The sequence below is a fragment of the Pinus tabuliformis genome, chromosome J, assembly GCF_031772625.1.
Source record: "Pinus tabuliformis cultivar Carrire ecotype Pingquan chromosome J, CPIR1, whole genome shotgun sequence".
NCBI classification, from domain to species: domain Eukaryota; kingdom Viridiplantae; phylum Streptophyta; class Pinopsida; order Pinales; family Pinaceae; genus Pinus; species Pinus tabuliformis.
Genome location: NC_142295.1, coordinates 1,267,980,371 through 1,268,052,459, shown reverse-complemented (window position 1 = coordinate 1,268,052,459; position 72,089 = coordinate 1,267,980,371). Strand labels below are relative to the sequence as shown.

Here is a 72,089-nt window from a genome sequence, read left to right as displayed (position 1 = left end):
GCTCATATATATATATATGCTGAAGACATACTTGTGTTGACTTGTGTGTCCTTGTTAACAATTTCCTTTTGCAGTCTTTTATGAACCTATACATTTATTGTTAGTTCAAAGGCACTGGAAAGGAAAATTTTCGGGCGTGAACTGATAAAGTTATTGTCATGGAATTGTGACATGAGTTGCTGGTTGCTTTTGCACATTACTTGCTCATTGGCTAGCTGTTGTTTCTGTATTCAGGTTACAGTTCTCTTGTTACAATGCATCCTTTCTTTTCCCAGCAATAAAATTGATGCACACATGGCTTTTTATGTCATGGAAATTGAATAAGAAACGTACCGAATTTGCAATATGAAATGACTCGAATGAGTATGAAGATGACACGCAAATACCTACAAGGCAGCATTCACATCAAGAAATTGTAGCTGAATAGAGAAATCACATAAGCAATAGGAACATACCCATAACCCAATGTTGTGGAATTAGAAAATTTGAATTCTAAAGTTGCAGAAGATGGGAGCATTCACATCAAGCAATTGTAGCTGAATAGAAAAATCGCATAAGCAACAGGAACATACACATAACCCAATGTTGTGGAATGTAGAAAATTGGCATTTTAAAGTTGCAGATGGGAGAACTGAAAAACCTATCTTTCTGAAAGAAGTAAGCCTATAACCTAGCTTTGTGCTCTTCAAATGCTGACAAGCACAACAACCTGAATTGCAGACTACAATAACCTGCAATAGGGAGTTGCATAACCAAAAGCCACAAAGAGGCATTCCCAGTCAGGGATCGCCTAGTGAAGCTTGCAAAGAAGGTTAACCAATTCATTCAGTATGGAAGGAAAATTTATGGTCTTTGGAGTTGTAACTTACAGATCTTGTCACTGATGTACACGAGTACCCAATAGGGGATTAACTTCGGGTTCTGAGTGAAACTTGAATTGTATTTAGGATGTCGAGTGCATAATCACTATAATACAAGGAAATAGGATATTATTATAACTGCTATATGTTTGTCCAATGATTCTCTAAAAGTGTTTGCCTGTAGATTTCCTCCTGCATTTGTGAACGTAGCACAATGGGTATGCTAGCGGCAAAGTCTTATTGTTCATTAGTAATATGGAAGTGAAAAATAGAGGCAACAACATCCCGCATCTATTTAGTGTGGAGCAATGAAGATGACAAGCAAATCCCTACAGGGTAGCACCCATAATAAGAACTTGTTCCACAGAGAAATTGCATAGGCCACATGAACATTCCCATAACCCAATACTGCGGAATTTAGAAGATTTGCAATCCTAAGTTGCAGAATCTGGGAGAACTATTACCTAATCCTTTTGAAAGCAGTAACCTTATAGCCTAGCTTTGTGCAATTTAAACGTTCACAAGCAGAGATTGTGGAGACGGCAAATCTACAAAGAGGTGTTGCAGATACTAACACCCAAAATTTCAATATACAACACTCTGCAATAGGAGTTGCATTACTAGCAATGTTCCATGGAGTTTCCGGGGCAGGGAAGGGACAGGGAAGCACGGGAGCTGGGGATACGCACAAAGGAGGGGACATATATAAACAATCCTTAAATTTAAGGAAATTTCAGAGAAACGGGGACTTTAGAGTCCTAAACGTTATATATTATTAAAAATTTAATATATAAAAGTAAAAAATAAAATCCCATCAACATGTCAATAACTAAATAGAAAATGTTAATAATTATGAAATAGATATTCAAAGACTAAATATGATCATATTTTTTATTAGGCTATTATTATTTATGAATTGTCATTTGATATTTCTGTAATGTGAATCTGAAAGTAAATTACTAAATTGAATCCATCATTTGACATATTGCAATGTTCAATCTAAATTCATCATTTGGCATTATGCAAGGTATATGTAAATTAAATTCATCATTTGAAAATTGAAATTATCACATAGAAAACGATGAAAAGTAAATTCATCATACGCTAATGATAATGGCATCATGATGTAAGGTGCATCTAAATTAAATTCATCATTTGAAAATTGAAATTATGTAATGCCCATAGAAAATGATGAAGAGTAAATTCATCATATGATAATGACAATGGCGTTATGTTGAAGTCTAAAATAGTTGTAGAATACTAAACTAAAAATAAACATAGAAAACATTGAAATACTAGTAAATTTCTCAAAATGTACTAAATAATATTAATAAACACTAGAAGAGCCAAAGACTCAACTTTTAAAGTTATATATATATATATATATAGATATATATATATATATTATATATATATATATATATATATATATATATATATATATTAAGTTTTAATATAATATAATTTTTTTAATGTTTATAAAAATTCTTAGGCAAAAAAGACGGGGGGATGCACAAAGGAGTCACATTTCATGGCTAGAAAAACGCCCCCCCCCCCCCCACCCCCTCCGCGGAGTTTCCCCAAAAAGTGGACGTGAGGGAAACATTTCCTTAGAAGTTCCCTCGTCCTGGGGTGTGTGGGAGCATGGAGGGTGGGTCCCCGTGGAACATTGATTACAAGTGAGTGATGACCTTTAGAAGGTTGCAAAAAGCTTAATCAATTCATGAATTATGGATGATGAATTGTTATTCTTTGTAGTTGTACTCAACATATCTTTTAACCTATGTAGATGAATATCTATGTTGCATTGGGACCCATCCCCCCAAAAAACCAATGTGCCTTGCATCCCCGCTTTCTCCAAACCGTTGGGGACTTCATTAGAGACTTGGGGACTTTCTGGCCATCCCCAAGACATTTTGGATAGATTGCAAGGATGTTTTGGGCAAATTTCAGGGATATTTTTGGTAGATTTCAAGGATTTTTCAGGCAAAATTTTAAAGATTTTTTGCACAGATTTTAGGGATAACCCAAGCATAAAGCTAAGTCACTTGACATGGGGACACGAGACACAAATACGAGAGCTCTACATGGGACAAGGAGACCCCTTGGAACATGACATGTGGTGGGCTCCAGTATTTCAGCAATAATGCTGCAACTCCTGGGACTCCCTTCTTTACTTTTATTAACCCAGTAGTTCGTAACAAACTTGGAAGAGACAGTGTTGTATGCACAAGTACTAGCTCTTGCCGCAGCTGTCACTTGGTCAGCTGGCACAAGTCCGCTAGGGGCTTAAGCCAACTTCTATGAGCTCTCAGAAGAAGCTTTTTAACTGATGGACGAAAGCTAACTCAAAGAAGACTGATCTACTTGCAGAAAGAAACTGGAAAGCTGAAAGGAAACGTAAACCCTAGCAAACCCTAATTTTACCAGCTAGCCCTACTAATGCAAGAAAGAGGATGCAAGCTACTGAAAGAGATGCCATTGACTTCTAGGAAGGTAAAATACATGTGTCTAAGCTACTTCTACAGTAACATCTGAAAAAAAAAAAACATCTTTTTGTATTTTTGAATAAGTTGTCAGAATTATCATGCATGTGATTTAACTGTTTTTGACTGTGCGGAAATGGATTGGCGAGAGGAAATGTTTGGAGGAGGTCGGGAAGGTTCAGAGAGGGCCTAAGGGGTCCCTAACACCCTTCCAGAGAGTTTCACAGAGTTTGGCTATCAAGAAACCTCATTCGTGAGCCTCTACAGGAAGTCTGCAGGGGTTCTACAGGATGTTCTGGAATTTCTACAGGATGTCTGTAATTTTCTACAGGTTGTTCAGAAATGGGATTTTGGAGGATGGATGGAGAGAGAAAGGTGAAGGAGTGAGTATGGAGGTAGGACAGGGGTGTGAGGAGGTCCAGGACTTAGTGGATGGAGTTGAGGAAAGATGAAGATGGCTGGATTTGTTCAAGAAGGAATGAAGCAATGTTGCACAAAAATTAGGGTTATGTGAGCAAATGGCAAACGTGAGGCAAGAATCCGAGTTAGGGGATGGAGCAGATGGGATTGATGGAGTATGGGCAGATAGAGGAGTGGTACAGGTGCTCTGCAATTGGTTTTCCCAACTGAACCAACGAAGACTTGTAAAATCAGAGACCTAGTTACGTTGACCTAATCTGATCTAACTAACAGTAAAGAGAATGAACATAAGTTTTAATTGCAATGAAACCATGTATACTAACTATGCAACAAAGTAATCAAGAATCTGAACATGTAACCAACTTCTGCAAATAAAAATCAAACACTAATGATTGCATGGCGAAGCAAAGCCAGTGTTTTTGTTGGCAGCAAGGTCACCTTGATCCCAGCTCCTGATCCCACTGAGGGAGAGGTGAAATCAGAGGTGCCTGATGGCCCTTTTCTGAAGCTTATCCCTGTTAATAACCTATCAACTCAATATGAACATCAAAAATCTTTCTAATCATCAACAGTGACCTAGTTAATCAGCAAGATTTTAATCTACTTAACAGAAATTATTTTGCAAAGACATAAAGAACAAATAACAATACATAAAGGAGGCCTTGGCACTCGGGTTGGGCCCAACCCTGAGAGCTGCCGGCTCCTATAAAGAACTCAGATCTGATGCCAAGTAAAGCTGCTTTTCATTACTCAAAAATAATCATCACGAGAAAGTTATACAACAGTAGATACAAGAAAACGAGTTGAGAAAATGACAGCACTATAGTGCAAATACCAACAGCTCCCAAAGTAAACTACGAAGGCTGAGGCCTTCCTATTTATACACTACGAGGGGCCTAGCAGCCCTCCTTAATTCAAGGGACTAGGCAGTTCTGCCAGTAAACAATCACTCCTTCCAAAGCTGCTCGGTTGCCTTCAGGATTCGTTTTGGTGGCCTGTTGTGCTCGGAGTTGAGGGTGGAGATTTCAAGGAAGGGCCATTTAATGCAAGAGACAACCTCCCTACGAATCCTCACCTCAAGCTTGGCTGTCACCTGGCCCATAATTGCTTGGTTTTGCTCCAAAATTTGTCTAAAAAACCTGAAATAACCACGTATTAGCCTCCTTGGTAGAGTGACCACCTTTATTCGTTCAAATAACATAAACATACTAAAAAACATGCATAATCTATGAAAATGGTGGATTGATCAAGGACAATTAGGAAAAATGAGCCGAATAAGTTACCCAATTCGGGGCTCATCATCACCCCCTGCTAAATGGGTTGCTCATCCTCTAAGCAACTAGTCCAGCTCATCATCCTTTATAGCTTTGATCGCCTCCCTCACGTTCTAGGCCTCTGCGGTGATATCTTCTTCCTGGTCGTGGAATCCTGCTTTCCTTTCCACTTCCTCCCACTGTCTGTCTTCCTCCTCCTCCTTAACTCCTTCTAGCAATCCCAAAAGCAGAGGAGGACTGAATTTCAGGGCAATCCAATTGGCCTACAGATTCTGCATCAACTGTTTGTAGAGAGGTACCCTTGCCAAGGCCTCCCTCATCTTGGTGGGAGAGTGGTATTCCCTTATCTTCCAGCTGTGAGGCAATGTGTTCCACCGCCTTGTGAAGGCATGCAGGCAGTTTTCTCCCAACAGTCTCTCCATGTCCTCAAAGTGGGCAATAGCTTGAGCCTGTTGCTCAATGTATTCTGGTAAATCCTGAGGGTTGTTGGCCAAGTGCTGGTGGGCGCTTATCACTGCTGAGAGGTCATCCGGCTCTGCTATGATCATTAATGGCTCACTGAGTTCTCTACCTATGTTACTGCGGACCTCTGCTGCTCTCTTTTCCTCATGATTCATCCAAGAGGCCATGGCCATAAGTTGGACATCTCCTATCACAGTGTTGGGATCCCATGCATTCATGTTTGGAAGGGCGAAGTTGTGCAAGTAAAACTCTGATAATTTGGCCCTGTCCTTTGATGAACTACTGCCACATAGAGCTGCAAATTGATGATAATTTTGGAATGGGGTGATGCCCCTTTGGGCCAAGGTGTTGATCTGAAACTGTAACCACTGATCCTTAAGGTATAGGGCGTACGATTTGGCAGGCTGCCTACACTGCAGAGCTTCCATTGCCCAGCTGGCCATGCAGGCCAGTTGGGCCTCCTTTTCTTGTACCTGTTGTTTCAGAGACTGTATCTCCAAGCCTGCTTGCAATTCCTTTTCCTGTAGCTGTCGATTCAGTGTCTTAATTTCAGCCTACATCCCTTCCCTTCTCTGCTGTTCATCAGGGGTATCTTTGGCTGTTGTGGGCTCCTCCTGTTGTTGTTGTTCTCCCAATATGTGAGGCCTGTCTTCCTTCTTCTGTCCTTGACAGCAACTCATTTTCTTCCTGTAGCTTGACCCGCTGTCTGCTCTCCACATGTCGTACCATAGCCAATTCCCTTCTTGCCTCTTTGAGTTGTTCCTCTAGAGGACCTATATCTGCCACACCCTTGGACTTAGCGATCTTCATCCAAGTGTGGGTCGTCACTCTCTCTTCTTCTAGTGCAAGGAAAAGTGGCACTATGAATTTTTGGGGAATGATCTTTCCGGCCTCTAAGAAGTTATAGTAGGAGCCCAAACTGGGCTGGGGGCTAGGTTCCACAATTTTCTCCACCTTTTCTTCCTCCTGTGGTGATTTAGCTGCCTCTCCTTCCATTTCTTCGATCTCCTTTAGCCTAGCCAGTGTTTCCTGTAGAACAGTCTCAGCATCTTGTAGAGAGGCCTTTGTGTCCAACATTTTCATTCTTTCTCTCCAGGTGGATGTCTTCGGGCTTCCCCGTTCATAAGTGATGGATGCCTTGGAGGGAGACCTCTCCTTTTGTGTAGCTAGGGTGTCTACAATCGTGATTGGTTCTTTTAATGGTGACTGGGGTCTACCAGTCTTTATCCTTATGCTCCTTCTTGCCTTAAAATACATGGAAGTCTCCCTCTTCCGCTTCCCTGTTTGCTTTGGAGATGTGCTTAGGGTGGCCAACACAGCTGCTGCCTCCCTGGCTAAAATCTCAGGCGATTTTTCCTTCTGTTGCCCTTTTTCCAGACTTCCTGTAGAAAGTCCTGTGCTGACTATTTTCTGGCTTCCTGTAGAAACAGTTTTTTGGCTTCCTGTAGAAACTGTCTTCACTGTTTTGGTCTGCTTGGCTGGGGGTGCCTTCCCTTTTAATTTTGTTGTGGTTGCCTTGGTTGTGTCCTCACTTGCTTGGACTTTTTCAGTCCTCTCTGCCCTGATTTGCAATCGTTTCTCCCTTGGTGTTTGTGCCTTTATTCCACCCATAGTCTTGGGCTCAGCAGCTTGGCCTTTCCCTCGTTTCTCTTCTTGTTCCTTCTGTGGTGGTCTGTCTCGGGTTTCCTTACCCTTGGATTTCTCTTCTGCCTCAATATGCTCCATTTCCTCACTACTGGATGAAGTGAGTTCCTCGGCCAGAATCCGAATATCATCATCCTTGGACATATTGCGGAAAATCTCCCAGGAGAGAGGGACAGTGTAGGTATGGAGGGCATCTTCCACTAGAAGCTTGATAAGCCCATGATGGGCCAGCTGGTCCGGTGTCCCTTCCTTCAATTTTGTGCCACACTCAATTAATGATTGTAGGAGGAAATAGGGGATGCTTAACTTTTGTTCTGGGGGTAAATCCATCCTATGTTTGAGTTCACTTAGCAACCGGAAGTGATAACTGTAAACAATATTAAACCGCCCCTCACAGGTAATGTATTTCATGATCTGAAGGCTAACCTCGCTCCAAAAAGGGTGTAGGCTGGCTCTCCGGACCCCATTCTTATCTTCTGAAAATTGTTCCTCTGGTAGGAAGAATTCTTTCTTGGCTTTTTGGCCCAATGCCCTCTCCTCTTTGCTCTAGGGTATCCCCAATGGCAGATCAGTGACTCAACTAATGAGTTGTGGGGTAAGCTTTAAGGTCAACCCTCTGAAATTTACAGTGGCCAGTGTCTTGGATTTAGGCTGCAGGGACATTAAGAACTCTTCTGTTACCTCATCGTCATGACCTTGAATTCTGTCACAGAAGGTCATCCAATTGGCACGGGTGAATAGGTCCACCACCTCGGGAGTTTCTCGCAATTTCCTGGAATCCGAGGGTTCCTTCCTGATAAACCCTCCTGGCATGGTGAGAATGCCCTGTTTCAATACTCCGAGCAAAAAGGGACTATTGTTTTATGGGTTCCTCTTTTGATTCTCAGGACAAGGTTTCTCATTCCCAGGTTATAATGTTGTTGTTGCCCACAACTCGACTGTCAAAAGGGAATTAGGCTCCCATAGACAGAGTGCAGAGCTTAATTTTCATCCCCAGCATGCATACAACCACATAAAAAGTCACATTCTTCATGCACAGTTAGCCCTCATAGTGGTTTATCGTTTCTATAGGAGGAATTTCTTAACAGGAACCGTGGAGGAGAATTTGACGCAGAACCAACTGAAGGATTCCGTGTATCACACAGGCAAACTACTATTCTTGACCCACAGGCAGACTTTCTTCTAATTCTCCTACTCCAGATAGTTTAATTCACCACCTTTCAAATATCATGCATGGGAATGGTGTTTTCGAGCCTACCTCTCTTCGAAACTCCAATTTTGACGCAAAAAGTCCAGGTTTCTCTGCTCCGGGAGGCTATGCCGTGTTTCCTATAGAGCTCCTTCCTGTAGAGAGCTTTGTCGGCTTCTGGAGGACGTCACGGTGCTTCTGAATGAGCCTGGGACGCGGGAGGATTTTGAAACGGGCCGAGAAGCTCGGGCTAACAAACTGCAGAGGAGGAGGACGCGTACTTTGCTGAGAACGGTTGCAAGTGTAAATGACAGCGGTTCATCATGAGTTCTTCGGCCGAGCAATTTTGAATTACGGCGCAATTCATGGCGAGGGGGTGAGGTGTCCAGGCTGATCTGTTAGCCAACGTCACGACCATCATTCCTCTGCGTGTCTCTGACAACCATTTCCTTTCTCTGCCATTAACCGCCGCCAGCCCGCCAATCCCGCCGATTCTCCCCGACTGGACACTTCCCACGTATCAGCTGCATGTCTCTTTGGCGTAACCGAGCTCGTTCGGATCCCACGAGGTCATTCGACTGACTGTGGGTGGCCAGTTGACTGGCCACCGAATTCGTTCAACCCGCACCATTTCACAGACATGCAATTTTCAGAGTACAGTCTATGCAATTTGACGAATAAGGTTAGACACTTACCTGTGTGGCCGTGGATGTGTTCTGCAGGCTTCGGGATGTGGAACGATGGCTTTGCTCACTGCTGCTTCGTGCACAGGTGCTGGAACTCCTTCTTTCATTGGTTGATGCTGTATGCAAGGCTTCGGGACCCGATCCTCTGGTTGTAAACGTTGCATGCACGGCTCTGTCTTTTCTCAGCTGTCGAGGAGGTGTTCACGTCCAAGCAGAGTTTGTTTTTACATGTCCCCTGTGTCGATTTCAGCTGCTACTGACTCCAGAGTATGTGCTCCAGACGGATCAGCTGCTACAGGATTCCTGTAGGACATCCTGTAGTTGCTTCTCCTCCTGGGATGCATGCTGAAACGAGCAAGGTTGTATTCGCAGATGAAGGGTCCTGATGGAGCTTTGACAGGTAGAGTGTGCGAGCCTTTGTGTGCTTGATTTGTCACTTGGGAAAAAAAAAATTCAATCTGAGGAAAACAGGACTCTTTGCATGACTGTGCAGGAATACATAACCAGATTGTTGCAATGGCGGTGGAAAGAGATGAAACAGGTGATGGGTGGAAGAGAGGGGTGGCTGCAGGCCTAATCAAAAAACTTCAAGCTTCAAATCCCCTTCCAAAACCGAATTTGGCCTGCCCGAAGTCTCTATAGGATGTTTCCTGTAGAAATGCAGAACTTCTTGTAGAAAGCCCCAAAACTTCCTGTAGAAAGTTCAGAACTTCCTGTAGGAGGTTGAATCTCGACCCGAATGTGTTCAAATCTTGGAAAAAGTGAATGGCCATGGAGGGAGTGTCTGTGAGGATGTCTGGTAGCTTGGTGCGGACCCCTGTCCTCGTTTTGCGCGACCTTCTTTATCTGCGTTGTATTCCCTGCAACTTGCAAGAATTCCAAAGATTAGACCTGTTTCTTTTACCTTTTCTCTTTTTTCCTTTTTTTCTTCTTTCTCCCTTTTTTTTTTAGAGATAGCAAGGGTGCCTCCATGAGGTTTTCACCTCCACTATCTGCCCTGGGCGCCTCAGAGAGGTTTTCATCCAAGGATATTTTTTTTTTATTATTCCATTTCTTTATTTTCTGAGAGACAGCTGGGGTGCCTCCATGAGGTTTTCACCCTCACTGTCTGCCCTGGGCGCCTCAGAGAGGTTTTCACACAGGGATCTTTTTATTCCCTTTTTTTTTTCAATGATCAAGGTGTGGGCGGAATAGAGGCCGAACCCTGCTCTACTACCAGCACTGATTTTTCCACAGTTTCAATGAACTCCTGCCTCGAAAGGGGTTTCCAGTAGATTTTAAATCGATGCCCATTGACAAGCATGGGGATGGCTTCTTCGTCAATGGTCCTGATAAGGACTAAACCATTTTCATTGCATTTCTCCACTATATATGGTCCTAACCATCTTGTCCTCAGCTTTCCTTTGAAATCCTTGTATCTTGAGTCATACAGCAGTGCCCAATCTCTCGGCTGGAATTGCTTTTCATTAAGGCGCTGGTCATGCCATATCTTACTCTAGAGTTGAACTACTTCTGAGTGGAGGAGGGCCTGCATTCACTGTTCATCTAATCCATTCAGCTGCAGTAATCTCTCACGTTGAGCATGGCTGAGATCTAGGTCCAGCTGAGCTGCCACCCTCAATGTATTGTACTCGAACTCTATGGACAACAAAGCTTTCTTCCCGTAGACTAGCTCATAAGGTGTGAAACCTGTTGTAGTCTTCCAAGTGGTGTTGTAGGTCCAGGTGGCCTCAACCAGGCAATCTGCCCAATCCTTTCTGCTATTGCTCACCACCTTAGTCAAAATCCCTTCCAATGCTCTATTAGTGACTTCCACTTGCCCATTTGCTTGAGGATGATATGGGGTGGAAGTCATGTGCTTGATCTTGTGATGAGCGAGCAAGTCTTCAATCGGGTTGGAGGTGAATTGGCTTCCTTGATCGGTGACTAACTCTCTTGGGTAGCCAAACTTGTAGAAGATATTTTCCCTTAAAAACTCAGCCACCTTTTCTTCTGTTGCTGCTTTGATTGCCTTTGTTTCTGCCCACTTTGTCAGATAGTCGGTGTACACAATGATGTAAGACCTTTGCTTTGAAGGAGGGTTGATAGGACCCATAAAATCCATGCCCCATTTCTCAAATGGCTCGAAGGTCACTTGAGGTTGGAGAGGCATTTCATCCCTTGGAGTCGGTTTCCCCTTCCTCTGACATTGGTCACACTGGTTGATGTATCTTCTAACATCTTGATGAAGAGTAGGCCAATAGTAACCTGCCTGTAGAATTTTGAAGGCAGTCCTTTTTGCTGCAAAGTGGCCTCCACAAGGTCCGTCATGACAGGTTAGGAGGATGTCAAAGACTTCCTCCTCCCTAACACGACGCCTCAAGATTTGATCTAGGCCAAGTTTAAACAGGTTGCCCCCGATCCAAGTGAATGGGGCGCTCTTCCTTACGATTCTGCTCTTCTCCTTTGAGGATAGATGCGGAGGGAATTGTGCTGAAACCAAGTAATTTGCTATATCATCAAACCATGGAGAGAGTACTAAGATAGCAAACAGATGTTCATCTGGCATCTGGTCATCCACTGTTCCTTCTTCACCTGTAGGCAAATCCAATCTAGACAAGGAGTCATCAACAACATTTTCCTTACCTGGCTTGTTGACAATAGTCAAATCAAATTGATGCAACAAAAGTAACCATCTAATGATACAAGCATTTACATCAAGCTTATTTATTAAATATATAATCGTAGCATGATCAATGTGTACAAATGTTTGATAACCAATGATGTAGTGTCTGAACTTGTTTAGGGAATGGACTACAACTAGGAACTCTTTCTCGGTTACAGTATAGTTCATTTCTGCCTTGGACAGGTTTTTGCTGACGAAATATATGGCATATGGCAGTGTCTCCTCAACTTGTCCTAAGGCTGCCCCTATGGCTTTGTTCGAGACATTAGTGTGGATGTGGAAAGGTAGGGCCTAGTTTGGACCTCTCAAGATCGGGGCGGACACCAGCGTATCTTTCAACTCTTCCAGAGCCCCTTGATAGTTGTCAGTCCATTTAAACTCAACATCTTTCCCTAAGAGGCCAAACAATGGTGAGGCTAGCTTATTGAAATCTTTAATGAATCTTCGATAATAACCTGCTAAGCCTAGGAAACTCCGAACATCTCTTACCTTTTGAGGAGGTGGGACCTTTTGGATGATAGCAATCTTACTAGGATCCACCTGTAATCCTTGCTGAGAAATGGTATGACCTAGCATGGTCCCTTCAATCATCAGGAATTCACATTTTTCGGGACTGAGGGACAGGTTCATCTCAATGCACTTAGTTAGGACTTTTCCCAGATTAGTCAATGCTTCTTGGAAGTTGGACCCATAAGGAGTAAAGTCATCCATATAGATTTCTATCGAATCATGTACCAACTCAGAAAATATGCTCAATACTGCTCTCTGGAAAGTAGCAGGAGCGTTGCATAGCCCAAAGGGAAGGACTCGGTAGGCAAAGGTATCCCATGGACAAGTGAAGGTGGTTTTATCTTGGTCCTCCGGGCTTATTTGGATCTGGTTATACTCGCTGAACCCATCTAGGAAAGAGAAGAACTTCTTCCCTGCCAGTCCATCCAACACTTGATCTATGAAAGGCAAAGGGAAATGGTCTTTCTTGGTGGCTTTGTTAAGTTCTCGGTAATCTACACAGATTCTCCACTTCCCGTTCTTCTTGGGCACAAGCACTAGAGGTGAGACCCACTCACTATCAAAGATAGGGTAGATGAATCCTGCGTCCAACAATTTTTGCAATTCTTCTTTGACAATGTCTTTAAGGGCTAGATTCATTCTCCTCTGAGGCTGCCTGACTGGTTTACAATCTTCTTTAATGTAAATGTGATGGGTACAGACCAAAGGATGGACTCCTTTCATCTCCTTATAGCTCCAAGCGAAAGCATCTAAATGATTGTTCAGTAAGCTACACAGCTCCTTCTCCTAGGAGGGAGATAGGGAGGAGCTGATCTTTAAAGTTCTTTCGGGACCAAACTCCACATTCTTAACTCTGGGAGAGGTCAGATCAGTCACACAGAGGTCCACTAAGGTGCTGGCTTGGGTATCTTCCACCAATTCCTCTAAGGACAGTGCACTGGGAGGTGGATTTTGAATCAAATTCTCAATCAAATCATCCTCGATTTGAGGGCCTCCCCTAGTGGTTTCTACTGTGTACAATGGTGCAGAGTAGACCTCATCCTCATCTCTTTCTTCCAACCAGAGTGGTAAGTCATGTTCTAGCAGAGGTTGGGCAGGAGGATATAGGACTAGCTACTTGGACATGGGCCCATTTTTGATGGTCATGCTTCCAGCTCGACAATTGATGTAAGCATCCGTAGTGGCTAACCAAGGCCTTCCCAAAATGAGGGGGTATCCAGTGAGCTTTGCCTTTGGCTGAAGGACCAAGAAGTCCGCAGGGTACTCCCAAGAGTCAACAGAGACCAAGACATCTTCCACAATCCCTTCGGGAGTCACAGTGGAGCAATCTACCAACTGCAGGATTGTCGAAAAGTTGTCTCATTTATTGTATTATGAGAGGGGAGGTTGTACAACATCGTTGGATGACGGGGCACGTCCGGTAGAATGAGCTGAATCCACATGCAGGGGATTGATGAGATCAATGTTGTACAATTTCGTACTCAACAAGGAATTCCAGTAGCAGAATGAATTGAAGACAATTGTACCTTAGTTATGATTACATAATAAGACTCTAGCCTTGTAAGCCAATCATATTTTAAATAAATAGAATTAAAAAAAATAAATATAAATTAGACTTTATAAATTACTAGTTTAATTATTGGTCAAAATAAAATTAATACATAGTCAACGCAATATGTTATTATCCGCCTTGCAGCATGGATAACAAGTACTCATACCATACAACTATACATATAGCTATTCAAGTCCCCTCAACATAGAAAAAAAGCATCAAATTATTGAAAAAAAACTTGTAGAGCAATTAATTAAAAGAATGAACAAATTTAGAATTATTATTTTTATGGTAATTTGGGTTTGGTTTGATATTTGGGTGGTGAATGGACTCCTTCATAAGGAGTTATACAACAATGGTATACGTTTAAATAACTCCAATGATTTGTTTGTCTAGAGCTCAGACAATTATTCTGGTAAGGTGAGAGCAAAATATGCATATGAAGCCATTGCTCATTCAATTGTAGATCAGAGAGTTTGCTGGTGGAATAATACAATTTGGAGATGGAACATCCCAAACAAGATGAAATGCTTTATTTGGGTAATTTTGCAAAATAGAATTTTAGCTTGGAAAAATCCCATAAAAAAGATTTTTAGGGCCCAATTTGTGTTGCCTCTGTATGATCTAGAAAGAATCAGTTGACCATCTGTTTGTATGTTGTAATATTGCCAAGGAAATATGGCAATCAATTTTACAAGTTTTGGTATAAAAGAGAAGATAAATCAGATCTCTTTTGAGGATCCCTTCGACATTGGATCGAAAAATTAAAAAAAAAATTGTTGCTTGGGAATTTGATTACTAAGAAACATGGTTACTTTTAAAAACTCAAAAATTGATATGATTCATCAATCCTTGAAGATTGTGTCACACTTCAGGGAATATAACGTGAAGCAAAAAAAAGGAAAAATATAAGAAGGATCAATTTCCCAATTATATCTTAATGTCTTCCGGATGGTTTTCTAGATGGAGTTGCTCAAAGAGACACATGCTAAGGGAATGGTTAAAATCACTGAAATGAGTCTTTATAGTTCAAAAAATGGTATAGGGAGAGGAACAAACACAAAAGTAGAGTTAATTGTTTGATGGGCTCTTATGGTTCTTGCATATTTGAAAAATATAAAATGCATTCAAATTTTTAGAGATTCCAAATGCCTAATTGATTGGTTGACAACATATAAATTTTCAAGGATGAAAAATTATCTTAATCTTTAGAAACATTGGTAAATCTCACTAGTCTATGATATGCAATTCGCAAGATGTTTGACTATATCTTGTAGAAATATTCAAATTTTTAATAATTTTATAGTCTCTATATAAAAATTTAGTGAATTTTAAGGTTAAATAATTTTATAATATAAAGTTTGGGCAAAACTAAAAATGAAAATTAACCATTTTTATTTTGAAAAAAACATAGAAATTTAGCTTATGTTCCAATATTAACTCAAACATAAAAATTTAACTATCGGCCAATATTAGCCCATACAACAAAACTCTTATAAAAAAGCTCTTTCCAAAGATATATACGTTTTATTTATTTTCTCATCTAGTTTAAACTATGCCTTATTTGGATATAGTAACAAAAATTTGGCTATACCTTATTTTGGATATATTTTGGTACTATACCTTGTTTTGAATATAGTCATTTTTATTTTTTTTTGGGATTATTAGCATTTTGCTCCTTTCCCAAAAGTTGTCATTTGAGAGACTATTGTAACGATCTCTACTTCATAAAACCTACATATATTTTTGCTTTTTTTTGAATAACCAAAAAAACAAAACTACTTCTTTTCCTAGGAGAAAAAAGGAGAAATAAAGCACTCCATTTTATTTTTATACTGAGTAGCCATAAACTTACCATATAAGAATCATCGCATAGCATATATTCAGGCAAAGTATGAGTTTTTTGTTTTTGTTTTTTATTTATTTATTTCACATATAACACTCATTAATAAATATTTAAATATTTATTGATAATTTAATTTTTTATTATAAATAATATCTATGGATGTTGTGAATTATTCCCTTATCCCATTTAATGGCGAGCAGGGTTCTTAGCTTCAGTTGTTTTGGGTTTTTAGGGTTTCGGTGGTGACATGATCGGTTTCCGGTTTTTAGGGTTTCAGTGGTGACATCATCGGTTTCCTATGTCGAGGGCCGGTTACTAATCTTACAAGATTTATAGGATTTTAATATAGGAAAAACACTTAATGTTTATGTTGATGGCTGGAAAGGCACTTGGGGTTAAATTTATGTATCGATGAGGTGCGATAATCCATCGCCTCTGTGCAAAAGGTGCGGTTGTCATAATAAGCAGAACTTCATCTACTCGAGATCAGTTGGTGAGGTGAGTTAATCAAATGATCTTTGATCTGCCATTAGTGGTGTCAGATCGGAGCTTTTCTTTATTGTTGTGTTTGTTCATGTAGATGATAATCAGAATGCTTGGATCTTTATTGTAAACGCTATTCAGTGTTCACTACTAATAATTAATTTCACTCTCTTATTGTTTGAGGCTGTATTTTTTGCAGCAAATAGGATATCAGTATACCGAAAGGAATCGCTTGTAGAAAAAAGGTTTTCACTGAGATCTAGTAGGAAATATATCAGACTCAGTTATTTAACGAAAGGCAAGTTGATGTGCGCGGTGCACTGGGGCTTGGCTTGTTTCCATGGGGAACTTAAAGAGTAAGACATCAAATCTCAGCCACATAAGTTGTCCGTTCAGGCCAAGGTTCCTAACCCTCAGCCTATAGGGATTGGCTACACGAAATTTCTTTTTCAGGATTGAGTTGTCTTTATACATCTGTTACGGGTGTCAGTGACATCAATTTTACCACTTGAAAGCAAAAATATGGTTACAGTTATGATGCAACATAGAAGAAGTGCATAGACTTTGCTATATAATCATATCCACAGGATGAGTTGTTTATTAGATGAAATTGTTATGCATTCATGCTTCAACTTTCACCTTCAACATCCAGATGAAAGTCCTCCATATGACTAGGCCTATATTATTGTAGATGAACGTTGCAGACTAGCCTGGCCATCAAAATAATAACGGGGCATATGGCGAGAGTAAATAGTCTACCATCACATCTCAATGAGCAGCAAATTTCTGCAACACTGCCGGTCAAAATGAAGCAGATTCGCATGTCCCTTAAATGTGTAATATGGATGGAGAACTTCTGGATCCTAGGAGGGGCTTGTGGGTTGTGTGCACTGATAACGTGGGATATATGATGCTGGTAGGAAATGATCCATATAAATATTCCACTGATCATTGATGATCTCGCTTGATTGTTTGAACAGTATGATTCAATTTCATCTAGGGCAACTTATGACAGCTCTATTTTTATTATGCAATGTCGAATCTCGCTATTGTTTTGATGGCCAGTGGTAGTCCGCACCATATTTTACAATACGTGCGGTCAGATGCTCTGGCAAAACTTGTTATCTTTTCTGGAAAAGCATGAATGCAGAATAGTTTCCTCTGATTAATGACCCATTAGGTGAATGTAATGATCTGGCATAGTCTCTCTAACTCTTCTATAATGGGTCATGATGGTAATCTTATTTTTGATCTCTGATGGAAAACAAAGAGAGCTTTTCCTCGTCGGATTTTGATTTTGATCACATTGAAGATTGATCTGCCTGTGTATCTGAGGCCAGCTGTTCTTAACCACATATTTCTATTATACTTCCAGCCAAACCAGATGGATAATGAAGGAGACACGATTCTTGTAGGAGATGTACCATGACAACAAGTACAACAGCCCAATTTTCCACTGATCATTGTTGATAAAAACATTGATTATTTCAAAATTATTATTCAATTTCATGTTCCATGACATTTGGTCTATTTATTTGTATGTTATGATGTAATTGTAGGGGTTCTGTAGCATTATGTAGAAGGTTTTATTTACACTTCTGAAGAGGCTTGATGTTGCAGAGGCGTTATACTGGGCAACAACGTTGAACTCATTTCAGATTCTAATTTCCATGGTGCTATCTCTATGATTTTGTAAATGATTTGTTATAACTTCAGCCTCAATGATGAAGGCCATCCCAGGGCTTTGTTTTGCAGTTAGAAAGCTTCAAGAACAAGGTGCTTTGTGTAAAATTATCCTTGTTAAAGTAGTTCCAGTCTTTTCTAAACCGTTTTGATCAAGAAAAGGGATATAATCCCAGTTTTGTTTTTGTATCTCCTCCAAAAGAAACTTTTATAAGTAGAAATGTTTGTGATCTCTAATGAAATTTAAAGAGAATAGTTGGCTGGAGCTTTATGTTTTTTTGATGCTTCAAGTCTTTGGATAATTTACACTCATATATATATATATATATATGCTGAAGACGTACTTGTGTTGACTTGTGTGTCCTTGTTGACAGTTTCCTTTTGCAGTCTTTAGATAGAAATCGTTAAATCATACACAATTACAGAAACACAATCATATTATGCACCAATGGTGTATGTGTATACACACTCACACACGATTACATTCAGATTACTCTTTTAAATAGAGTTTCTGAGATCCAACTTATTCCTAAATTAGATAGAGAGGTTGAGAGGATTTCTCAACCATCACAAACCAACTTCTTAAATATGGAATGTAAGCATTAACTCCAACATCCCCCCTTAATGATTACATTACATGAAAATAACAAAAATAATCAAGCTTATCAGTAGATGCTCCATCAAGTTGCCTCATAACCCTCGGAAAGGTGTAGTTGGCAAGTTGGATTCCCGAGTTCCCTTCCTCAACTCCTGAATCAAGGACCTCCCGAAGTCAATTACTGGATAGCATCCCAATCTGTCGCATAACCTCATTAGGAAACCACTTCCATGTCTACCACTAATGAGGGATCCTTCCTTAGATCCGCAACTGCCATACTATCTGGACAACCATCCATATTGAGCCTTACTGCTACTTGATCTTTAAGTACTGGCATTAGACACATAGTTGAACTGCTGGTTATTTTTAAAAGAGTTTAATAGGTTCACTCTCTTCATTGAATTCATCATCAGAATTCAATTGGTATTCATCCGTGGTTATATTTGTTGATTCTTTCCCTTTTAACACATCACTAGCACGACTTCTGCAATTCCACGTTGTATTCCCAATTTTCCTGCAATAGTAGCATTCAATGTCACCTTTGTTTGCATTTTTCTTTCTCATCCTTGACTTTGTCCACAAGGTATTTTCTACATGAGAGTTCTCTTCGGCATCCTCTGGTTTCAGTCGCTTTTCCTCCCCCAGAAGTGCTGCAATTGTCTCTTGCAATGTTTGTGTAGACATTTGACTCAAAGTGAAAACAACATTACTATAACTTGAAGGAAGACTATTTAATAATATAGCTTTAACATCTTCATCCTCCACCTTAGTCCCAGCTTCACTTAATTGTCTTAAAAGAGACATTAAATTATTTATATGACTGGACATAGATGTCTCCTCATTCATTTTCAGACTAAATAATTGCAGCTTTATGGAAAATTTTGCATTTGTAGATTTTACACCAAACAATTGAGCCAAATGTTCCCATATTTCCTTTGATGTTTTAGCAAGATCTACATGACGTAATTGCGAATCACTTAATTGTGAACCTATACATTTATTGTTAGTTCAAAGGCATTGGAAAGGAAAACTTTCGGGCGTGAACTGATAAAGTTCTTGTCATGGAATTGTGACATGAGTTGCTGGTTGCTTTTGCACATTCCTTGCTCATTGGCTAGCTGTTGTTTCTGTATTCAGGTTACAGTTCTCTTGTTACACTGCATCCTTTCTTTTCCCAGCAATAAAATTTGATGCACACATGGCTTTTTATGTCATGGAAATTGAATAAGAAACGTACCGAATTTGCAATATGGAATGAGTATGAAGATGACACGCAAATACCTACAAGGCAGCATTCACATCAAGAAATTGTAGCTGAATAGAGAAATCACATAAGCAATAGGAACATGCCCATAACCCAATGTTGTGGAATTAGAAAATTTGCATTCTAAAGTTGCAGAAGATGGGAGCATTGACATCAAGGAATTGTAGCTGAATAGAAAAATCGCATAAGCAACAGGAACATACACATAACCCAATGTTGTGGAATGTAGAAAATTTGCATTTTAAAGTTGCAGATGGGAGAACTGAAAAACCTATCTTTCTGAAAGAAGTAAGCCTATAAGCTAGCTTTGTGCTCTTCAAATGCTGACAAGCACAGCAACCTGAATTGCAGACTACAATAACCTGCAATAGGGAGTTGCATAACCAAAAGCCACAAAGAGGCATTCCCAGTCAGGGATTGCCTAGTGAAGCTTGCAAAGAAGGTTAACCAATTCATTCAGTATGGAAGGAAAATTTATGGTCTTTGGAGTTGTAACTTACAGATCTTGTCACTGATGTACACGAGTACCCAATAGGGGATTAACTATGGGTTCTGAGTAAAACTTGAATTGTATTTAGGATGTCAAGTGCATAATCACTATAATACAAGGAAATAGGATATAATTATAACTGCTATATGTTTGTCCAATGATTCTTTAAAAGTGTTTGCCTCTAGATTTCCTCCTGCATTTGTGAACGTAGCACAATGGGTATGCTAGCGGCAAAGTCTTATTGTTCATTAGTAATACGGAAGTGAAAAATAGAGGCAACAACATCACGCATCTATTTGGTGTGGAGCAATGAAGATGACAAGCAAATGCCTACAGGGTAGCATCCACAATAAGAACTTGTTCCACAGAGAAATTGCATAGGCCACATGAACATTCCCATAACCCAATACTGCGGAATTTAGAAGATTTGCAATCCTAAGTTGCAGAATCTGGGAGAACTATTACCTAATCCTTTTGAAAGCAGTAACCTTATAGCCTAGCATTGTGCAATTTAAATGTTCACAAGAAGAGATTGTGGAAACGACAAATCTACAAAGAGGTGTTGCAGATACTAACACCCAAAATTGCAATATACAACACTTTGCAATAGGAGTTGCATTACTAGCAATGTTCCATGGAGTTTCCGGGGCAGGGAAGGGACAGGGAAGCACAGGAGCTGGGGATACGCACAAAGGAGGGGACATGTATAAACAATCCTTAAATTTAAGGAAATTTCAGAGAAATGGGGACTTTAGAGTCTTAAAAGTTATATATTATTAAAAAATTAATATATAAAAGTAAAAAATAAAATCCCAACAACATGTCAATAACTAAATAGAAAATGTTAATAATTATGAAATAGATATTCAAAGACTAAATATGATCATCATTTTTTATTAGACTATTATTATTTATGAATTGTCGTTTGATATTTCTGCAATGTGAATCTGAAAGTAAATTACTAAATTGAATCCATCATTTGACATAATGCAACGTTCAATCTAAATTCATCATTTGGCATTATGCAAGGTATATTTAAATTAAATTCATCATTTGAAAATTGAAATTATCATATAGAAAACGATGAAAAGTAAATTCATCATATGCTAATGATACTGGCATCATGATGTAAGGTGCATCTAAATTAAATTCATCTTTTGAAAATTGAAATTATGTAATGCTCATAGAAAATGATGAAGAGTAAATTCATCATATGATAATGACAATGGCGTTATGTTGAAGTTTAAAATAGTTGTAGAATACTAAACTAAAAACTAAAAATAAACATAGAAAACATTGAAATACTAGTAAATTTCTCAAAATGTACTAAATAATTTTAATAAATACTAGAAGAGCCAAAGACTCAACTTTTAAAGTTATATATATATATAATTTTTTTTTTAATATAATATATATTTTTTAATGTTTAAAAAAATTCTTAGGCAAAAAAAACGGGGGGATGCACAAAGGAGTCACATTTCATGGCTAGAACCCCCCCACCCCCCAGAGTTTCCCCAAAAAGTGGACGTGAGGGAAACGTTTCCTTAGAAGTTCCCTCGTCCTGGGGTGTGTGGGAGCATGGAGGGTGGGTCCCCATGGAACATTGATTAAAAGTGAGTGATGACCTTTAGAAGGTTGCAAAAAGCTTAATCAATTCATGAATTATGGATGATGAATTGTTATTCTTTGTAGTTGTACTCAACATATCTTTTAACCTATGTAGATGAATATCTATGTTGCATTGGGACCCATCCCCCCAAAAAACCGATGTACCTTGCATCTTTGCTTTCTCCAAACTGTTGGGGACTTCATTAGAGACTTGGGGACTTTCTGGCCATCCCCAAGACATTTTGGATAGATTGCAGGGATGTTTTGGACAAATTTCAGGGATGTTTTTGGTAGATTTCAAGGATTTTTCAGGCAAAATTTTAAAGATTTTTTGCGCAGATTTTAGGGATAACCCAAGCATAAAGCTAAGTCACTTGACATGGGGACACGAGACACAAATATGAGAGCTCTACATGGGACAAGGAGACCCCTTGGAACATGACATGTAGGAAACATTATGCATACAATCATGATCTATCAATGATATGAGTTTACAACTAGCACTTACCACTACATCAATGACGAATATGATAAATTGACATTGGACAAACACAAGAAATTAACCATAAACTGCAGTTTTCCCATTAAGTCATTAAAATCAAAATATATTACATAGGTACAGAGCCATGTGGAATCTTGACTAAGAATGCTAATGGAAAATAGCAAATACAAAACAAGGCAGACACTAGAGCCTGGAGTTGTAGAACAGGTAGGAAGAACCTCATAAGACGCTGCCAACAGACTATAGGTTATGCTTATAACTCATCAACATCAAAATCAATATTGATACCACCACTGCTCTTCTTTTGCATCCTCCACCTTTGTATCCAATGTAATTTTTACAGTTGTTAGTGTGGAGGATGACCCCTCAAGAGTAACACCGCCATAAAAAATGATAGGCACTAGCACTGACTCATTAAGATCCAAGTTGGCCAATGCCAACTCAACATTGTTATCGAAACCCATATCATCAGGAAATACATCCCACATCATTGTCTTTCCCTTAGACCATTCCTCCCTTTGCTTGTAAATAAGATGAAGGTTGGTGTGCACATATGCCATTGTCTTTGCCTTGGATTGGTAGACCCTTATGAAATTGAAAGAGGAGGCATTACAAATGCGGAAATTCTTCCCCTTCTTTTGCCCCTTCCCTGTTACCCTTGATTGAGCCATGAATGCTGTAAAAATAAAGAAAAAATGCATTGTTGTAAGGTTGTGCATGTAAACAAAATGGACAGGTAGGCTGTTGTAGCAAAACTAGGAAAAAATGGAAGGGTAATGCACTTACCTATACCTTGAATCACCTCTGAAACACTCCCATCTTCTTTGCTAGTCACTCCCACATTCCCACAACACCCAGACAACAAATGCAAATGGACAAATGCGGCGTAATTCTAGCTTTTATCAAACATGTGAGCCGCTTTTTGGTAGACACATGTTCGAAAATCGCAAATTAGACACATGTCAGCAACAAATCATGTCCAACACATTGGATTCACGACACGTGGGGTGGGAGGGTCTTAGTTTTTGTAGCATCGAATGTGTTTTAGCTACAAAACTTGGTGGAAAGGTTAGAATGCATGAGATCTCCATAACCCTGAAATCATTTATGGAAATTCCACATACAGATGACTTAATTCAATTATTAACCTATTTTCTAATGTTTCCTAAGTCTACACTTTTAGGGAATATGGTTAATTAATAAAAATTAATTAAGTCAAGGTGATAATAGTCTAGAAACTCACATGGATCGACTTCAAGAAGATCCTAGCCCTTGATTAACATTTAATCTTGCCCATTGGAGTCCCAATAGAGGATTATAAGAAGTCGTCGATGGGCACTTGGAGACGACACTTTAGCAGTTTGATTTCCTTGGCAGATTGATTTTTAGAGAGCAACAACAGTTGTCGAAGAGCCAGAGATCAAAACAGAGTCAATGAGAGGCAAAGACAGTGATCCAGAGGAAGTTTTCTAGATCCGGAGAGGCAACAACAAGGGGCTGAGTTATTCCCAGTGAGATAGCGTAGAGGACTGCATAGTTGCTTCAGAAGAGTAATTCAATTTGGCTGGAGGAAAAATCGATTAAGCTTCCAAAGGGCCGAAGGATTAGTTTCCTTAGTAGAGACAGATAATACGACTTCATCAGAGGCAGTTTCGAGCTTAGATGTCCAAGGCTTTGCGCAAGCATAGCGCAGAAGATGACACAACGGATCTAGGAGGACGAGTTTTCTGAAGGAAAGTTGTGTTGGGTTTGCTTGTGGAGGAAGGGAGATACCCTTAGGTAATTTTGGCCAGATTTACTCACTGTTTGGATTGCCAATTGGGCATCCATAGATTGTACTAAGATTTCAATGTTGCTTATTAATAAAACCCCTTCGTTGCTCCACCGGTTTTCCCAAGTTGGGTTTTTTCGGGGACATTTTTCCAAAAATAATAGTGTCGTTCTTGTGTGTGTGTGTGTGCTAGATTTTCTCAATTTCTAGCGCTATTTTTCTTCTACTATTTATTTGTGAAAATTGCAGTGTGATTTATTTGATATTTGTTGTAGCAGATAAATTGTTAAAATAATTAACAATTAGAAAATAAATTCCAGTAGATGTAGTAGGATTTCAGATTTGAAATTTTCACGTGGTATCAGAGTGTGAGTGATCATCCAGGAAGCTCAGAAGCAGAGGAAAGAATTTCGTTGCTCAGCAGGCCGAAATTCTGAGAGACAACGCCGTGCTCAGACAAGCAGGCCGAATTGTTGGGGCAGGAATTCGATTTTTAGTTACAGAGTTGCAGAAAAGTTGAGGTGCCTAGGTTAATGATTCCAGTAGTCAAAGGGAGCAGCTGCAACTCAGATTTTCGTTGAGAAAATTCCTTGGTTGAACGCACAAGGTTTTACAGCGGTAGAACCAGCGTCAGGTAGAAGACAAATTGCACACACAGAGGGAGATTTCTCTCAAAGGGTTTCTAGCCAAGAAATCTAATTTTGAAGTCCATATAATACTAGTATATTCCCTTATTAGTATTGTCATTGTATCCCTTATTATTATTGTTGTGCCCATGTTGTCCCCATATTGTTATTATTGTGCCCCATAGAAGCCAACTATTGTTATTGTCGCGCCTTTACATTATTATTGTTTTGTCGGCTCTAATTATATTGTGACCCCTTAGACTCCTATATATAAAAAGGAGGTTTTGTCATTTGTATCATCCAAGAATTGTTCATTTGTGTAATGTAAATAAGGTTTCCCCCTCGAAGAGACTGATTTTGAAGTTGTTGATCTATCTTTTCTTCTATTTTGTGAGCTGGTTGCATAACATTTGGTATCAAAGATTTTTGAATTCTAGGGTTTCACTGCTCCAAACAAGTCATTGTGGAATTTTCGCTATAACTTTTTTTCTACGACGTTTCAGAAGCTGAAATTAAAACGGATTTGAGCTGAAATTTTGATGAACCTCGGGTCCAAATTTCAGAGCTTTGCTCGCTATATTTTCGGAGATATGATCCAAGGAAGTTAAGGTTTTTGCAGGCTCTCGAATTACATCCCAAACAGGTGATCTTGGGAAAATCGTCATAACTTTCTCTCTGAGCATCAGATTGAAATTTCGTAAGAAGTTACAGAAAGAGGACAGACTGTAGTTTTCTGTGTATTGTTTTTAGGTCTGAAGGTTGAAATATTGACACATGGCAGGTCGTACAAGTCTACTTTACTGAACCAATCTATAATTAGGTCACCGTGGGAGATTTGGCCTAACTCTTTCTTGAAGAATCCAATATTGATAAGACTGGTGGGGTTAAAAAGAGGACACAGAGGGCTAGCATAGGACACAATTTCAAACCTTGGAGATCTGAAATTACAGATATACAATAGATTCAATATCGAGCTCTTACTAAGCGAAAAAATGTGTGTAGTTTTTTTTTTTTTAATTTGTATAAGTTTGGTTTGAAAAATTAGTTTGAAGTGATTCAAAGGGCATAGTGAGGCATAATTATCATTAATTGATGCCCCGAAGAAAGAAATGGAAACACCTAGTAAGCTAAGTCACCTGACTCAGGGATTTGGGATTCGGGGATTCGAGTGTCGAATTCGGACACGTTGACCCCCCAGAACAGGACACGTAGGATTCGTTATATTATATATATATATATATATATATATATATATATATATATATATATATATATATATATATATATATATATATATATATATATATATATATTAAAAATTAGATATTTCTTACACAAATTCTAATTAATGATACAAATTCATTGATTTCAAACATAGATCTTCATCTATAGCATGCATAGTACATATAAAATTCAAATACATGTCAGTGGTCACATAAATCATGATTCATAATTCATAAATGAAAGACAACTTACAACTACAAGATAGTAAGATAAAGACACTGACAACTGTAGTTTTCTCATTAAGTCATCAAATCAAAATGTGTTACATAGGTAGTGCTGGTGCAATGCCAATGGCAAATATAAGTAAAAAATATAAAACAACTACAGGTATACAAGCCTTAAGGAAATAGGTAGTCATCAATCCTCAGAGTCATCATCAATGTCCTCATCATCATGGTCACCACTGCTCTCCTCTACATCCTCCTCCTCCCCTGTATCCATAGTCGCCTCTGCAACTGCTGGTGTGGATGACCCCTCAAAAATATCACCGTCATCAAATCTAACAGGCTCTAGCACTGGATCATTGAGATCCATGTTGGCCAATGCCAACTCAACACTGTTGTCCAGATCCATATCATCAAGAAAGACATCCCACATCTTTGTCCTTCCCCTCAACCACTCTTCCCTCTGCTTGTAAATAAGACAAAGGTTAGTGTGCACATACACCATTGTCTCTGCCCTGGACTGCTCAAGCCTGCTCTTCTTCACACTATACAAATTCCCATATGTGCTCCAATTCCTCTCACAACAAGAGGATGAAGTCACCCGAGAGAGGAGCCTCATGGCTAATTGTTGAAGAGGAGGGCTTGTTGCCCTATGATTTGCCCACCAAGAATAGGGCTTCTTAGCCCCCCTGTCTCTAATCACATCATATCCTGCAAATTGACCAGTGCTAGTGGAAAACTCTGCAAAGGGATCCTTCACCTCATCAAGCAGTGCACTATCCTGAAAAACCCACCTGAATGCCCCTTTCCTCCCCTGTGAGATCTCACCATCCATGTGAGGAGAGAATTTGCAAGAAGGTCCACCATTCAGCCACTCATGGTTGTAGTATTTTGGGTTCAATGAGTGAGCCAAACAATGTAAAGGTGTACAATTCTTGTCCCATCTACTGACAAGAATATCCTGTATAGTATCGTGAAAGGCCTCTGGTGATGTCTCATACTCGGGGCACTCACTCTGTAGAATAATGCTCCTCACAGACTCAATCATGGAATCCCATCCCTCATAAACCTCTCCTAGGATGGGTTTGTCTGTATTTGCAAATCGAAGCAAAGAAATGATAGGGTCCATGATCTGAATAATTAGATCTACCCTCTCCCACCAAGCATCATCTAGCATTGTGTCCTTCACTCTTTTAGAGGCTACCTGATTTGTCTTTCTCCAAAAAGAACAAAACTCAGAAATAACCATGGACCTAAGAGCGGTCTTCACCTCCCTCAACCTCTTCAACATCATGAATGAAGAGGCAAACCGTGTATCAACAATCTTAAACAATGATAGATTGGTGTACTCCTTGTAGATAGTGAGGGCATTTGTATGATTTTGCACAAAGTTACGGATATGTCGTGCATCCTCAATAATGTTACCAATCCAAAGCACATCAGAAGCAATGGATTTCAGTGCTAAGTTCAATGAATGGACAATGCAAGGTGTCCAAAACACTTGTGGATATTTAGCTTCCATAATCATGCTAGTAGCCTTGCAAACAGGTGCATTATCTGTAATGATTTGCACACAAGAATCAACACCTACATCTTCAATAACTTTAATAAATAACTCACCAATAAATTGTGCATCCTTGTATTCTCCAAGTGTATCCACTGCTTTCAAGAAAACTGGACCATTCAAGGAAGACACCATGAAGTTGATGATTGGGTGTCGTGCCAGATCTATCCATCCATCAGAAACAATGCTAACCCTAGATGTTGGCCATGATGCTACAATAGGCTCAAGCATTTTTTGCACCTCTTTTTTTGCCTTCATCAACAATGTGGTTCTAAGCTTCTCTGAACCAGGAGGCACATACCATGATGGAGACCCGTGAGTTAGAGCTCGACACATTTCAATAAATAAAGGTGAGCGTGCAACATTAAATGATATGAAGTTTTGGTATAAAAAGAAGGCAATGGTGAGATCAAGCTCTTCTCGTTTCTCTTTTTGAAAAATCTTGTCCATTGGACCAAGTGTAATTGCTCTTCTTTTTTCCGCTTGTCCCCCAATAGAACTCTCAAATGGAAATTTGGTGGTGCCTTTCCTAAAAAATGGAACGGGGTCTTCATTCTTGGTTTTTCTTGATTTTGCAGCCACATTTTCCATACCAACAGTGGACTCCTTTTCCATTTCTTTCCTCTTTTGTAAAGGAATAGCTTTACAAGCTCCAATTCCAGAACCTGGTAAAGCCAACAAATGGCCTTCCACACGGAAATATGTGCTTTTGAAAGCAATGTGACAAAAGTTGCATCTCCATTGCACATTTCCTCCTCCCTTCCCCTTGGTGCTTGTCCCATCCTCTCTTGTGACATATTTCCACAAGGGATATTTCTCAATGTTGTCTTTAGGTCCTCCTCTTCCCTCAACATTACTTGCAGTAGACTTTTATGGTAGTGGGGGAGGAGGGGCATCTCCAATGGAGACATTCTTCCCCTTCCTTTGCCCCCTAACTGCTGCCTTTGATTGAGCCATTAATACTGTAAAAAAAATGAACAAAACATGCACAAATTTGTAAAAAAAATCATATACAAATTGCTGTAATAAAATAAGAAATGCAAAAAAATGGAGCTGAAATGCACTTACCTGGTGCTTGAATCTCCTTGCTGAACGCTCTACTCCCTTAGCTCCTTGCTCCAAACCCTTAGCTCCTTGCCCACAACTCAAACTATGCAAAAATGAATGAGAAATAAGGCGAAAACAAAAAAGAACAGAGCGTTTTTAAGCCCGCGGAAGGCATATTTAGGGGATTCGAATCCCATAATCGGGATTCGATGTGTTCGTACAGGATTCGTACGAAACCCGTACGAACATGTCGAATCCTGTTCTAGGATTCGAATTCCTAGCAAATCGTATCCGATTCACAGGATTCGGATTCGCAGAGGGGTTTGGACGAATCCAGTTACTTAGCTAGTAAGCAACCTGAAAGCTTTACCATGACTAATGAAGAAGAGGAAGAAATGCAACATGATATATCAAAATTACGAGACCAAGTGCAACAATATTCACTCTCACAAAAAATAACAGAAGCTAAGATGGATGGTTTCAAGAAAGGCAAGGAAGTTAAGATGAATGACGCGGAAGCTTAAGACGGATGGTGTAGAAGCTAAAATGGATGGTATAAAAGCAAAACTTAAAGGCAACATGGAAGATTTGAAGATAGATTTGACAAAGTTGCTATAAGAAATGCTTACTAATGGCGAAATGGTAGTAAAAGAAACTCATGATGAGAACAAAAGGAATGTTAATCATGATTTCATAGACTCTTAACGTTGGATTGAAAACCCACTATGTTCCAAAGATCGATATGAGGAAGTTTGATGGCAAAGATCCCGTAACATGGATACTATAGATGGAGCAATATTTCGATTTCCATAATATGCAAAACACACAAAATGTATGCATTGCAACTTTATATTTGGAACCCAATCAGTTTGTATGGTATCGGTGGCTTTGCTATCGTAAATAAATTGTCACTTGGGCAATTTTTACGGAAGAAATGATAGCACATTATGAGGATACAAAAAGCAACACTTTTTTTAGCCAATTGATAAATCTTAAATAAAAAGATTCAATGGTGGAGCACATTGAGGACTTCTAAAAATTGAATATAAGGGTAAAAGATATTCCAGAGGAACATAGGATTGATGTGTTCATAGGGAATAACATCCAACATGAAGTTTGCCTTTGGGACCCTGATTCATTGGAGAAGACATTCAGGTTGGCAAGAAAAATTGAAAGAAAAATTATGGCAACATGGAAGCCTACCACTCACAACTATAAATAGGGAAGTGTTGTTGCCCTTAGTCTTCCACAACTTACAAGGTTGACACCACAACAATTGGAAGAAAAAAGAGAAAAAGAACTTTGTTATAGTTGTGATAACAAATACACTAAAGGTCATAAGTGTGCTGAGAAAAAATTATTTTACATAGATTGTGAGGAGGAAGAAAATGAACAAGAATTGTCAAAAGAAGAGGATATACACCAGGAACAAATCCTAGAGAAGGAAGAAATGAATCCGACCATATCTTGTAATGCATTGGCTGGAATTACCACTCCTCAAACTCTCAAGATAGAAGGACACATCAAGAAGAAAAAAGTAATAATGTTGATTGATTCAGGCAGTACCCATAATTTTATTCATTGTAAGATAGCGAAGGAATTGAATTGCTTCCTATATCTAGCACCAGAGTGTCAAGTGATGGTTGCAAATGGAGGAACCATAAATTGCTCTGGAAAGTGCCATAATATCAAGCTATCCATGGGAGAATATGTATTGAATAGTCCAATGTTTTCCATTCCAGTGGGTGGTACTGGTGTTGTACTAGGAGTCCAATGGCTACAACCTTTGGGTACGATAACTTTTAATTTTCACGATTTTTTTTTTTGTCGGAAGGAAAGGAAGTTGCATTAAGGGGTATTGCAGGGAAATTGGGAAAGATAATTAGCTCTAATGGCATGACAAAGCTTCTAAAGAAAAAACAACGAGGTGTAATTGCACAATTATGTTCGCTAGAGGTTTTCACATCGAAATCATTATTTCTCCAGATCTCCAAAAAGTCTTGGACAATCATTCCAAGGTATTTGAGACTCCCAAAGGCCTCCCACCTATTTGGGATCATGATCATGCTATTCATTTGATTCCAATAAGTGTTCCTCCAAACATCAGGTCTTACATATATGCTTATGCCCAAAAGAGTGAAATTGAATGTATAGTTGCAGAAATGTTAGAGGATGGTATAAGTCAGCCTAGTCAAAGTTTTTTCTCTGCTCTAGTAGTATTGGTGCACAAGAAGGATGGACCATGGCGCATGTGTCTGAATTATAGGGAGCTTAACACGCTCACTAGTAAAGATAAATTTCCCATTCCTGTGAGTGATGAATTGCATGGATCAATTTACTTCACCAAGTTGGATCTTCGTTCAGGATATCATCAAATCAGAATGAAGACTGAAGACATTCCAAAAACAACATTTAGAACTCATGAGGGTCACTATGAATTTTTGGTCATGCCTTTGGCCTTACTAATGCATCTTTTACATTTCAAGGTTTGATAAATTCCATTCTCAAACCCTGTCTTAAAAAAGTTGTGTTAGTATTTTTTGATGCTATACTAATCTACAAGTCTTGGAAGGATCACGTTCAACATGTTGACACTTAAACTATTGGAGGAGAAACAATTATATGCAAAAACCTCCAAATGTTTCTTTGGAGTACAAGCTGTGGAATATCTGGGCCATATTGTATCTCATGAAGGTGTTAAGGTAGACCCTAACAAAATTAAATCCATTAAGGAATGGAAAATCCCCACATCCATAAAGCATTTGCAGTGATTTCTTGGGTTGATAGGGTATTATTGCAAGTTTGTTAAGAATTATGGGAGAATAACAACACCTCTAACAACATTATTGAAGAAAGATGCATTTTCATGGACTCCAGAAGCAACGAAGGCCTTTGAACATCTTAAAGAGGCAATGTGCCAAGCACCGGTCTTAGCTACGCTAGACTTCATAAAAGACCTTTATTGTGGAATGTGATGCCTTGGGAAATGGAATTGGTGTTGTTTTACTGCAAGAAGAAAGACCCATTGCTTTCGAAAGTTGTTAAATCAAAGGAAAGCATTTACACAAAGCTATTTATGAGAAAGAAATGTTGACAATGCTACATGCACTTAAGAAATGGCGATATCACCTAATGGGAAGACACTTCAAGGTAAAAACGGATCATGATAGTCTTAAATATTTTTTAGAACAAAGATTATTTTTAGAAGAGCAACATAAATGGGTCACAAAGATGTTGGGTTATGACTTTGAAATCATCTACAAAAAAGGGAAGCAAAATGTTCTTATGGATGCACTCTCAAGAAAGGATGAGGATGTGGAAGCATTGCTTTGTGCCATTTCAATTATCCAACTAGATTGGATAAACGAAGCAAGGGATGAATGGAAGAATGACGAAGAAGTGTGGGCACTCATTCAAAAGTTACAACAAGATTCCAGTACATCTGATACATTTAGATGGAAAAATGATTCGTTATGGTACACAGATCGCTTATACATCTTGTAAGAATTCCCAACTCAAACAAAAGATTCTTATGAAGTTGCACACCTCCCTTAGGAGGGCACTTAGAATTTCTAAAAACTTACCACAAGGTTAAGAAAGAATTTTTTTGGGATGACTTTAAATCTGATATTCAAAAGTTTGTGGTGGAATGTTTGGTTTGCCAACAAAATAAAGTTGAAACAATTAAGACCCCAGGTCTATTGCAACCTTTATCCATTCCAAGTTAATGTTGGGAGGAGGTTTCAATGGATTTTATCACAGGTTTACCCAAGTCCGAAGGAAAGAGTGTCATCATGGTGGTAGTTGATAGACTTACCACGTATGCACACTTTTGTGCATTATCTCATCCATTTAAAGCCAGTACAGTTGCTACTGCATTTATGGAAACAATTCAAAAGCTACATGGAAACCCAAACATTATTGTAAGTGACAAAGATCCCATTTTCATTGGAAATTTTTGGACATAATTATTTTCTTGTCTAGGTACTCAGTTATCTCATAGATCATCTTATCATCCTCAATCTGATGGGCAAACCGAGATAGTAAACAAATGTTTTGAAGGATATTTTTGTTGCTTTTTATCTGATAAACAAACATAATGGGTCAAATGGCTGCCTTTGGCTGAATGGCGGTATAATACTTCCTTCCATACTGCAGCGAAAATGACCCCATTTATGGCACTTTATGGATATCATCCACCGTCCATCACATCATATTTAAGAGAAAATTCTAAGGTTCAAGTAGTGGAAGATCGCGTCGAGCATCAACAAGAAGTTCCCCAAATCTTAAAGGATAACCTCACTTTGGCACAGAATAGAATGAAACAACACAGAGATCAACATCGCAGCGAAAGAAGTTTTGATGTAGGTGACTTGGTATTTCTATGGCTACAACCATATAAACAAATGTCCCTCAAGCAAGCTAAGAAGGATAATAAATTATCACCAAAGTATTATGGTCCGTACAAGGTGTTGCAAAAGATTGGTACTATGGCCTACAAATTGGAGCTTCTTGCAGCTTTCCAAGTGCACTCAGTTTTCCATGTTTCATGCTTAAAGAAGCTCCTAGTTCATACAATATTGCTAGAACTTGATGAGGAAGGAAAAATCATATTGGAACTTGAAGCAGTAACAAAAACAAGAACTCGACAACGACGGAATCGATCAATTTCAGAGTATCTCATCAAGTGGAAGAACTTACCCGCTGAATATTCCACATGGGAGGATGAGAATTTTATACAGAAGCATCCAGAACCACTCAAATGTTGAGGACAACACTTTTCTGAAGGAGAGGGGCATGTTAGGTCCCTATAATACTAGTGTATTTCCTTATTAGTATTGTCATTGTAGCCCTTTTTGTTATTGTTGTGTCCATGTTGTCCCCATATTGTTATTATTGTGCCCCATAGAAGCCCACTATTGTTATTGTTGTGCCCTTACATTATTATTGTTATGTCGACTCTGATTATATTGTGACCCCTTAGACTCCTATATATAGAAAGGATGTCTTGTCATTTGTATCATCCAAGAATTGTTCATTTGTGTAATGTAAAGGAGGTTGCCTCCTCGAAGAGGCTGATTTTGAAGTCGTTGATCTATCTTTTCTTCTATTTTGTGAGTTGATTACATAACAATGTGTGCTAGATTCTCAGTTTCCAACGCTATTTTTCTTTTGCAGTATTTATTTGCTAAAATTGCAGTGTGATTTATTTCATATTTGTTGTAGGAGATAAATTGTTAAAATAATTAACAATTAGAAAAATAAAATCCAGTTGTTGTAGTAGGGTTTCAGATTTGAAATTTTCACATGGTATCAGAGCATGAGTGATCATCCAAGAAGCTTAGAAGTGGAGGAAAGAATTTCGTTGCTCAGCGAGAGCAGCAGGTTGAAATTCTTAGAGGCAGTGTAGTGCTCAGACAGGAATGCCGAATTGCTGGGGCAGGAATTCAATTTTCAGTTACAGAGTTGCAGAAAAGTTGAGTTGCCCGAGTTAATGATTCCAGCAGCGAAATGGAGCAGCTGCAACTTAGATTTTCATTGAGCAAATTCCTTGGTTGGACGCGCAAGGTTTTGCAGCAGTAGAACCAACGTCGGTTGGAAGAGAAATTGCACACACAGAGGGAGATTTCTCTCAGTGGGTTTCTAGCCACGAAATCTGATTTTCCTAGTTGTAGATTGGCATAACAGCCAATAGAACTGCACATTCCAAGAGGGAGTGCGAGTAGTAGAGCAACAGGGAAGAGGAAGATTTTTGGGTTTATTTTCTTCAGTTTTGAGTTTCATAGATTTTTGTAGTTTTGCAGGGATGACCATACGAGATTCCCTGAGGAGGCTGTGCGAGTTAGCAAGAATGCAGATCTGGGCAGCAATTCGACTTCCAGTTGTCAGAAATAAGTGCCAACGGAAGTGCGAGTTGTCTAGTGCGAGTTGCAAAGAAAGGAAGGGTCCTAGCTAGGAACTAGGCTTGAAAAGAGATAGATAGGTTGTCCTCCAGGTTGGAGGAAGATTTTGTGATGTTCGCAGACATACCTCCAGGAGTGAGGTGGGGTGAATTGGTGCTATAGCCCCACAGAACTACAGAGATTTGGTAGGGTCCTTGAGGAGTCCACTTCATGTATCATTACCTTGCTATGGGGGCCCACAATATTCAATAGCAGGATGGATCAACACTATAGATGTAGTCAGATTTCAGAGTGATAGTTACAGACTAGTTGCAGTAAGATGCTGGAGAGTGTAGTGCAAAGTGGCCTAGTGCAGAGTCAACAACACCTTCAGAGACAGTGCAAAGGCTAGTAGCAGTCAAAGACTTGGGAGACAGATGCATCATACTGAACACAGATGATTCAGTATTTCAAATGTTTCTTGGTTGCAATTTTTGTAGTTGCAACAACAACATATGAGAGGGAGTTGCGGTACAATTGCAGGGTTGACAACAATATTCAATGTCAGCAGCAACACAAATGCATTATCAGAGTTGCGCAGTGGTTGGTAGGCAACAACAGCGTGATAAAGGGATGATACAAGGACAAAGTGTTGTAGCAGGGTGTGCAACACTAGAACACAATCCTCGCTAAGAGGGGGTGTTAGTTTTTGTAACATCGGATGTGTTCTAGCCACGAAACTTGGTGGAGAGACTAGAATACACGAGATCTCCATAACCCATAAATCTAAGAGGGATTTGCAGTACAATTGCAAGAAGGAGTCCCAATACAATTTCAGGGTTGACAACATTATGCAGTGTCAGCAGCGACATGGATGCAACATTAGAGTTGCCTAGTGGTTGGTGCGCAGCAACAGTGAGACATCAACAACGTGACAGAGGGATGAGACAAAGACAAAGTGTTGTAGCAAGGTAAGCAGCACTAGAACATAGTCCTCGCTAAGAGGGAGTGTTAGTTTTTGTAGCATCAGATGTGTTCTAGCCATGAAACTTGGTGGAGAGGCTAGAATACACGAGATCTCCATAACCCAGAATCGTTTATGGAAATTCCACTTAGAGATGACTTAATTAGATTATTAACCTATTTTTTAATGTTTCTTAAGTCTAAACTTGGGGAATATGGTTAATTAATCATAATTAATTAAATCAAGGTGAGAATAGTTTAGAAACTCATATGGATCGACTTCAAGAAAATCTTAGCCCTTGATTAAGATTTAATCTTGGCCGTTGGAGTCCCAACAGAGGATTATAGGAAGAAGTCGATGGTCACTTGGAGAAGACACTTCAACAATTCAATTTCCTTGGCAGATCAATTTCAAGAGAGCAACAACGGTTGTCAGAGAGCCAAAAATCAAAGCAGAGTTAGTAAGGGGCCGAGACAGTGATCCCGAGGAAGTTTTCTAGATCTGGAGGCAACAACAACAAGGGGCCGAGTTATTCCCAGTGAAGCAGCACAAAGGACTGCGTAGTTGCTTCAGAAGAGCAGTTTGATTTGGCTGGAGGAAAATTCGATTAGGATTCTAGAGGGCCAGAGAATCAGTTTCCTCAACAGAGATAGGCAAAATGACTTCATTAGAGGTAGTTTTGGGCTTAGACATCCAAGGGTTTGCGCAAGCACAACGCAGAAGCTGACGCAGATGGTCCAGGAAGACGAGTTTTCTGAAGGAAAGTTGTGTCGAGGTTGCTTGTGGAGGAAGGCAAATTCCCTTAAGGTAATTTTGGCCAGATTTACTTATTGTTTGGATTGTCAGTTGGACATCCATAGATTGTATTCAAATTTCTCTGTTGCTTGATAATGCAAACCTTTAGCTGCTGCACCGGTTTTCCCAAGTTGGGTTTTTCCAGGGACATTCGTCCAAAAATAATAGTGTCATTTTTATATGTATGCTACATTTTCTCAGTTTCCAACGCTATTTTTTTTCCGCAATATTTATTTGTGAAGGTTGCAGTGTGATTGATTTGATATTTGTTGTAGCAGATAAATTGTTAAAATAATTAACAATTAGAAAAATAAATTTCAGTTGTTGCAATAGGATTATAGATTTGAAAGTGCAAATCCGGTGACTTAGGCATAAAACTTCAATTTTGAGAATCATGGACATTGATGCTTGAACAATATGATAATTTTTTCCATCTGTTATTTTTGTAATGCATTGAATCTAAAGCTTTTGTACAAATTCGATTTCTGGTGATTTAGATATTGTATTTTCAATTGTAAAATTACAAGAAGCAGCCTCATGTCAAGAAAATAGAAAATGCAACATTTTAAAAGGCTAATCCTTATGGTTATTGCTTTTGTTCTTTCTCATTTTATGGATCATCTCAAGTGTTTTACATATTGTACAAAGTTGGCTATATAGAATGAATATGAAGAATATAAACAAACCCCTACAAGGTAGCATCCACATCAAGAATTTGTAGTTGCACAGGGAAATCACATAAGCAACATGAACATGCCCATAACCCAATATTGTGGAAATAACCCAATATTGTGGAATGTAGAAAGTTTGCATTCTAAAGTTGCAGAAGATGGGAGAACTGCAAAACATGCCCACAACCCAATATTGTGGAATTTAGACAATTTGCATTCTAAAGTTGCAGAAGATGGGAGAACTGCAAAACCTATGTTTCTGAAAGAAGTAAGCCCATAACCTAGCATTGTGCAATTCAAATGCTCACAATTACAGCACCCTGAATTGCAGAATAAAATAACTTGCGTTAGGGAGTTGCATAACCAGAATCCACAAACCGGCATCACAAAATGCAACATTCTAAATTGCAGAATACGCACCCTTCAGTAGCCAACTGCATTGCCATTCAGCGACGGCCTTGAGAAGCTTGGAAAGAAGCTTAACCAAGTCATTCACTATAGAAGGTAAATTGATGTTCCTTGTAATTGTGATCTTGTTAGCAATGTACATACTCATCCAATAGGGGATTAATTTTGGGTAGTCACTGAAACTTGAATTGTATTTAGAATATCGTATGCATTATGCCTTGTATAATCACTACAATCTAAAGAATTATGATATTATAACTGCTATATTTTTGTCTAATGACTCTTAAAAATGTTTTTGTAGATTTCCACCTGCATTTATGAACATAGCACAATCGGTACGCTAGTGTCAAAGGTTTATTATGCATTAGTAAAATATGGAAGTGAAAAATAGAGGCAACAACACCCCACATCCATTGGGCATCGAGCAATGAAGATGACAAGCAAATCCGTGCAAGGTAGTTACCACAACAAGGATTCGTAAGGCGATGAACATCCCTATAACCAGAGAAATTAGAATTTAGAAGATTTGCTGTCATAAGTTGCAGAATCCAGGAAAACTGCTACCTATATTTCTGAAAGCAGTAACCCTATAACCTAGTATCGTGCAATTCAAATGCCAACAAGCAGAGATTGTGGAAATGGCAAGGCCACAAAGAGGCATTGCAGAATATAACACCCTAAATTGCAGAACACAACATACTGCAATAGGGAGTAGTATTGCCATTGAGCGTCGACCTTGAGAATCTTGCAAAGAAGCTTAACCAATTTTTTTCATTATGGATGGTGAGTTGATATCCTTGCAGTTGTAACAGACATATCTTGAAACTGATGCACATGAATATATCTATGTTCCACCAAGTTTCCAGAATGGGGAGGCTCAAAAATAAGATGGGGAAGTGTGGATGCGGGGAGACTAAAAAATGAGACACGTGGGAGTATCCCTAAATTTTAAAGAAATTCAGGGAGGACAGGGGGACGTTGGGGCCTAACATAGGGGTCCCCATCTCCAAAATTATAAAAATAAAAATAATGATAAAATCTCAACAATAACAAGTCATCCCATACAAATCCATCATTGTGCAATACAGTGGAAACACTATAATCTTGCCAATTCTTAAAACTGTTTAGTCTGTTGAATTTTGAATGGATATAAAATTCTACTTTCTCCATATGATGAGGTTGGAACCACTCTCAAACATCTTGAAACAGTTTAAATTAGAATGTAAAATAAAGGAGATTGTCAGTTGAAAAATGTCACTTTACTTTAAAAATTTAATATTATAATTAATTACTAAAGTCATAGGCTCCCAAAGCTCAATCTCCTATTTTTTTTTTCTATCTTCATTTGTTGAACAAAAAATTTGGTGCATAGGGGTCCGGGCATCCATGTTCTGGGGGAGGGGGCACCAGACAGCCCCGTTTGGTAAAATGCATCTCTCACACCATGGAAACGTTTCCCAAGTTTCCCCAAAAGGGGGATGTGGGGAAATGTCTCCTTGGGACCTCCCATCCCTGGAGTGTGGGGTAAACGTGAGGGTGTGCTTTCGAATCTGGGGTACGCATCCCCATGTGACACATGAATATTAAATAGGGAGATTAATTTGGGTAATGACTGAAACTTAAATTGTATTTAGGATATTGAATGCATTGTGCCTTTACATTCGCTTTAATCTAAAGAAGTATGATATTGTTATTACTGCTATATAAATAGGGAGATTAATTTGCGTAATGACTGAAACTTAAATTGTATTTAGGATATTGGATGCATTGTGCCTTTACATTTGCTATAATCTAAAGAAGTATAATATTGTTGTTACTGCTACATGGTTGTCCAATGATTGAAGTATGATATTGTTATTACTGCTATATGTTTGTCCAATGATTCTTTCAAAGTGTGCATCTAGATTTCTACTATGCTTTTGTAAGCATAGCACAATAAATACAGTAATGTTAGAGTGTTGGTATGCATTAGTAAAACATGCAAGTGAAAAATAGAGATAACAACATCCCACATCTATCTGGTGTCGAGCAATGAAGAGCCAAGCAAATACCTGCAAGCTAGCATCAACAACAAGAACTTAAGTTTTGTAGAGAAATTTTATAAGGCAACATGGACATCCCCTCAAGCCAATCCTGCATAATCTAGAGATTTACAATCTTATATAGCAGAATATAGGAAATTGCAACCTATCTTTCTGAAAAAAATGAGAGCCTATAACCTAGCATTGCGGACTTCAAATGCCCACAAGTAGATATTGTGGAGATGGCAAATCCACAAAGCGGCATTGTACAACATAACACTCGGAATTTGAGAATACAACACGAACAATAGGAAGTTGCATGAACAAAATTCAGAAGTGTCAGAGAATGCAACATTTTGAATTGCAGAATACCCCATCCTTAATAGAGAGGTGCATTTTCAGTCAGCGATGACTTGGAGAAACTTAACGAATTCATTCATTTGGGTGATGATTGATATTCTTTGCAGTTATAACTGAGATCTTGTAACTGATGTACGTGATTATCCAATAGGATAATCAATGAAACTTAAATTGTATTTTGGATATCTAGTGCATTGTGCCTTGTACAATCACTATAATCGAAGGAAGTAGATATTATTATAGATGCTATATGTTTGTTGAATGATTCCTGAAAAGCGCTTGTCTGCAGATTTCCACCTGCATTTGTGAATACAACATAGATACACTAGTGTCAAAAGTCTTAGTATGCGTTAGGAAAATATGCAAGTGAAAACACGAGGCAACAACATTCCACATCTATTTAGTGTTGATTAAAGGATGTCAAGCGAATCCGTGGAAGGTAGTTCCGTAGAGAAATTGCATAAGCCAATGTTACAGAATTTAGAAGATTTGCAATCTCAAGTTGCAGATTATGGGATTACAGCAAACCTATCTTTCTGAAAGCAGTAAGCTATAGCCTTGCATTGTGCAACTCAAATGCTCATAAGTAGACATTGTGGAGATGGCAAACCCACAAAGAGTCATTGCATAATACAGCACCCTGAATTTCAGAATACAACATCCTGTAATTTGGAGTTGCATAACCAGACGCGACAAAGAGGCATTGCAGAATATAATACCCTTCGATAGGGATTTGTGTTATCAGTTAGTGATGACGTTGAGATGCTTGCAAATAAGCTTTAACCAATTCATTCATTATGAAAATCCAATAGGAGGATCAATATGGGAAATGAGTATGATTGAAAGTTAAATTGTATTTAGGATGGAGAGTGCATTTTGCCTTGTGCAATCACTCTAATCTAAAGAGTTATGATATTATAACTGCTATAGATGTTTGCCCAATGAATCCTTAAAAAGGTTTGCCCATTGTTTCTTCTATAAACACTTCAATCTAAAGAAGTATGATATTATTATAACTGCTATAAGTTTATCTATAGATTTCTACGTTCTGCAGTTGTGATCATAGCACAATAGATACACTAGTGTCAAACCCTTAGTATGCATTAGTAACATATGCAAGGAAAAAATAGATAGAATCTTCCACACCTTTTTGGAGTTGATAAAAAATAGAGGCAACACCCCCACATCTCTCTGGTGATAAGATGAAAATAAAGGTAACATCCGACAACCATCTGGTGTTAGAGGCAACATCCTACATTTATTTGGTGACAAATCAAGGTTGAAACCAATTAAAAGAGATGCCATCCCATATTTAGAAAGGGTGAAGTGGAAGCTAAGCTAAAGGCGATAGAGGAGGGTAATGGTGATTATTATTTTTGAGACGAAGACTGAAAAACAAAATGGCAAAGCCAGTGTGAATTGCCTCCATCAAATGTTAAATAATGGATTGCATTATAGCGCATCTGATGACATGCTTAAACAGCCATCATTTTTAGATAAAAAAGGAAAATACAAAAAGCTAGAATATTTGGAAGAAAATAATCGTTTGCACGAGGATGACATAGATATACAAATAAAAATTGCGTGTTAGAATCCAATGGGGAAATCAATTTTGGGTCTCACTAAAAATATACGTATAAATTAATGCATTGGACATGGTTGAATCACATTAAAAGTATAAGGAATTATGATAATATTGTATAACCTTAAAAGAACATAAATATCAATACCTGTAACAAAATTATATTTTTATTATTATTTTTTTATAAATGTGGTATTGCCCATTTTATTTTATGTTTTATGTTTATGTATTTGTTTTTTTTAACCTAATTACAATTATAAAAACTAAATGGTTGATAAATATTATTAGTAAGCAAAATATTTATGTATTATTTATAATGTTGAAAATTTGTAAAACCAAAATAAGAGTGAGTTGGACAAAATTTTTAATTTTGTTTCATAAATTGTGTATACATGCGGTTAAAAGTGGATTTTGGGCAAAAAAATTTCAAAAAATCTTGTAGAAGCAGAGTTTGAATCATGTTTTTAAGAGTGAAAATGGATTCAACACCATCAAAAATGTCCTGCCTGATTTTTTCAAAATATGACCGGAATTTCCACAACTTTCAAGGCAAAAAAGCATAATTTTTAGCCTAAGACAATCTATACTATCCATAATTTTTTATTTAAAAAAATGGAATTTCTAGAAATCTTATTCTAAAATAGACCACATTTATTAGAGTAATTAATGATTATGGTACGTGTCTATTTTGGAATAAAGTTTCAACAATTCTAATTTAATTATCAATAATTATTATGTGGATGATAGCTGTTTAATTTTCATGCAATATTTTTAGTAGTATACACAAATCAAAAGTTGAGATTTATCTCCAAAGTAATTATGTTTTTTTTGACTTTTTAATTAATTAATTAATTAAAAAGATGCTATATATTAATTAAAAAAAATGCTATATGACTTTTGGCATGTTGTATTGATAAATCATAATATTGGTCCATAATATTGCAACAAAACCTATTTACATATTAAAAATCTTCATCGTAAGATTGAGATAATTTTTCATAGTTAAATTTTTTTTATATTTTCCACTGTAAATTTTATTATTAATTTTAGCAATATAAGATATATCATAAAATAAGTATTTGAATATTTTAGTACAGTTTAAAAAAAATATTTTTTCATAAAAACCTATACAATTTTAAAGGAAGGAAAAAGAATTTTTTTTTATTGTTTAATTATTTTTTAAATATATAAATAAATTCTAAATTTAAGTATGGGGGATTTTCGCAGTGCATTATATTAGATATCATTTTTGGGATTCAACTGCGTTAAGTAAGTCATTCAAAGTATGACCATTTCCATGAGAGGTAGTCGTAAAGTGACTAATTTCTCATGATTTTTGAATAGTTCACTTAGCACTCATTGCATCAGTTGATGCTCACAAGGGTGAAGAAGTGGGATTGAAACTAGTGAAATGTGGAGAACGAATCACATAGCATCAATCATCACTTCCGGGGCTTGCACCCGGTAACCAGGACTTCCCAGGAGGTCACCCATCCCAGAACTCCTCTGGCTCAAGCGCGCGGTCAAGGGATCTCTACCTGAATGGTTCATGAGGCACAATACTTGCTAAGGTTTTTGCAAATGGGGTAGCAAGCTAAGTGGGCTTGATTGTGGGAAAAAACTCCACAGTTAAGCGCGCTTGAGCCAGAGGAGTTCTGGGATGGGTGACCTCCTGGGAAGTCCTGGTTACCGGGTGCAAGCCCCGGAAGTGATGATTGATGCTATGTGATTCGTTCTCCACATTTCACTAGTTTCAATCCCACTTCTTCACCCTTGTGAGCATCAACTGATGCAATGAGTGCTAAGTGAACTATTCAAAAATCATGAGAAATTAGTCACTTTACGACTACCTCTCATGGAAATGGTCATACTTTGAATGACTTACTTAACGCAGTTGAATCCCAAAAATGATATCTAAAATTCTAAATTCTTAATTAACTTTTTTTTTTCATGAAATTATATACCATTTCAAACAAAAATATTGCCTTTTTTTTAAATACATAAATAAATTCTAAATTCGATACACTGAAGTTTTTCATTACACTCAATTCTATGAATTAAACCACTAAAATTCAAATTTTCAGAAATCAATGTTAAAATCGACATCGACTATGGAAAATGTTGTGAACAAAGCCATTTAAATTTGACCATTTGATTTATGTGACTATGTAAATACATATTAAGCGAAAGGCGCTTTGAGGAATTTTCATCCTATGTTGTACGCATCTAATAAATGACAAGTGGCGTGAGAAAAGCCACGTGGCAAGTTAGTTAATTTTAAATTGCATAAATGTTGCTGCACAGCACCCCTGTGATGTGCAAGGAGCAGTGTTTCGGATAAGGCTGTCCCTGTGATGGGCTATGAGCAGTATCTCGGATAAGGCTTACGGAGCAGTTATTCCATGAACAGGAGGCTGATCAAGCTTGTGTGACGTTTTGGCATCGTTTATTAGGTTACGGTTGTGCCTTTGCCTAACGTAGCCTTGGCTCCTCTGTTATATCTTCCGTTCGTTGTGCATGCCAGAATTCCCAGCCACGGGAATGGGTGCAACTTATATAGACAGATTTAATTGTTTTATCAGGACGAGCTTCTTCCTTTCCAGTTTCCGAAGCCCATGATTCCTGATAACAGTCCTGTGGTTCTGAGTTCGGTTCTTGTGAACTCCAATGTTGTTGCCAAGGATCCGTCTCCGAAGTCGCCCGAGTTTTCTTCTGGCAGATGGAAGCTCGGCCTCAAGAAATCCCAGACCTCGATCACCGCTCCAAAGCCTTCCAAGAACCGCAATCTCTCAAAAACCCACTATCTACAGGGATCAAACCCCCAGCCTCGTCGTTGCAGCGGTTGTTACTGCTTTGCGACTCCGTCATCGACTGCGCATCGGCTTGATTTTTGGTCCACTGTCTAGATCCTGATTTGGACAAACTGCCGTGCTACTCTGTGGATTCCATTAGCAAAGACTTGATTCTCTGAAAACCCTTCAGGGTTAATATCAACCCCTCAATAGCGCGACAAATGAATAATAAATACTAGAAAGTGAGGATCTAGAGGTCATATGTTTGGAAAACAAGTCCCAAGAGATTCTCCTAAAGTCGATGGAGTAATGCTTCTGGATGGATCGTGGTCAAGGGTTTGGGGAGACAATGCAGCAACCCAAGCGGCTTCATATGAGAAAGAGGGATGCTCACTACAGATATAAGGGGTTCGAAATGTCTTACTCTGCAAATGTCAGGGTGAGTTTTGTTTGAATGTGCCTTGGTGCACGAGGAGCAAAAAGGGATCGAAAGGTGGAATTTTTGGTCTATCCTATTTATTTTCCTCCAGTAAGCCCATCGGGAATTCCACTCTCTCTCGAAAAATGAATTGCAGAGAACGATGACGAAGAATCATTTGTACAAAGAACTCTCGGATGAAATTCATGTTCCAGAGTAACGTGGACTAAGGTTTTTTTTTCTTTCTTTTGCAAATTTCCAAAAATTTCATCTTGGGTTGTGACTTTTATTTATTTATTCGGGTATTTGAGTGAGTTTATGAATCGATGTTACGGATTTTCGTCGAACAAGGTTTTTCTCTTGTTTTGCAAATTTCCACAAATTTCCTCTTGGCGTTGTGATTTATTTTATAGTTCATGAATCCATGTTCCAGAGTCACGTGCTTTCCTGTGTATTTGACCTTGGTGTAATGACTGCGGCGCCTGTAGAAACATGGCACGCCGACGGCTGGGTACTAATCTTACAGGACTTATATCGAGGAATGAAAATGTTATGTTGCGGGATGGGGCAGGCCGGTAAGGAGGGTTAAAATTATGTAACCGTGAGGTGCGAAATTCCATCGCCTCTGTGCGTTAGGCGCGACGCGGCTGTCATAATACGTGGAATTTCTTCCATTCGGGATTGGTTAGTGAGGTAAGTTGCTCCATGCTCTTTGCTCTGTCATAAATGGCTTCTGACCGGAGCTCTTCTTTTTGTTGTGTTTATGTAGATGCGTTCTTCTTTTGGTATGCAATTTTCTGAAAGTAGACAACTACAGTATTCAAATGAATGCATCTTTATTGTGAGTCCTGATTCAATGTTCATTATTAATAAAATTACAAAGAAATTTCACTAGCTAATTGTTTAACTCTTCGTTTTGCAGCAAATAGCAGATCAGTACGCCAAAAATAATCGCCTGTAGAAAGAGGCTTTCTTTGAGACCTAGAATCAAGGTGCTTGATGTTTTTAACATCTCGGGCTAACAAAAGCGAGGCTGATTTGTCGTGGCCTAGTGGTGCCTGGCTTTTCTCCATGGGGGAGTACAAAATAAGGCACAAATTTTCAGTTGCATAACTTATCCGTCCAGGCTGCTTGGGACAAGGTTCCTAACCCTCCCAAGATCAGCCTATTGGGATTGGCTAGTTGAGGTTAATCAAATTTTGGAAGAGTCAAACAGATCAGTTATCTCTATTCATATTTTAGATGTGTTGATGGCATGAATTTTCACATTTGAAAGCAAAAATAAAGCTCTGTAGTTCAACATACCAGAAGTGCACAGGCTATGCAGCATAATCATATCCACTCGATGAGATGTTTATTAGATAAAATTGTTCTGCATTCATGCATTTTGCACCTTCCAAACCAGAGTACTCCATATGATCGTGCCCCATTGTTTTACAGCTGAATGATGCAGACTAGCCTGGCCATCAAAACAATAACAGGGTATATGGCAAGAGTAAATAGTCTCATCTCAATTCAAGGAACAGCAAATTTCTGCAACATTGCCAGTGAGAATGACGCCGACTCGCCTTTCCCTCAAATGTTTCATATGGTGTTTCATATCGATGGAGAACTTCAGGATCCTAGCAGTGGCTTGTGCACTGATAATGTGGGAGATATGATCCTTGTAGGAGAAATACTCCACTCATCATCGATGATCGAGAAAGTGTTTTGATTGTTTCAGACAGTATGTTTCAATTTTATCTGCGGCAGCTTATGACGTCTTCTCTATTTTGATATGCAATGTCAAATCTCGCTATTGTTTTGATGGCCAGTGGTAGTCCGCAACAATTTTTTACAATATGATGGACAATGTCGGTCAGATAATTTGGAGGAACCTGTTCTGTATGGTCTCGAAAAGTGTGAATGCAGAACAATTTTTTCTAAAAGCTAACCCATTAGGTGAATGTGATGATCTGGCATAGCCTCTCCAATTTTCTATTATTGATCATATTATTGATCATGTGAGTAATCCAATTTTTGATCTTCCATGGAAAACAAAGAGAACATATCTTTGTCAGATTTTGTTTTTGATCACATGGAAGGTTGATTCGCCTGTGCTTCTCAGACCAGTTGTGTTTAACCATGGATTTCTGCGATAGTGCCAGCCAAACCAGATGGACAGTGAAGGAGACAAGATTCCTGTAGGAGATGCCATTACATCAAATACAACAGCCCAATATTCAACTGATCATTGTTGATGAAAACATTGTTTGATTGTTTGAACAGTATGATTCAATTTCATTTACCATGATATTTGGTGTATTTATTTGTATGCTATCTTGTAATCGCAGGGGATTCTGTAGCATTGTGCAGAAGGTTTTATTTACACTTCTGAAGAGACAGAGAAGATGACTCAAGGGGTTGTGAGCGCGAAGATTCAAGTATTATCAGAAGATATAACAATTACCCAAGAAACATCCAAGTAGTTCCAATCATCAAAATTCATCCATCTCTACATCCCTCGGGGAAAAATGTTCCAGTGCCGAACACTTTTACTAATGTATGTCCATTATGCCTCTTATTTACGGAGGCAACCTCGGAATGATCAAATGACATGTTTTGGTTTGTTTTATGTTGCAGAGACGTTGTACGGGGCAACAACGTTGAATTCATTTCAGATTCGATGATGCTGTCTCTATCATTTTGCAATTCAGCCTCAATGATGAAGGTCAACCTAATGATCGATGTTTTATTTTGCAGTTAGAAAGCTTCAGGAATAAGGTGCTTAGCGCAAAATCATCCTTGTTAAAGTAGGAATAAGGTGCTTAGTGCAAAATCATCCTTGTTAAAGTAGTTCCAGTATTTTCTAGACTGTTTCGATCTAGGAAAGGTGTATAATCCGAGTTTTGTTTTTGATTTTCCTCCTACAAAAGAGACTTAAGACTTCTGTAATTAGAAATGTTTGCGATCTTTAATCAAACCATAAGAGGAAATAGGAAATAGTTGTCTGGCTTTATGTTTTTTTAATATATTAGGGCTTTGAATGATTTATACTCTTATATGCAAGGTGGATAAAATGTGCTGAAGACCGTCACCAAAAGTCGTCAAAGATATGATAATTCAATCTAACTCTTTACAACAAACATTCTCTCCACAACCATAACAAGTGTATGCTTTTGATAACCCTTAATGCTAATTGTGTGATGTGTCACATAATTAATGAGTAGCTCAAAAGCACACCAACAAAGTGATTGAACAACTGAAAAAACATGTATTCGTCAAAGATATGATAATTCAATCTAACTCTTTACAACAAACATTCTCTCCACAACCATAACAAGTGTATGCTTTTGATAACCCTTAATGCTAATTGTGTGATGTGTCACATAATTAATGAGTAGCTCAAAAGCACACCAACAAAGTGATTGAACAACTGAAAAAACATGTATTGTTATATGTACGCCAATGACTTATGCTATTACCCAATTTATGGGTCTGAGTAGGATTAGTCAAAGGTGCTCCAACATGTTATTGTGGTATTTGATAAATACATTAGTTTTATTGTGGTTTTTGATAAATACATTCGTTTGGCTTATGCTATTATGCAATTTATGGGTATTTGTTAATTTGATAAATACACTAGTTTTATTGTGGTATTTGATAAATACGTTAATTTGGCTTATGCTATTTGATAAATACATCAGTTTGGCTTATGCTATTATGCAATTTATGGGTCAATTTATGGGTCTGAGTAGGATTAGTAAAAGGTGCTCCCAGATTAGTCATGCAAGTTATTTTATATCCATATCCATTAGGATGGAGCCTTCCATTGTGGTATTTGATAAATACATTAATTTTTTTTATAGGACCAAACCCGTAGTATTTGATAAATACATTAGTTCTTTATAGGACCAAACCCAACCATTGTGCTATTTGATAAATACATTAGTTTTTTATAGGACCAAACCCGTGGTATTTGATAAATACATTAGTTCTTTATAGGACCAAACCCAACCAATGCATATACAAATTCCACTCATAAAAGGAAGTAACGAGAAATAAAAGCCCTCTTAAAATGGCTTGTGCATTGATTATACATAAATTGCAAGAAATGACCTTAACAAGGTATATTATTGACATTGGTAACAATAAACGTAAGCTTTTACATTTATGTTACACACTACTATAAAAAAAAATGTGAATAACACCGTTATTCGCCTTAAAAAAACACACACACTTATGTTCTTTGTCACTTTCACAATTATAACATTCAATCTCAACCTCAATCCCCAACCTATCTTTTCCATTTTCTATTGTCATATATAGGACATTTTAGAATCTTTTATAGTGTGTTCTAATCATATTTGATTTCTTGCATTAGATGCATTGATTTCAATGTAAATGTTGTTTTATAATATTATTTGATTTATTATATTAGATGAATCTTTTATGTTTTTTCCACTGGAAAAATCGTAATCTTTCATTATGATTGAAAAATTACATGTTGTAGATGCTTTTCAGCATATGCTGTATTGGCCCTTTGCCATCTCTGTGGACATCTTTAAAAAATGTTGCTCAGTTTATCAAAAATAGGATGCATATAGTATCCATCACCACAAATGTTGCTCAGTTTATCAAAAATAGGATGCATATAGCATCCATCACCACGCAGGGTGCTCAGTCACTGTCTGATATAAATAGAAACTATATATATGTCTGCTATCTACAATATTCCACATACACCACGTAGGGTGATGTCCTTTTTGTAGGTCTGTATATATGAACAAGAAAATATAGTTTGTGTAAGAAATATACAATATATAAGCCTTGCATATCCATCAAGTGAAAACCAAAAAAGACTCAAAATTGGGGGCTATCTGCCCTGTGGTAAATCTGATCATTGTAAGGCCTGTGATAGTAGTGGTACTCATTTGAGCCTCTATGCTCTTGAATCATCCACTCTCCTCGAGGAAGTACTGTGGCCTCCTTGGAAAGCCCGTCAGCACTACAATTATGTTCCCTGTAAATGTGTTGACATGAAATAGAATTAAACTGTGCTTTGAACAAGTTCACTTCATCCAGAATATTACCAAGTGTGTGTGAGTGACAGACAGTAATATTATTGAACCAATTTACTATGTTTTTTGAGTCACCATATATGTTTAAATCCATGCAATTATGACCCAAAGAAAAATGCAGCGAATGACGGAGTGTAATAAGCTCTGCATAATTATTCGCTCCCTCACCAAGCCCCATCTTGACTTTGTAGAAATGTTGTTCATTAATATATAATATGAATCCACCACCACATCCATGGTGCTGAGCCACAAATATGATTCGATTCTAGGCCAACCATAGGTGCCAACAGATAAGTAAGGGAAGACATATTAGTTTTGTGCCATGGCACAGATTGCACCAATTTTCCCAGGTACGACATATGTTATCACCCTCCCATTTCCCAGATAAATGAATTGATGAAGAGATAATCTGCCAGAGATTGCTCAGAGTATCACATTGAAGGAATAAGTGCACTGTCGATTTAGAAGAATTCTTGCATAAGATGCACCAGTGAGGGCCATGGAAGGAGCGGTGTGATAGTGATTCTCCCGTGGGGACTTTATTTTTGAGGATACACCAAAAGAACAGTCTTGTTCTTGGGGGCGATACAAGCTTCTAGATACTCTTCCACCATACTTTTGTCTGCTCCGGCTGTTTGTGTGAAATCAGGTTGAGGTATCCAGCCTTTGGGGTATAAATTCCATTCTCAGCAAGGCTCCAAACAAGTTTGTCTGGTCCTTCTTTAATCTTGATGTGTGATTCACTTAGTGCATTTATGTAATCTTGCCATTCCCGGTGACACTGTGGAGGAATATCAAGCTGTTGGGCAGATTTCCATCCCTGAGAGAATATGTTGGTATTCATTTGATTCGCTATGTGAGCCAATACCTTTATCTCATGTGTATTAAGGTGTTGGATGAGTTCTCTTGATAGCTGGAATCTACCTCCTCCCCAGTGCAGGGATCCAGTCCAATGCAAGCCTTTGATCCATCATTTATTCTCCAAGTGAGATTGTTAACTTTCTGATGCTAGGCAGAGAGTGTAGAAGAGCCTTCCAAACTGAAGATATACCTGATCTAGACCAACTTGGCATGTGAACCCAATCCATAATTTGGGGAGGCCAAATGTACTTGTAATATGAGACTGTAATCCATAGATTCCACCCGGTCAAAAATGTCCAGCGCATTTTTGCAGCCAGGGCTTGTGCAAATAGGGCTATGTCTTTTAGACACCATCCTCCCAATTTTTTGGGCAAAGAAATCTTGTTCCAATTGACCCAGGCAAAAATATTTTTGTCTTGATGGCCATTCCAGAGATATCTACTACAAAGTTGTTGCAGACATGCCAGAATGTTCCTGGGAATCCATGCTAAAGCCATCCAGAAAACAAGGGTGGCCTCAAGAACAGATTTGATGAGCACTAATTTGCCTGCTCTGGATAAGTATCTATGACTCCAATTAGAAAGCCTTTTTTCCAACTTGGGGACAAGCCAGACCCAATTTGCTATTTTCTGGCTGAGAGGCTTTATCCAAAATCCCAAATATTTGAAATCCCTGTCAAGGGGGATAATACAATAAGGGAAGTGTTGCTGAGCAAGTTGAGACTCCTGGATGGAAGTGAGGGCTAAGGTAATGGTGGATTTCCCTTGATTACCCTGCATGCTAGTAGCCTTCGAGAAGAGGGAGAGGATTTTGGAGAAAGTAAGAGAGTCTCGGATGCTCCCATCAAGGAAAATGAGAACATCATCCACAAAAAGGAGATGAGTGAAGAAGAAGGACTCAATTATCTTGAGGCCACAAAGGCCACCATCTCTTTTAGCTTTGGCTAGTAGTCTGCTAAGCGCATCCATAACAATCAGAAAGAGTAAGGGGGAGAGGGGGCAGCCTTGTTTGAGACCACGCTCAGTATGAAAGAAGTGGGAGGCAGATCCATTGTTGAGCACACTAAAGGTAGGGGTGGTGATGCATGCCATAATCCAAGTAATGAAATCATGAGGAAAGCCCAGGTGAATAAGGAGCATCTTGATGTAGAGCCAATTGACTCAGTCAAAAGCTTTTGCTAGGTCGATCTTTAAGATGATTCCTTTTATGTGTTTCGTCCATATCGAGTGGATGGCCTCATGGGCTGTGCCAATGGCTTCGTGGATTTGGCGATGCTCAAGGAAAGCGAACTGCTGGGGGGCGATATGGCGAGAAAGAATGGGCCGAAGACGATTCACAATGACCTTGGAAATAATTTTATATAGACAATTGCATAATTAGATGGGCCTAAAGTCATTGAAAGAGGAGGGGGAATCGGTTTTCAGAATAAGGGCAATGAATGTAGTATTGATAGCATTGTAAATGGATCCAGATATTCTACACTCTTCCACTACTTTTAATAGATCATTCCCTAGGAGTTCATAGAAGGCAAGATAGAATTCTATCGTCCACCCATTCGGGCCAGGACTTTTGTCCTTTTTGAACCACTTCAACGTTCCTTCTAGTTCGCCAGCAGTAACATGAGCGATTAGCTCCTCGGCCTCGTCATCATTTACAAAACGAGGGAAATGTCCAACCACATTGATGATATCAGCTAGGTTTTACCCAGGAGGGTTTGTAAAGAGATTCTTGAAATGAGAGGTGCCAAGATTGGGGAGTTTGTTGAAGGTGTTCGCTACTCCTCCATCAGGTAGGGGTAAGTTCCATATTGTGTTGGAAACTTTTCTACCTTTAGCATAGTTCTAGAAGAATCTTGTGTTGTCATCTCCCGCTTGTAACCATATAGCTCTGCTTCTGAGACGCCAAGATTCCTCTCTCTCCTTCAGGATCCTTGCCTTTCGGTTTTCCAGCTCGATTAGGTGAGCTTTGTCATCAACTAAAGTAAACCCCAGGTTGCGGTCATCGAGCATTGTACTCAATTCAGCCTCGATTAGGGATAATTGTAGCTCCTCCCTCTGATTTTTCTCTTTGGCCCATTTGATGGATAGATGCTTGAGCTAGGACAGGTTATGGCAAAAACCCTTTGTTAAGGATTCATGTCTGTCAATAGGGTTGGCTTTCCAATAATCCGAGACCCAGTTAATGTAACTGGAGTCCTGAAGCCAGACATGATTAAATTTGAATGGAGCTTTGGGTTTGGGATGGGGACCGAAGACTTCCAGATAAATGGAAGAGTGATCCGAGACACCCCAGAATCCACCCATTGTTTGTAATTGTGCAACTGATTCATAAGGGGAACCTTTATCATAAAACAATCTAATCTTCTGGCCAGAGCAGCATCTCCCACCCTTCTGTTTCGCCAAGTAGGGAGTGGCTTATTCATGGGGATATCCACCAAGTTGTGCTGTTCCAAAAGGTTTTTCATGAAGCCAGTAATAGAGTCCACTTGAGCTTGTGACCCCCATGATTCCCCAAATCCCATGGAGAAATTGAGATCTCCCCCAAGAATGATGTGATCAGGAGAAAAGATCGATAGATTTAACAGATGTTGCCAGAAGTTTTCTCTCTGATGGCAGGGACCATATATATTAATGATCCTCAGGTTTAGGCCGAGCTCTGCCTAGAAAAGATCTAAGCCGATAAATCCATGGCCTCCCCAGGATGCTAATACCTTGATGGTGCGGGGATTGTAACCAATGGCTAGGCTTCCTGATCGTCCCAAAGCATCCATGGCGAAAAAGTGCCATCCTGGAAGTAAGGAGAGCCTGGGGTATTCAGTGTTCTAAGAACCTCTTCCAAAGTGAATTGTCTACCAGAGGCGACCTCTGCCCCAACCCTTTGAATGGCTTTGGATAGATAAGATTTTCTCCTATGGGACGTAAGTATGACCGAACCAGGTTGGGAAAGTCCCAAACTTGAGAATTGAGTCGGGTGACTATCAATGTGAGAACGAGAGCGAAGGTTGTATTTGTGAGATGAAAGCCTCCCTTTAGATGAAGGGGAGGTGGAAATGGATGAAATAGAGGGCAAAGATGGAGCGATGGTGGCAATGGAGGGTAAAGTAGGAGCCAGTGTACAATGAGCCACAAATGTATTAATGGTGGATGAATCAAGTGAAGAGCTGAAAGCAAATGAGGAAGGGCAAGAGGTCAGAGGAATACTTGAAGATTTTGCAGCCTCGGCTGCTGCATGAGCTCTTGTAAGAGGGGGCGATGGCGTTCTGTACTCTCCTTCAGCCGTCCTTGTGGTGTTGCTGACTAGTGGTTGTGGAACCGAACTAGGAGAGCGATTCTAAGCAGGTGCATCTGGCCCTATGGTTGTAGTAGGTGCCCTCAGAGGATCCTCTGGTTTTTTTGATAAGCGGGCATTCCTTAAAGATGTGCCCAACTCTGTGCCATCTTCTACATCTGAAGGGGACTCCTTTGTAGTCCAGGATCTGCATCCAAGTGTATTTCCCCCATTGAAGAGTGATTTTCTCTTCCAATCCTTCGCGAGTGTCCATATGGACCAGGATTCTATTGTGGTTCAGGTAAGTGCCGAGGGCATTTCCAATTCTAACGAAAACCTCCTTGCACCAATACTGCAGTGGAAGCCCTGGCAAGCGAACCCATAGAGGTCCCGCCCCAATCTGCTCCCTCTCTGGGTCGAATAGGTGACTCCATCTCTTGAGGAGTACTGGAGCCATCTCAATATGCCAATATCTAGCGAGGATCAGATCTGTGTAATTTTCTTTAGCAAAATGAAGAGCAAACCAACCCTTGGGCAATACCTGCACCTCAGGCAGTTCTTTAAGCATACTTCCCCAAATCTCTCGGACCCATAAGGTGAGCCTGTCTGCTGAGTATGCTCTGCCTCGAACATGTCCAACCAGCACAGTACTAGCCATGTAAGCAACCTCCCCAATAGTAGTACTCTCGCCAAAACATATGGTGATGTCCTTTGAGGTAGCCTTCACACTTGGTCTTCCGTTTCCCAATTCGTGGCGCTGATGGATGGTCCGACAACGGATTTGTTGTGACTGAGCCCTCCTGAGGTAGATGAGTCGCTGATTTGACCTTCACTGCAGGAGTTTCAAAGCAGCCCAATGGGGAGTTTGCAGAGATGGGAGGGTTTTGTCCATTGGATGCCGAGAGATCCTTAGGCGGAGCCAAGAACAGTGTCGAGCTAGATGGATGGAGGTGGTTAATTGGTGGATTTAGATCAAAAGAGTGCCCGGAGATAATGGAGGGCAATCGACGGGGGAATCAATGGAAAGAGACCCAAAGACCAGCGGAGCTGTACTGTGTCCAAGATAGGAAACCATCGACGCAGTGCTTGATGGAACAAAGACGGACGGGGGAGATGTGCTTGAAGCCGGCGAATATAGGTTAGGGTTTCCAAAAATGACGTGGTCGGGAAATGGTTCCTCGGAGTAATCAAGCTCCTCGACCTCCATGACATCGCCCATGCTGATAGCTGTTAACTGCTGGCAGATGGAGACAACTGCGGTTTTAACGGAGTAGAAATGGAGTACTGTCGCTCATCCGGGTCCGGGTGCTTGTAGGAGGTGCGTCGTGCTGCAGTAAAACTAGGGTTTTTTACCCTAAATCCTTATGGTGTCTTCTAACCTCGCGCTTCATCCTTTTCAGCCCACTAGCTTTCTTCATCTTATATAGGCATAAACTAGCTTATTTTGAAGGGCCAGGAACAAACAATGAGGATGATGTTTCGCTTGAGAGGGGGGATATATAATACCCCTCAGTGAAAAGTAACTATTTTAATTTACTTCTACTGAAATGACTTGGCAGACTATAAGTTATATAGAAGGCCTAGTATCAATCTTTAATGTTGTTTTCTAATCTTATTTGATTTATTGCTTGAATTGATTTCAGTGTAAATGTTGTTTTGTAATGTTGACGTAATTGGACGTATTATGGTACATTAATTTTAAAGTGTTTGGATTAATATTATGCATTGATTTCAGTGTAAGCATAAAAATTATGGACGATGTACATTGATTTTTGTCTTATAGTAATTCAACCTATTAATATTGGAGAGAAAGAGAAACATGGTATGATGTTTAATATAATATCTTAAGCTAAATATTTAAAATGGTTTATGATTTAACTTGTCCTTTTCATATAATTGATATGAAAAGACAATATGAAAAGACGACAAAAGTAACAAGGGCGAAAATAAAAATAGTAGAAGAAAATAGTCTTCATTAATCACAATGATTCAACAATATTACAATAAAAATAGTTGAAGAAAATAGTCTTCATTAATCACAATGAAAACTATTCATTAATCACAATGAAGACTATTTGTAATTCACTATATTCTTATTATTCACATTTTCTATCATTCAACACTATTACATTGTCACTTTACATTCAAATTTTTATTTCATCATTAAAGTTATTCACAATATTTATCATCTCAACAAACTAAGGTAACTAAGCAAATTTAAAATTAAAATGACCATATTAATCTTAAGACATATTTAGCATATTTAAAATGATTATATTAATATTAGATGATTTTACATATTATTGATAAAATCAATCTTCTGTTTGTTAGATTTTCTTTGGTTGCACACGACTGAAACCAACCTAGATCCATCTTAACTCTAGATCTATCAAGCCGAGAGGGGATCAAATCTTTAGAGCTGCAAACCTTTCCTCAAGTTTTGCACTCAAAAAAGAGGTTTGCACCTCAAGAGATTGCGCTTGATAGATCCGGAGTTAAGATGGATCTAGGCTAGCATATATCAATAGTATATGCTATGCTATTATAATAAGGGGTAGAGTATGTATGTCTTCGTAAATTTAGCAGTCAGTCAAACCTCTGCACATACCAATAGTATATGCTATGCTATTATAATAAGGGGTAGAGTATGTATGTCTTCGTAGATTTAGCAGTCAGTCAAACCTCTGCACAAACCACTGCGCGGAGGTGGGTCCTTTGTCCCATAAACAAAAAGGTGTTATACACCGAGGTGGATGTTTGGTGTCTTGCTTGGCTGCGCGGAGGTGGGTCCTTTGTCCCACAAACCACTGCGCAGAGGTGGGTCCTTTGTCCCATAAACGAAAAGGTGTAATACATCGAGGTGGATGTTTGGTGTCTTGCTTGGCTGTGACCTTGTGACCTTAAAATTAGATAATAATAATAATAATTACTAATAAAGTATTTAAGTAAAAAATATAAATATTTATTTAAAAAAATTCTATGGTTTTCTTCCCCAATTCTTTTCCCTGCTACCCGTGGATGTTAATGCTACTATATATTATGCCGACTTAGCCTCAACCTAGTTTTGGAAAAAAATAAAAACATATGAAAAAAAAATTATGAATAACTGTCTTTATAACATAGTTGAATCAAGGAATGAAAATCTTTCGTCTATGGAATGAAAATGTGTTATGTTGATGGATGGGGTAGGTCGGCAAGCAGGGTTAAAATTATGTAACTGTGAGGTGCGATACTCCTGTATCTCTGCAGTAGTCTGGAATTTCATCCATTCGGGATTGGTTAGTGAGGTAAGTTGGTCCATGCTCTTTTTGCTCTGTCATAAATGGCTTCTGACTGGAGCTTTTCTTTTTGTTGTGTTTATGTAGATGTGTTTTTGTTTTGGGATGCAATTTTCTGCATGTCGACAACTACCGTAATCAAATGATTGTATCTTTATTGTAAATCCTATTGAATATTTATTATAAATGAAATTACAAAGAAACTTCGCTAGCCAATTATTTGAGTCTTCGTTTTGCAGCAAATAGTAGATCAGTACACCAAAAGGAATCGCCTGTAGAAAATAGGCTTTCTTTGAGACCTAGAAGCAAATATACCAGACTCAAGGTGCTTCGTCTTTTTAGCATCTTGGGCTAACAAAAGCGAGGTTGATTTGTCATGGTCTAGTGGGGCCTGGCTTGTCTCCACGGGGGCATGATTTTTCAGTCGCATAACTTATCCGTCCAGGTTGATTGTGACAAGGTTCCTGACCTCCCAAGATCAGCCTATCGGAGTTGGCTAGTCGAGGTTAATTAGTTTTTGGGAGAGTCAAACATATCAGTTATCTCTATTCATATTTTAGAGGTGTTGATGACACGAATTTTACCATTTGAAAGCAAAAATAAAGCTCTGCAGTTCCACAACAAAGAGGTGCACAGGCTATTCAGCATAATCATATCCACTCGATGAGATGTTTATAGGATAAAATTGCTGTGCAATCATGCTTTTTACACCTTCCAAACCAGAGTGCTCCACTGTTTTGTAGATGAGTGATGCAGACTAGCCTGGCCATCAAAACAATAACAGGGTATATGACAAGAGTAAATAGTCTCATCTCATTTCAAGGAGCAGCAAATTTCTGCAACATTGCCAGGGAGAAGGAAGCAGACTCGCCTGTCCCTCAAATGTTTCATATGGATGGAGAACTTCGGGATTCTAACAGGGGCTTGTGGGTTGTGTGCACTGATAATGTGGGAGATATGATGCGTTTTAGGAGAAATACTCCACTCACTATTGATGATCGAAAAGTTGTTTGATTGTTTCAACAGTATATGTTTCAATTTTATGTACGGCAGCTTATGACATCTTCTCAATTTTGATTATGCAATGTCAAATCTCGCTATTGTTTTGATGGCCAGTGGTAGTCCACAACCTTTTTTTACAATACGGTGGACAATGTCAGTCAGATACTTTGGAGGAACCTGTTCTGTATGGTCTCGAAAAGTGTGAGTGCAGAACAATTTTCTCTGATAAATAATCCAATAGGTGAATGTGATAATCTGGCATAGCCTCTCCAACTTTTCTTTTATGGATCATGAGAGTAGTCCTAGTTTTGATCTCCTATGGAAAACAAAGAGAACATTCCTTTGTCAGATTTTGCTTTTGATCACATGGAAGATTGATCTGCCTGTGCATCTCAAACCAATGGTGTTTAACCATGGATTTTTGTGGTAGTGCCAGCCAAACCAGAAGGACAGTGAAGGAGACATGATTCTTGTAGGGGATGCCATGACATCAAGTACAACAGCTCAATATTCAACTGATCGTTGTTGATAAAAACATTGTTTGATTGTTTGAACTTTGAACAGTATGATTCAATTTCATGTCCCATGACATTTGATGTATTTATTTGTATGTTATGTTGTAATCGCAGGGGGTTCTATAGCATTGTGCAGATGGTTTTATTTACACTTCTGAAGAGACAGAGAAGATGACTCAAGGGGCTATGAGTGCGAACATTCAAAGATGATCAGAAGATATAACAATTACCCAAGAACATCCCAGCAGTTCCAATCATCAAAATTCTTCCATCTCTTCCCCTCTCGGGGAAAAAATTCCATTGCTTAACACTTTTATTAATGTATGTCCATTGTGAATCTTATTTACGGAGGTAACCTCGGAATGATCAAATGACATGTCTTGGTTTTCTCTATGTTGCAGAGACCTTGTACCAGGCAACGCCGTTGAATTTATTTCAGATTCTATGGTGCTGTCTCTATCAATTTGCAGTGTTTTGTTATAGCTTCAGCCTCAAAGGTGAAGGTCAACTTGATGTTCGATGTTTTCTTTTGCAGTTAGAAAGCTTCAGGAACAAGGTGGTAGGTGCAAAATCATCTTTGTTAAAGTAGTTCCAATATTTTCTAGACTGTTTCAATCAACGAGAGGCTTAAGTCATCTGACATGGGGATTCGAGATTCGTAGGATTTTGGGATTCGAGTGTCGGATTTGGACATGTTGACCCCCTGGAACATGACATGTAGGATTCATTATATATATATATATATATATTAAAAATTAGATATTTCTTACACAAATTCTAATTAATGATACAAATTCATTGATTTCAAACATAGATCTTCATCTATAACATGCATAGTACATACAAAATTCAAATACATGTCAGTGGTCACATAAATCATGATTCATAATTCATAAATGAAAGACAACTTACAACTACAAGATAGTAAGATAAAGACCTTGACAACTGTAGTTTTCTCATTAAGTCATCAAATCAAAATGTGTTACATAGGTAGTGCTGGTGCAATGCCAATGGCAAATAGAAATAGAAAATATAAAACAACTACAGGAATACAAGCCTCAAGGCAATAGGTAGTCATCAATCCTCAGGGTCATCATCAGAATCAACATCAATGTCCTCATCATCATGGTCACCACTGCTCGCCTCTGCATCCTCCTCCCTTGTATCCATAGTCACCTCTACATCTGCTGGTGTGGAGGATGACCCCTCTAAGTCATCAAATCTAACAGGCTCTAGCATTGGATCATTGAGATCCATGTCGGCCATTGCCAACTCAACACTGCTGTCCAGACCCATATCATCGGGAAAGACATCCCACATCTTTGTCTTTCCCCTCAACCACTCTTCCCTTTGCCTGTAAATAAGACAAAGGTTGGTGTGCACATACACCATTGTCTCTGCCTTGGACTGTTCAAGCTTGCTCGTCTTCACACTATACAAATTCCCATATGTGCTCCAATTCCTCTCACAACAAGAGGATGAAGTCACCTGAGAGAGGAGCTTCATGGCTAACTACTGAAGAGGAGGGCTTGTTGCCCCATGATTTGCCCACCAAGAATAGGGCTTCTTAGCCCCCCTGTCTCTAATCACATCATATCTTGAAAATCGACCAGTGCCAGTGGAAAACTCTACAAAGGCATCCTCCACCTCATCAAGCAATGCTTCCTGAAAAACCTGCCTGAATGCATCTTTCCTCCCCTGTGAGATTTCACCATCCATGCGAGGAGGGAATCTGCAGGAAGGTCCACCATTCAGCCACTCATGGCTGTAGTATTTTGGGTTCAGTGAGTGAGCGAAACAATGTAAAGGTGTAAAATTCTTGTCCCATTTGCTGACAAGAATATCTTGTATTGTATCACAGAAGGCCTCTAGTGATGTGTCATACTCGGGGCACTCACTCTGTAGAATAATGCTCCTCACAGACTCAATCATGGAATCCCATCCCTCATAAACCTCTCCTAGGATGGGTTTGTCTGTATCTGCAAATGGAAGCAAAGAAATGATAGGGTCCAGGATTCGAATAATTAAATCTACCCTCTCCCACCAAGCATCATCTAGCACTGTGTCCTTCACTCTTTTAGAGGCTACCTGATCTGTCTTTCTCCAAAAAGACCAAAACTCAGAAATAACTATGGACCCAAGAGTGGTCTTGACCTCCCTCAACCTCTTCAACATCATGAATGAAGAGGCAAACCGTGTATCAGTAGTCTTCAACAATGATAGATTGGTGTACTCCTTGTAGATAGTGAGGGCATTTTTATGATTTTGCACAAAGTTATAGATATGTCGTGCATCTTCAATAATGTTACCAATCCAAAGCACATCAGAAGCAATGGATTTCAATGCTAAGTTCAATGAATGGACAATACAAGGTGTCCAAAACACTTGTGGATATTTAGCTTCCACAATCATGCCAGCAGCCTTTCAAACAGGTGCATTATTTGTAATGATTTGCACACAAGAATCAACACCTACATCTTCAATAACTTTAATAAATAACTCACCAATAAATTGTGCATCCTTGTATTCTCCAAGTGTATCCACTGCTTTCAAGAAAACTGGACCATTCAAGGAAGACACCATGAAGTTGATGATTGGGTGTCGTGCTGGATCTGTCCATCCATAAGAAACAATGCTAACCCCAAATGTTGGCCATGATGCTACAATAGGCTCAAGCATTTTTTGCACCTCTTTTTTTGCCTTCGTCAACAATGTGGTTCTCAGCTTCTCTGACCTAGGGGGCACATACCCTAATGGAGCCCCTTGAGCTTGGCACATCTCAATAAATAGAGGTGAGCATGCAACATTAAATGGTATGAAGTTTTGATAGAAGAAGAACGCAATGGTGAGATCAAGCTCTTCCTGTCTCTCTTTTTGGAAAATCTTGTCAATTGGACCAAGTGCAATTGCTCTTCTTTTTGCCGCTTGTCCCCCAATAGAAGTAGAACTCTCAAATGGAAATTTTGTGGTGCCTTTCCTCAAAAATGGAAGGGGGTCTTCATTCTTGGTTTTTCTTGATTTTGTAGCCACATTTTCCATACCAACATTGGACTCCTTGTCCATTTCTTTCCTCTTTTGTAAAGGAATGTCTTTACAAGCTCCAATTCCACAACCTAGTAAAGCCAACAAATGGCCTTTCACACGGAAATATGTGCTTTTGAAAGCAATTTGACAAAAGTTGCATCAACATTGCACATTGCCTCCTCCCTTCCCCTTGGTGCTTGTCCCATCCTCTTTTGTGACATATTTCCCCAAGGGATATTTTTCAATGTTGTCTTTAGGTCCTCCTCTTCCCTCAACATTACTTGCAGCAGACTCTGATGATATTGGGGGAGGAGGGGCATCTCCAATGGAGACATTCTTCCCCTTTCTTTGCCCCCTAACTGTTGCCTTTGATTGAGCCATGAATACTGTAAAAAAAATGAACAAAACATGCACAAATTTGTAAACAAAAAGTCATATACAAATTACTGTAATAGAATAAGAAATGCAAAAAAATGGAATTGAAATGCACTTGGTGCTTGAATCTCCTTGCCAAACGCTCTACTCCCTTAGCTCCTTGCTCCAAACCCTTAGCTCCTTGTCCACAGCTCAAACTATGCAAATGAAATGAGAAACAACGTGAATGAATAAAGGAACAGCATGCTTTTTAACCTGCAGAAGTCGTTTTTTGGGATACGAATTTCAGAATCGGGATTCGATGTGCCCGTACGGGATTCGTACGAATCCTGTACGGACACGTCGAATCCCGATTTTGGGATTCGAATTCCCAGCAAATTGTATCTGATTCGCAGGATTCGGATTCGACAGGGGGTTTCAACGAATCCGGTTACTTAGCGAGAGGGATATAATCCCAGTTTGTTTTTGATTTTCCTCCTATAAAGAAACTTCTGTAATTAGAAATGTTTGCGATCTCTAATCAAATCATAAGAGAAAATAATTGGCTGGCGTCATGTTTTTTCAATGCACTAAGGCTTTGGATAATTTATACTCTTATATGCAAGGTGGATAAAATGTGCTGAAAACAGTCACTGCCAATGTTGACTTGTGTGTCCTTGTGGACAATTTCCTTTTACAGACTTGTGAACCTTTACATTTATTATTAGTTCAAAGGCACTACAAAGGAAATTTTTTAGGCATGATATGATCAGGTTCTTGTCATGAAATCGGGACATGAGTTTGCTGCTTTTGCACGTTAATTGGTAATCGGCTAGCTGTTGATTCTGTATTCAATTTAGCACATGGCTTTCTGTATCATGGAAATTGAATACTTTTGCAGTGGGACCAGGAAATGTACAAAGTTGGCTATATGGAATTAGTATGAAGAATATAGACAAACACCTACAAGGTAGCATCAACATCAAGAATTTGTAGTTGCATAGAGAAATCACATAAGCAACAGGAACATGCCCATAACCCAATATTGTGGAATGTAGAAAATTTGCATTCTAAAGTTGCAGAAGATGGGTGAACTGCAAAACATGCCCATAACCCAATATTGCGGAATTTAGAAATTTTGCATTGTAAAGTTGCAGGAGATGGGAGAACTGCTAAACCTATCTTTCTGAAAGAAGCCTATAACCTAGCATTGTGCAATTCAAATGCTCACAAGCACAGCACCCTGAATTGCAGAATACAATGACCTGCGTTAGGGAGTGTTGCATAACCAGAATCCACAGACAGGCATCACAGAATGCAACATTCTAAATTGCAGAATACAGCACCCTTCATTAGGGATTTGCAATGCCAGTCAGCGATGGCCTTGAGAAGCTTGGAAATAAGCTTAATCAAATCATTCACTATAGAAGGCAAATTGAATTTCCTCGCAGCTGTGATCTTGTCACCAATGTATATACTCATCCAATAGGGGATTAATTTTTGGTAGTCACTGAAACTTGAATTGTATTTAGAATATTGTGTGCATTATGCCTTGTAAAATCACTATAATCTAAAGAAGTATGATAGTATAACTGCTATATTTTTGTCTAATGACTCTTAAAAATGTTTCTGTAGATTTCTACCTGCATTTATGAAATAGCACAATAGGTACACTAGTGTCAGAGGTTTATTATGCATTAGTAAAATATGGAAGTGAAAAATAGAGGCAACATCCCACATCTATTGGGCATCGAGCAATGAAGATGACAAGCAAATCCCTGCAAGGTAGCATCCACAACAAGAGCTCATAAGGCGATGAACATCCCTATAACCAGATATTGTAGAATTTAGAAGATTTGCTTTCTTAAGTTGCAGAATCCAGGAAAACTGCTACCTACATTTCTGAAAGCAGTAACCCTATAATCTAGCATCGTGCAATTCAAATGCTTACAAACAGAGATTGTGGAGATGGAAAGACCACAGAGGCATTGCAGAATATAACAGCCTGAATTGTAGAACACAACACTCTGCAATAGGGAGTGGTATTACCATTGAATGACGACCTTGAGAATCTTACAAAGAAGCTTAACCAATTTATTCATTATGGATGGTGAGTTGATATTCTTTGCAGTAGTAACAGACATATTGTGTAACTGATGCACATGAATATTTCTATGTTCCACCAAGTTTCCAGGATGGGGGGTGTGGAAGTGGGGGGAATTAAAAGGGAGATATGTGGGAGCATCCCTAAATTTTAAAGACATTCAGGGAGGACAGGGGGACGTTAGGGTCCCTAGCATAGGGGTCCCCATCTCCAAAATTATAAAAAAAATAATAATGATAAAATCTCAACAATAACAATTCATCCCATGCAAATTCATCATTGTGCAATCCAGTGGAAACACTATAATGTTGCCAATCCTGAAATCTGTTTAGTCTGCTGAATTCTGAATGGGATATAAAATTCTACATTCTCCATATGATGTCTGATGAGGTTGGAATCACCCTCAAACATCTCGAAACAGTTTAAGACCGAGAGATAAAGGAGTGTCACATGAAAAATTTCACTTTACTTCAAGAATGTAATATTACTATAAATTACTAAAGTCACAGAGTCCTCAAAGCTCAATCTCCTATTTTTTTCGTATCTTCATTTTATTGAACAAAAAATTTGATGCGAGGGGGTCTGGGCATCGCTGTTCTGGGGGAGGGGCCACCAAACATCATCCCCATTTTGGTAAAATGCTTCTCACACCAGGGAAATTTTGCCCCGAGTTTTCCCAAAAGGGTGATGTGGCGAAATGTTTTTCCAGGAACCCCCATCTCTGGAGTGTGTGGTAAATGTTGGGGGTGTGCTCTCCAATCTGGGGGATGCATCCCCATGTAACACTGGAATATTCAATAGGGGATTAATTTGGGTAATGACTGAAACTAAAATTGTATTTAGGATATTGAATGCGTTGTGCCTTGACATTCACTATAATCTAAAGAAGTATGATATTGTTATTACTGCTATATGTTTGTCCAATGATTTTTTGAAATTGTCCATGTGGATTTCTATCTGCGTTTGTAAGCATAGCACAATAAATACGGTAGTGTTAAAAGTGTTAGTATGCATTAGTAAAATATGCAAGTGAAAAATAGAGGTAACAACATCCCACATCTATTTGGTGTCGAGCAATGAAGATACAAGCAAATACCTGCAAGGTAGCATCAACAACAGGAATTGGTAGCTTTGTAGAGAAATTGTATAGGCAACATGGACATCCCCTTAAGCCAATACTGCAGAATCTAGAGATCTACAATCTTATGTAGCAGAATATAGGGAAATTACAACCTATCTTTCTGAAAACAGTGAGAGCCTATAACCTAGCATTGTGGACTTCAAATGCTCACAAGCAGATATTGTGGAGATGGCAAATCCACAAAGCGGCATTGTACAACACAACACCTGGAATTTCAGAATACAACACGAGCAATAGGGAGTTGCATAAGCAGAAGTCACAAGGAAGTGTCACAGAATGCAACATTTTGAATTGCAGAATACCCCATCCTTCATAGAGAGTTGCATTATCAGTCAGCGATGACTTTGAGAAGCTTAACAAATTCATTCATTTGGGTGGTGATTGATATTCTTTGCAGTTATAACTGAGATCTTGTAACTGATGTACGTGATTCTCCAATAGGATAATTGATGAATCTTAAATTGTATTTAGGATATCTAGCGCATTGTGCCTTGTACAATCACTATAATCCAAAGAAGTACGATATTATTATACTATATGTTTGTTGAATGATTCCTGAAAAGTGCTCGTCTGTAGAATTCCACCTGCATTTGTGAATATACTGTAGATACACTATTGTCGAAAGTCTTAGTTTACGTTAGGAAAATATGCAAGTGAAAACATAGAGGCAACAAAATTCTACATCTATTTAGTGTTGATTAAAAGATGCCAAGCGGTTCCCTGAAGTAGTTTCCTTAGAGAAATTGCATAACCCAATGTTACAGAATTTAGAAGATTTGCAATCTCAAGTTGCAGAATATGGGATTACAGTAAACCTATCTTTCTGAAAGCAGTAAGCTATAGCCTTGCACTGTGCAACTCAACTGCTTATAAGTAGACATTTTGGAGATGACAAACCCACAAAGAGGCGTTGCGTAATACAGCACCCTGAACTTCAGAATACAACATCCTGTAATTGGGAGTCGCATAACCAGAAGCCACAAAGAGGTGTTGCAGAATATAACACCCTTTGATAGGGATTTGTATTATCAGTTAGTGATGACGTTGAGATGCTTGCAAATAAGATTTAACCAATTCATTCATTATGAAAATCCAATAGGAGGATCAATATGGGAAATGACTGAAACTTAAATTGTATTCAGGATGGAGAGTGCATTTTGCCTTGTGCAATCACTTTTAAATTATGATAACTGTTATAGATGCTTGTCCAATGAATCCTTTAAATTGGTTTGCCCATTGTGTCTTCCATAAACAGTCTAATCTAACGAAGTATGATATTATTATAACTCCTTTATGTTTATCTATAGATTTATAACTTCTATATGTTTATACGTTCTGCAATTGTGATCATCTCACAGTAGATACACCAGTGTCAAATCCTTAGTATGCATTAGTAACATATGCAAGCTAAACATAGATGGAATCTTCCACATCTTTTTGGTGTTGATGAAAAAGTAGAGGCAACACCCCACATGTCTCTGATGATAAGATGAAAATAAAGGAAACATCCGACAACCATCTGGTTTTAAGATGAAAATAGAGGCAACAAGCTACATTTATTTGGTGACAGATCAAGGTTGAACCCAATTAAAATAGATGCCATCCCGTATTTAGAAAGGGTGAAGTGGAAGCTAAGCCAAAGGCAATCGAGGAGGGAGATTATTAATTTTTGAGAAGAAGTCTGAAAAAGAAAATGGCAAAGGCAGTGTGGAGTGCCTCCATCAAATGTGAAATAGTGGATTGCAGTATAGTGCATCTGATGACATGCTTAAACAGCTATCATTTTTAGATAAAAAAGAAAATTACAAAAAGCTAGATTATTAGGAAGAAAATATTTTTTTGCATGAGGATGGCATAGATGTACAAAAAATTCACCTTTTAGAATCCATTAGGGAAACCATTTTGGGTCTCACTAGAAATATACATATAAAACAATGCATTGGGCATCGTTGAATCACATTAAAGTATAAAGAATATGATAATGTTGTGTAACTCTGTTTTTATTGATTTATCTAAAAGTTGTGTACAAGTAGACTTCCGGTCTGAATTGTGCCACATTGCACGACCGATACTAGGAAGGTAACATTCCACTTCTATTTGTTGTCGTCAAAGGAACACTTGAAACCAAAGTTCGGATGGAGACAAACAAGTGAGCAATTAACCTTATTATTTGTAACCTGAGTTTGGTGAACAAAAGAAACAATGTGTTTGAAGAACCATCATCACGTGGTTAACACTAAATTGCAGTGTAGAAAAAAACATGAGAAGCTAGAATTGTAAGGAGTGAAAGAATAGATTGTTGCACAGAGAAAGGCATAAACCACTAAAACTATAGGTGAGTGGAGTTATGTGCTGAGAGATCATAGCATTAATGTCCTCGAGATTGTTCGAGTAATATAAGTATTGTACTATGAATATAGAATGGATGAGAGGTTGACCAATCAGTTGCTTTGTGTGTAGGGAAAAGAACTGTATTCTTTCGATTAAAGGCTTGGACTTCACAAGTTTCGGATTTATGGTGCAAGCTAGCAATGCACACAAGTCCTTGGATTATAGATTAATATATGGTTTATTGGTCACATTATGTGAAATTAAAGTAATGGATCAAAGGTTAGTCTTTTTTGAACTACCAAGCATCAGTCAAGGCTCCTTCTTAAGTAGGAAAATACAAACTTTTGTAAATCAATTGTGTTTATCCTCGAAAACTTAAAATAAAAAAGGCCTATAAAAAATAGATCTTATGATTATCTTACTATTTTTTTAAGCAAAGTGTACGAGACTCTAGGAGAAGCATTTTAACACTTCTTTTTTATAATTAAGGCTGTTCTAATATGTGTCAAGGTTGCTTCTTCAACAGGGGACATTTTGTTGGTGCTGGGGGCTATGGTTTTTGGTACATGTAGATGGTGGATCCCTCTCTCATGGTGGCAGGACTCAATGTTTTGTGCTCACGGATATCGTTCTCTATCCCATTTTTTTCGGTCGTTTTATTTTGTATGTTTTCTGATATTTCTGGTTATCTGCCTTCATTAGCTGATTGGCATATGGTGTGCCATTATTTTGTATTTTGCGGTGGCTGAAGGATATCCTGTTTATCATATCAATTTGGTTGCTGATAGATGATAAATGTAAACTTCGTTTCACTTGAATACAAATGTTGATTTTTCTTTCCTGGAAAAACAAAGGCTGTTCTAATATGCTATATCTTTATAACTACATGTAGGATATGATTATTTCATTTATGTAAACACAATAAATAATGTGACATATAAATAGACATCTCCGGCACGTCACAGATAATGCACTCATATCCTTCAAACTCACTGGATTGTTTACTAAGTGGCGTCTTGCTGTGTTATATTTGCAAAGCCATTTTCCAGTGTTTGCTTGATCAATTTTGCTGAAACACAAATACCACATATTAGTCACTGTATCTTAACATAATCTGTGAAAAATAATCTGTCGATCCAATTATGTTTTCAATAACAATAGTCATCACAATGATGAATATACATCTGAAATACCTAAAGATATTGGTTAGTGGACATTAAAGCAATGTGTTATGTTATAATAACTGATTTAACCTTACTTGAAATGAGATTTCAAGTATTTTGTTGGTGATATATTTTAAAATTGCCCATGGTAAGACGCACTATAGTTTTCATTCTAAGAACTTGTGTTGTTTTACTTTAGTATTTGGCCATACTTGTCTTATACTGGAGGTAGGTAGGGTGGTTGAAGGTTTCATTATATTTCAAAGCAAGACTTTCACTCATGCAAGTTGTCAGATCATGGACGGGTAGGGAGGGTGAAGATTTGATTGTATTTCAAAGCAAGACTTTACACTCATGCAAGTGGGGAGATCATAGAATTATCCAGACATGTAAAAGCGAAGATTTATAAACTGAATCTTAAAACAAAGTCATTGAACTTGCAATGGATGCAGCCCATGTCCTCCGTGTTTGCCCAATAATGTTGCTGGATAGTCTTGAAGTTGTGCGGAAGACATCACAATATTATTATTATTGCTGCTTGATGAGGTCTACTGTTTAATACATATAATTGGTAATCAACACATGCCAAAGTGAGTTGTGAAATCCTAGTGTATTTTTATGCCTCGGTGGTAAGGACTACAGCAATCAACACATGCCAAAGTGAGTTGTGAAATCCTAGTGTATTTTTATGCCTCGGTGGTAAGGACTAGAGCAATCTTTGCTACAACATAACTAAATTTGGAGAAAATAAAGTGTTATATTGTACTGCTTAATTCATTAAATAATAAACCCAGCAATGCTCATCAAGGCAAGGATAGCGAATTGATAAGCTTTGTAATCACCTCTTGAACGATTGTACTTATTATTATTTTGAATTAATTTTCATAAGCCTTCTTTTTGTTTGTCAAGTTGTTTGAGTTTGAATTTAGGCTTAACCCGTGGCTTATGAAACTGTGAGCCAGGGGCATCTAAGCTATACATATTGAAATGAGTACAATAAGAATTATGAAAAGAAGGTTTATGAAAATTCTCCTTTTGTTGCTGATTTGAAGACAACAAAGTTTATGTATGATAAGTTGGTAAAGTTGTATTCTACAAGTACATTAGGTCAAAATGTTTCCTTGAGAGATCAACGATATAGAATAAGGAAATCCAAGGATGAAGACATGACCACCTATTTGATGAAGATCTCTCAAATAAGGGATCAATTAAAAGGGCTTGGGGAGACTGTTTCTGAAGATCTCTCAAATAAGGGATCAATTAAAAGGGCTTGGGGAGACTGTTTCTGAATTTGAAGACAACAAAGTCTATGTATGATAAGTTGGTAAAGTTGTATTCTACAAGTACGTTAGGTCAAAATGTTTCCTTGAGAGATCAATGATATAGAATAAGGAAATCCAAGGATGAAGACATGACCACCTATTTGATGAAGATCTCTCAAATAAGGGATCAATTAAAAGGGCTTGGGGAGACTGTTTCTGATTTTGAAATGACTCTTTGTGTGTTGACTGCTTTGCCTCTTGATTGGAGTAGTTTTGCAACTAGCATCTACTCAATGAAACATGCTACACCCTTGGATGAATTGTGGGCTCAATGTATTTTGAATGTATTTTGGAAGAATTTAGGATCAAGGCAAAGGATAACACTGAATCAAATGAAATATCTCAAGCCTTCATTGCAAGAACCATGAAGTCAAAGAAAGGGAATTTTGGAAAAGTCCAATAAGACGACAAACATGTCCATTATTCAATGCTTTGGATGCAATGAATATGGACACTACAAAAGGGATTGTCCAAACATCAAACGTACAACAAAATAATGGAAAGAAGTGAAGCTCACATAGTGGAGGAAAGGGGAGAATTGAGAAGAAGCCAAATGGAAAAGATACCAAGGGTCTCTACTATTGAAGGAAGCCTCATCTCTATCAAGTTCTTGTCTTTCCTTTAGAGTAGAAAGTAGTCTTGGTTTTGTAAAAAGCATGGTCTTAGATAGAAGCACATGATAGTAGAAAGAATAGAATCGACTTGTTTAATTTGCTTTGGGAAAGATCATCTAGTTTGAATAAAGTAAAATATTTAGAACTATTGTCGCTTTTTCTAGAACCTGGAGCACAAGTGCCTCAGGAAATATGGAAAGCTTCTTAGAGACAACCTCTGGGTTGATTGTAGACCAGTGCCTAGGACATCTTAGATAAAGGAGTGCATGAAAGATTATCTGTGAGGAGGTTTCTGCAACATTCCAATTGTCACGTAATTTAAAAAAGAATAAATGGGGCTTGGTTCAATAGTCTGTCATCCAAGTAAACTCAATCCGATACATGGATCCAAATGCTCAGGGGATAAATCGGGCCAACCTCAGAGAAATATCTGGTTCTGGTGGCTGACACAACAACAAACAACTTTATATTGAAGTTGTAGTAAAGTGAAGAGGAGGGAAGGAAGGAGGGAATTCGATGCATAGGGATGTAAACATGACAAAATCCTAAGTAGCAATGTTCCAATAGAAGTATGGAACACTGAGGAGATGAAAGAGCAGAAAGAGTGGAGTGCAAATTAAGGTTTCATGCATATACATCATGGGTACCTCCATCATCAAACAATGTGAGTAAATCTGTGTGCATACTGGTACTGCAGGTTAATCTAATAACACAAGTAAATTGGTAGTTACTACATGTACTGTAGGCTATTGAATAACACAAGTAAATCAGTATTATACACAGGTACTGTTCTCTATTTAGAAGCAAAATATACGACCATGAAAGCATGAGACCGACAACTTCATTACACAATTTCAGTAAGAAGAAAAACATATATGAAATGAGATTTACAAAGGAGAAAACATACTGCACTTTGCTTTGATTGGAATCACCAAAGAGTTTCATTAATCCAATATGAGTACAACATACCAGTCCATTACATTCAGCCAAATATAACTCAAGTCCCCCCTCAACAGGCAAGTAGAATAAAAAAGGGAATCACAGAATTCAGATCCAGTGGGGGCAAAATTCCAGAACCTCATGGAAGTATTTCTCCCCCCTATTTATAAGAAGAGGGGGAGCTTGGGTTACAGTTATAAAAATATCTTTCCCAGAGTATCCAGCTGTCTGTTAGACTAGTTGTTGCGGTGAGCGATGTCTTGCTGTCCAAAAGATTGCAAGCATCTAATTCCTTTATTCAAAGACAACAATTATAGAATACAATAAAAATAAAAACTTAATGATGAGGGGCGGAAATATCCCTTTGCTGTCCCTGTGAAATCCCTTGATCAGGCCACGTCTCTCCCATGATGTGCTTTTCTTGCTGCTCGACCGGTTTCTGTCGCTTTTGCCTTAACTGCCTGAATCATTCATTCTTTAATGTTGGGAGTGGGCAACTATCAGTTTCATGCAGCAATACAGAAGCTGAGGACCCTTGGGCGG

The 72,089-nt window shown here is 38.5% G+C and overlaps 2 long non-coding RNA genes across 14 annotated transcripts; both read left to right on the top strand.

Moving 5' to 3' along the window:
- The first annotated feature begins 15,924 nt into the window (after positions 1 to 15,924).
- Positions 15,925 to 18,027, top strand: LOC149231874 (uncharacterized). The gene is made up of 3 exons (XR_016247490.1): positions 15,925 to 16,092; positions 16,277 to 16,433; positions 17,637 to 18,027. It is a non-coding gene; the product is annotated as an uncharacterized LOC149231874 (long non-coding RNA).
- A 25,399-nt stretch (positions 18,028 to 43,426) lies between these two features.
- On the top strand, positions 43,427 to 68,338 carry LOC149231873 (uncharacterized). 13 transcript variants are annotated; one of them, XR_016248109.1, is made up of 6 exons: positions 43,428 to 45,264; positions 45,494 to 47,113; positions 47,314 to 47,363; positions 58,669 to 59,113; positions 67,638 to 67,787; positions 68,035 to 68,338. It is a non-coding gene; the product is annotated as an uncharacterized LOC149231873 (long non-coding RNA). The 13 variants fall into 13 exon arrangements; XR_016248106.1 differs by having other exon boundaries at positions 47,314 to 47,374; XR_016248104.1 differs by having other exon boundaries at positions 47,194 to 47,334.
- Positions 68,339 to 72,089: the final 3,751 nt, after the last annotated feature.